The sequence below is a fragment of the Ixodes scapularis genome, unplaced genomic scaffold, assembly GCF_016920785.2.
Source record: "Ixodes scapularis isolate PalLabHiFi unplaced genomic scaffold, ASM1692078v2 PGA_scaffold8__174_contigs__length_109621045, whole genome shotgun sequence".
NCBI classification, from domain to species: Eukaryota; Metazoa; Arthropoda; class Arachnida; order Ixodida; family Ixodidae; genus Ixodes; species Ixodes scapularis.
This window is the reverse complement of record NW_024609883.1, coordinates 50,320,525-50,392,613: the sequence shown is the minus strand read 5'-3', so window position 1 is coordinate 50,392,613 and position 72,089 is coordinate 50,320,525. Positions and strand designations below refer to the sequence as shown.

The 72,089-nt window shown below is 46.0% G+C and overlaps 1 protein-coding gene across 1 annotated transcript; it reads right to left on the bottom strand.

The window, feature by feature from the left end:
* Positions 1 to 17,790: 17,790 nt before the first annotated feature.
* Positions 17,791 to 54,977, bottom strand: LOC115332542. The gene is made up of 4 exons (XM_040207337.1): positions 54,863 to 54,977; positions 42,133 to 42,221; positions 21,229 to 21,378; positions 17,791 to 17,862 (listed from the first exon to the last, which is right to left on the bottom strand). Exons 1-4 carry the CDS (start codon positions 54,963 to 54,965, stop codon positions 17,791 to 17,793), a joined length of 414 nt encoding a protein of 137 aa, XP_040063271.1. The 5' UTR covers positions 54,966 to 54,977.
* Positions 54,978 to 72,089: the final 17,112 nt, after the last annotated feature.

Below are 72,089 nucleotides of genomic sequence, written 5' to 3'. Positions count from 1 at the left end.
GTGGAGGAACTTGAAAACCGGACTTCGAACTTTGAAAACTTGGACTAGAAAAAAATTCAAAATCTTCGAAGTTTTTTTTTTTCGAATTTAGCATTAAATGAGAATCGAAACCTTCGAACTTTTCGAACTTTATGCAGAAAGAAATTCGAAATCTTCGAATTGTTCGAACTTCATGTCTATAAAAATTCGAAGCGTTCGAAATTGTCGAATTTTGTTTCCAAAGAATTTCGAAATCTTCGAATTTATCGAACCTGAAGTAAAAAAATATTCGAAATACTCGAATCCGAAATTTTAGAAACCGTGAAAGCTTCGAAATTTTCGAATTCGAAACTTCACTGTGATCGAAAGTTGCGAATTTTTCGAATTCGAACCTCGGTCGGTACGAAAATATCGAAATTTTTCGAAATCGAACTTCAGTTCGCTTCGCAAATATCGAAACCTTTCGAAATCGAACTTGGGGCGGTTCGCGACATCCCTACTTGAGAGTGCCGCCACGAGATCGCCGCACGAGTAGGTAGATCTTCCCTTCTAGTACGTGCTGGGTTATCATAGCGACACACGACGAAAACTCAGTCAAGGATATTGCTTTTACGGGGCACGATGAGCGTCCACCACGCCGGCCATGTCGACGATCACCACCGACGCCATGTTTGCAAATAGAAGGAGCCTGGCACGACCGGCATGCAATGCGCGCGACCGAGCTCCTCGGCCTGTGATTTGTCTGTCGCTCCCGTCGTTCCCGAACGTAACGAAAAAGTTCAGCCCGGCTCAACTCCTTGTGTTGCGAACGAACACGAACGAAACGACCGTTTGGCGCTTTGTTGCTATGGTAACTCGTCGTTCCAACCGGTTGCATTCGTTCGTAAGCGTAGTGGTCGCTCCGAACGCAACTGTGTGAACGGGCCATCATAGATCAGGTGGGCGTCTTTCAGTTCGCGTTCTAGATTTGATTTAAAGCCATATTGAAGCAGCGTTACAGAAAGTTTATCGAATGAGTGGTTTGGTAGATGTTTGGAAAGTGGAAGGCTGGGCACTCTGGTGGAGTGGGGTCTGTGATTATTAAACCTTTTATTGAATGCTCTCAAGGTTTGTCCTACGTACTGCATCTTACACATTTGACACTCGAGAAGGTAGACGACATTCGGACTGCAACACTGGAGATCTCCGTAGATTTTCATGCTAAAGTTTGATTTCGTACTTCTGGCAGTATCAGTCGTCACCATGTGGGGGCACACCTTGCACTTAGGTTTCCCACATGGGCTGCACCCCGAAGACTGGGCGCGCGTTGTGCGCGAATGTGCGAGGGTATCTCTCAAATGTTTTTAACGTCGGTATACTACGCGGGGAGGTGATGGGATTATTTGTTTTAATCGTTGACTCTGTTCAATTATGTTGAAATGTTTGCTAAGGATCTTGTCAACGTTGGGAGCGTTATTGTTATATGTCATGACCAGGTTGGTCTGCCGATGGTCACTAGTTACCTTGTCGTGATCGGTCAAAACATCTTCGCTATCAAGTGCTCTGGCTTTATCAATGGCGTCTTCAATCACACCAGCTGGATACCTTTGCTGCAAGATCACCCCTCGGAGATCGGCGACATTTCGTTCAAATTTTTAATTTTCTGAACAGATGCGTCGAAACCTGTGGGCCTGACTGTACGGAATGCTGTTTTTACAATGACGCGGACGAGAGCTGTGATAATGCAAGTATTTTTAAGAATCGGTAGGTTTTCGATAAAGCCCTGTTCGTAGCTTGTTCCCCTCTACGCTCAAGATTACATCCAAGAAGTTTATTGACGTGCGAGAGTATTCATGCATGAATTTGATGTTCGGATGTGCTCGGTTAAAGCGCTCAATAAAAGTGAGCAGTTAATCTTTGGTATGGGTCCAAATCAGGAAAATGTCATCGACAAACCTTTTGTAAAATATGGGCTTGAGGGGAGACGCTTCAAGAAACTGTGATTTAAGAGCGCCCATAAAAATGTTTGCGTAGTTTGGGGCCATTTTTGTACCCATAGCTGTGCCGCTGATTTGGATATAATGGCTGTTGTTAAAGTCAAAACTGTTCAAACTCCAGAACCAACCTGGCCAGTGTTGCGACAACGTCTACTTTGGGTGTGTCCACCCGCCTGTTTCTCGCGTACGCGCTCAAAAGTGTCGCCACGCCATCATCGTGGGGTATGTTCGTATAGAGGGACGAAACGCCCAACGTAACCAGAAACGACCCGTCCGGAATAGTGACCCGCGCAACCTCCCTCAGAAAGTGACCTGTGTCTTTTATGTAAGAAGGGAATGTGGGTGGAATGTGTTTTATCAGATTGTCTACAAAGCTCGAAAGTGGTTCAGTTAATGTTCCATTTCCAGAAAAAACGGGGCGACCCGGGTTTCCAGTTTTATGAATTTTCGGTAACATATAAAAATGACCAGTGGTGAACTGCGTTTGTTTTAGGCCTGCTCGAACTTTCGATGTGATCTGGTTCTATCTGACCAATGTCGAAAGTGCCTCAGTTACAATGGTTGTATGATGCGAAGTAGGGTGGCATGTAAGATGTTTGTAAAATTTTGAGTCGTTTAGTTGGCGAAGGCCCTCTGCCAAATAAAGGTCCGATTTCATTATAACGATTGCTCCACCTTTATTGGCGGGCTTTATAACGATGTCTGTCCTTAAGCTGAGTGATTTCAGGGCATTCCTCTCATGCAAGTTGAGGTTTTGCCTGCCTGGTCTCTTTTGCCTGAATTGCTGCATAATTTCTTGCTGAACAGCGTCGATGTATAGATCCAGGCATCTGTCCCGCCCCTTGTATGGTGTCCAGCCGCCGAGCGGCCTGGCATGATCGAATCTCCTGTGGCTTGTGGTTTGTCGGCGAAATATTCCCGAAGCCTTAAATTGGTTGCAAAATAATCAGTCACGGAAGACCTGAAATTCGTCGCAATTCCCCGAAGTTGGACAAAATTTTAAGCCTTTAGAAAGTAGTGAACATTCGTTAGAAGATAACGTGATTATCGACAGATTTACTACACTTTGCACACTGTTTTTCACTTATGTTTCATTGTTAATGCTAGCAGTATGGAGTTGCGGGTGGGGAATATTTTTCTAAAGTTAATGTATGTTCATGCCTGGCCTCTGTGTTCCTTCTAAATTTCTCTAAATCATAGTTGACATTGTCTCGAGCAAGTTTTCTCATTTTTACAGTAACAAGTTATTTTCGCAGTTTCGTTTCAAAATTGTCCTTGAATCTCAATTGGTGTGAAGGGGTGAGATTGAAGTATGATATTTTCCTGTTCAATTTGTCAGGTGGTCTTTCTTTCACAATGAGTTATCGTTAGTTCCACCAGTTTGAGCAAAGCAGCGTCAAGTACGCTCTGCCATTCCGTGCGGTAACTGACAGAGAGATCGTTCATTGCCGGTGGATGTGTCAGGCGTAATCCCTTAGGCGAAATACCAACCTCCAAATAAACGCGAAGGGTGGAGCTGTGTAGTTGGTGTCTAATTCGCTTACCTGAGATTTTGCGTAATTTAAGAAAAGACGGATTAGAAGAAGGCGGATCAGACGTCGTCTCACAAGGCAGTCAATTTCGGAAGCGGGCAACCTCAGAGAGTGGTTTCCTCAGGTTGTAGCGACGAGGCGAAGGGACCGGGATCGGCGAAGAGGGCGGTTCGCCTCGCTCCTGTCCCAGGGGCGGGAAGTTTGACACGCTAGGCACCACTGGCACCTCATTCGCCACCGATGAACCATGCGGTCGCGTAGAGCACGACACTTGCACCTCCTGCGTGGATGATGTGCTGGACGTGCGGTCAGCGTCGGCCGCGTCAGGTCCAGTGTCAGAAGATGGAATCGTTGACCACGACGGAGGCGATGGAGCTGCTTCACGGAAAAAAATCCCCGTGAATATGCAAAAAAAAAAAAAAAAAAAAAGTCCCGCGGTCAATTTTGGTATAATGTAAACACATTGGAATCTGTATTGAGATCCCACCGCATCGCGAAAATTAGAACCCGCGAATTTTAAGTGCTCCGCGATCACGGCCACCCCTAGAAAGTTTGGGTGCACACCATCGGCGGCCAGGAATCGCCGTAGTGGAAGGTCCTCGAAGCCGTGGTTCACGTAGAAGATGGTCTGAGAACGTCTGCACAGGTTCCTGGCGCTTTGGGTGAAGAGCCTTGCCTGGTTGTTGAACCACGAACCCTTGGTTCGGCCGGAAACTCCGACGGCTGATGTGTCGAGGCAAAACCAGCGAAACGTAGATCCGCCGGACCTCCGGGCGCTCCCTCCGGGTATACTCCACCAAGGAGCGGTATCGCCTCGGGTGGTTCTCATTTGAACCCGTTCGCATTTCTACCTTCTCGTTTTTACCTTCTCATTTCAACCCAGCGCAAAACAACTTTCGCGTTTCTCCCTTTCTCATTTCAACCGTTCTCAAAACAAACTTTCGGGTTTTGACCCTTCTCAAAACGACTTTTCTCATTTTAACCTTTCTCATTTCAAATTTTCTCAAAACATACTTTCTGGTTTTGACCATTTTCAGAAAGACTTTTCTCATTTTAACCTTTCTCATTTCAAATTTTCTCAAAACATACTTTCTGGTTTTGACCATTTTCAGAAAGACTTTTCTCATTTTAACCTCTCTCATTTCGAACCCAAATTAATACATCACGATCTCACAATCTTTCTGCGGTATTTATGGCGAATTCGGGTAATTAATTGCCTTCGAGCCCTTGCCTGTGTCACCGGCGACCAAAAACGCGCCATCGGCGCATCACGTCTCCACCCGAATGCAAAACACAACGAACTGGCGTTTTTATTTGACTGGGTCGCGAGTGAGCTCTCTTAACTTCTTCTTCGATCATTTTATGGTACCATGAGCACGCTGCATACGCCAACAACATAAATTACGACTCTTTGAGATGTGTGTAAACAGAAGCGGCTTCACAAAACTTTTCAAAATATTGGCATTACCACAGTCCGTACAGCTGACAGAATATTAAAATATAAAATCAATGGAAGGGCAGATGTATAAATCAGTGTGGTGCTGCCCGCACGCGCGTCAAATTTCAATAAATTTCGTTTGAATTTTCGATTAACTGTTGCCACGGAGGCTTGCCAGCGTCGCTTTCCATATCCTGTTTACTGTTAGTAGAGAGTTTTAGTAGATCGTTCCCATGACTCCGATAACGGTACCCGATACTCAGCCACCGCCTCCCTTGCGCATGCATAGTATCATTATCGGGGCTATCGGGGGTATCGGAACGATCTACTAAAACTCTCTAGTACTTTTTTTGGAATCCTCAGTCTTCTCATTGCACCCACCCTCCTTGAAATTGTAATGCGTGTTCAAGTTTCAAACTGCACCACTATGCATACTTTTTTTTCAGAGGTGTAATAACTTGTTATTACAGAGTTGTAAAATAAAGTGGTGTATGATGCAGCCCGTGTCTCGGAGCAAACATACCTTGCTCAGGCTGGATAAACTCTTCCAAAAATGTTGACTTTCCTTGAAACATAAATTATCTTTCTCTTCGTGGTTTTTGCTATCTTGTCTCAGAGCACAAAAGGGTGCCTGTCTCGATGGCTTCGTTTGCCACTCGAACTCGCTATTTGCCGCCTCAGCGAGCATTGTTTCGTTTGGTTCCCTATCCCGATTCGGATGTGACGATACCGGATACAGTCTGGCAGACAAGCTGCCCGACCTCTTGGAGCTCGGGAAAACTTCTGCTGGTAAATTGCCGGCACACGCCTGAGAAGCGCAACCCGAAAAGCTTGCACCCGCCAGCCTTTGACCACGCGAACGCCCTTGCCGAAGATATGGGAAAACTTTTTTTCAGGGAAAATGACCACCCGAATTGGCCATTACAAGCAATAACACACGACTAGCACAATGATCCATCCGCTCCACACGACGACATCTTGACGACATACAGCGACAGAAGAGAAATGAAGTACCGAATCTGCGCTAGCACTTTTGAAACCACGTCACCATGTGGCCAGGTAGCTACGTCAACGGACTCGGGGTGGCACGCAGGCATAAGGAAAATTGTTTCATGTGCTATGCAAGAGATGGTGCCGCTTCGATTCATCTTCAACCTTCATCCTCAACTGTTTTTCCTTGTTTCTATACCTCACTACGGTGTTTAAATGACAACGGGTTCAAATGAGAAAGGGTCGAAACGCGAAAGGTTAAAACGCGAAGGCCGTTTTGCGAATGGGTTCAGACGAGAAGGGTTCAAATGAGACGGGTATAAATAAGAAAGGGTCGAAACGCAAAAAGTTAAAACGAGAAGGGCGTTTTGCGAATGGGTTCAAACGAGAAGGGATCAAATAAGATTGGGTTGTTTCGAGATACACCCATCGCCTCAGGGTCTCCTCTCCACCGTGTGACTCTAGGTCGTTGGTCCCGACATGAAAAACCATCGTCGTCACCGATCTCGGCACGTTCTTCAGTTCGCGCAGAATATCCAGGATTCCGGCTCCCCGCCAGGTGATCAATGCAGGAGGGCCACAGTGATTGATTTTTGGTCGACTTCCGAGTGTAATAGTGGTGCCCTATTGTCGCGGATGGCGTCTGGGCCGTTTGCGGCGGGACTCGCGCTTTATCTCTGGGAGCACCGGTTCTGTCAGCCGACGACACGGCGCCTCCTCGGGGCAGTGCGGCGCGGCTTGGCGCTTATAGCCTCGTCCCACTAGAGCGATAAACGCCGGTTTTTGTCCGACGACACCACAAAGTTCCGCGTCGCCGATGTTGTCCCACTGCAACGACCGACACCCGCGACAATCGCCGACAAGCGCCGACAAACGATCGACGACGGACGAGTTCTTGTCTGTCGTTGGACTTGAAGCGCAGCACGCAGTCCCACTGAGGAACATCTCTCGGAGACAACCTTGTCCTCCTCGCCCGCTTATGCCTTCTGTTACCTCCCTTCCCACCCTTCCCACCCTTCTACCCTTCCTCCCAGAACGAGAAGCCCTTGGCGGCCACTCCTCGTTCGGGGCCCCGCCAGCCCCGCAGTTCCGGTCCCTCGATTAGACGTAGTGGTCGCGGGCGCGGCTTGCTGGCTGGCGCCGGGCGGTCGTGTTGCAAAAGGGAATTTGTTGTGGCTGGTTTTGCTCGCGAAAACTTGGTGCGCGAGGTGGTGCTTCAAGACGCCGAAGTCTACGCCCCGGCGTCAGGATGGATACACCATGTTCGAGGACTGACCAAAGTAAGACCGCTCACCACGATAGGACACGTTGTTCCACGGCAAGCCATTCCGGCAGACGAGGGACTTGTCATCACGTTCCGTGATAATCAGGATGCCGTATTGTCCACCAAAGAGCGCCTGCCCTCGATCATTCGAATATGAAGTTATAAACATCCTCAAAATCAGCGTGAAACTCCGTGGCACTCACGTAAAATGCCTCGAACGGCACAAAAAAAAAAAAAAAAAGAAAGGAACGGCTCGGGTATTTCTAGTTCGGAAAAAGTTTGGTGTCCATTGTCACGACTGTTTACGGAAACTCGCCAACGGCAAATGAAGAGAAGCGGAAGCCTTAATCAAGAAATAAAGTAATCGTCTCCACTTTCACCATGTTTGTCGGCGCGTTTTATGCCCAAAGAGCAAAAAACGTAAACCGCGTCGCCAGACTCTGTTTGTCTGTGTATTTTGAAGTGTTTTGTTGACAACTCCAGTCCCACTAAGAAAGGAGTTTCCTTACCCCCGTGTTCTGCGTCGTGTCCGCCAGGTGGGACGGCGGACTCCGACAAACTGGCTGTCTGTCGGTGTCGCCTGTCGCCCGTTGTCGTGTGTCGCTGTCGTTTGTTGCTGTCTGTCGCTCTGGTCTAGTGGGACGCGGCTATTACCGATACCAGACAGTTGTTTTCTGCGACGAGTTGGTCGCCTTTATGGTCCTCCTGTTTTACATTCTCGCTCAAAATTTCATGCTCGTCAATCATCATATTCCGCGACTGCCGTGTGCAATGCACCGGGTGATCGTGGGCGCCCTTGACGAGACTTAACTGGAGGATACCGCGACGGGGCGATCGCTGTCCGGAGTTGGCCCGCGGCGGGCAATTACGAGTGTGCCCGGTTCGGACCGCCCGCCTTTGTGCCCTGCCGCCTGCGTGCTATACGAGGTCGTGGGTGTGTGGTTGGGTGGAAGGCTTATCGCCGGTCACAGAGAGTTAGGATCGTGTGCCTTGGGCGAGCTCGCAGATGAGGTCGCCACTGGTCTCGTCCATGTTTTGCGTTTGCTGTTTGAATTTTTATTTTTATCTTTGTATTCTATGTTAATTTTGCCTTTTTTTTGTTTTTCTTGGTTCTGCGGTATTTCGCTCGACATTTGAGGTCTCACTTTTCAAGTCCCGCTTGAGGAAAAAGGGTCCCCCTTCGAAACGTCGCGGCTTCTGTATAACTTATACATGTTGAATTAAACCTTTCAAGATTTTTTGACCCTCGGTGGCTTCTACTTTTATATATATATATATATATATATATATATATTTGTAATCCCGCTCATACCATCAAATTGACTGTCGATTGTCCAACAGGCTTACTTGATGGTGCCTGACAGAACGAAAGAAAGGCTGATGTAGAGTTCCTGTATAAGCTACCTACGGTAGCAGAGTTGCGCATTCAGCCTCGGCGAGTGCCCGTAGCGCCGGCCTCCCCGCACGCCCGGGATGCTTTGCTTCTCACGTGACTAAATTTGGCGAATAGCGGCGCCGCGCGCGCCGCCGCGCGAGGAAAACAGGAGAGGAGGAAAAGGAGGAGGAAAGCAGGGGAACATACGCCGGGGTGCGAGAAGCGTTGGCGGAGCGACCGTAAAGGTGGCTTTCTTGCACGCCACCGGATGCTTTGCTCCTCACGTGATGGATCTCGGCGAATAGCGGCGTGACGGCGCGGGGAAAACAAATGCGCAACTCTGGCTCCCGTAGGGAGCCTATACAGGAACTCTAGGCTGATGATGCTTCTCATGACATCTTCCGGTGGTGGAAAGAACCTAACTATACTCGGGAGGTTCCAGCAGTGGCCGAGAAAGGGCGCCAATGATCTCACGTCGTTGCGCATGCGTGAATTACATTCGGTGTGCAAAGCTGACAGCGGCGTGGCTCGATAACCAGTGTGTTCGATCCGTAATAATTCGCCTCAACAATTGTGCTAGGATACTCGAAAGGCAACAAAGACACTTTCTTACAAACTGTGGTGTCATCCTGACCGTGTTGTCGCACTGCTGCGTCATCACTGATCCGGCCGTCATACTAACCGACCTGTGCGTATGTCCGCGTTCGCTCGTCTCTCAGATGTACGGCGCGTGGCAATATATACGGCGCATAAAATAAACCAGGGGGCTCGTTCTGCTGGGAACTACGTCGTTGTCTGTTCTTCCGTCGTTCCTCAAGGCATACGGTACGGTGTCAGAAGTGGGACGATGCTTCTCGCATAGAGTAATATAGTAGACGTAAAGAGAGGACACAGAAGCCGATTCGCGGCCCAGATAGTGCGTTTAATGCCCTCCGCTACATGGCGCTTTTCTGTACTTTGGTTAAATTTAGTTAGAACTCTTTCTGTGAGAAGTATTATTTTCTAAATTGTTATGCTTTAGAATTATGTAAAGTACTTAAAACGACTAAATAGTTTTAATCTAATACGTATGCACAAATGTAGACACAATACGCCTACTACAAGCATCAGCTGAACATACATTGAGCGCAAACACATACACGGCACATTAACACCATCACTACTTACGAGCTTTGCGTTTCCGTCTTTTATACTGGTTGTTTTGAACTCACGGAATTTCTCGGTGACCGCCTAAGCAATAAAAGATATTCACAGCACATTGATTTTTTTTCAGTAATGTCATACCTCTGAGAGTATTTTGAACGGCTCAGGGGATGAATCTCTTAGTAAAAAGCTCATTTATGCCGTAATTATTTGAAAGTCAATAAATCAAAGTGAGAAAACCTATAAATAAAGTGAGGAAGAGGGGACAAACTGGTAACCAGTTGGACCAGTTAGGCCAATCTGGTGACCAGTTCCGTCAATCTGGTTACCAGTTCGACCAGTATGGTGACCAGTTCGGCGTCTGCTGACTAGTTTGGCCAATCTGCTGACCAGTTCGGCCATCTCGTGACCAGTTCGGCCAATCTGGTGACCAGTTCGGCCAATCTGGTGACCAGTTCGGCCAATCTAGTGACCAGGTATGTCAATATGGTGACCAGTCAGGCCAATCTGGTGACCAGTTAGAAGGCAATCTGGTGACCAGTTAGGTCAATATGGTTACCAGTTAAACCAGTCTTGCTACCAGTTGCACCACTTTGATTTCCTGTTAGACCAGTCTGACCAGTTCAAATACCAGTTTGACCAGTTCAATACCAGTCTGACCAGTTAGATTTTCAAACTGGTCTTTCCAATAGGGGTGGACCATTAGCTGCCATTGAGGGTGTATCTCGAAACAACCCATTTTTATTTGAACCCTTCTCGTTTGAACACATTCGCAAAACGCCCTTCTCGTTTTAACCTTTCGCGTTTCGACCCTTTCTTATTTATACCTGTCTCATTTGAACCCATTCTCATTTGAACCCTTCTCGTCTGAACCCATTCACAAAACGCCCTTCGCGTTTTAACCTTTCGCGTTTCGACCCTTTCTCATTTGAACCCGTTGTCATTTGAACACCGTAGTGAGGTATAGAAAGAAGGAAAAACCATTGAAGGATGAAGGTTGAAGATGAAGCGAAGCGGCACCATCTCTTGCATAGCACATGAAACAATTTTCCTTATACCTGCGTGCCACCCCGAGTCTGTTGACGTAGCTACGTGGTCACATGGTGACGTGGTTTCATAAGTGCTAGCGCAGATTCGATACTTCATTTCTCTTCTGTCGCTGTATGTCGTTAAGATGTCGTCGTGTGGAGCGGATGGATCATTGTGCTAGTCGTGTGTTATTGCTTGTAATGGCCAATTCGGGTGTTCATTTTCCCTGAAAAAAGTTTTCCCATATCTTCGGCAAGGGCGTTCGCGTGGTCAAAGGCTGGCGGGTGCAAGCTTTTCGGGTTGCGCTTCTCAGGCGTGTACCGGCAATTTACCAGCAGAAGTTTTCCCGAGCTCCAAGAGGTCGGGCAGCTTGTCTGCCAGACTGTATCCGGTATCGTCACATCCGAATCGGGATAGGGAACCAAACGAAACAATGCTCGCTGAGGCGGCAAATAGCGGGTTCGAGTGGCAAACGAAGTCATCGAGACAGGCACCTTTTTGTGCTCTGAGACAAGATAGCAAAAACAACGAAGAGAAAGATAATTTATGTTTCAAAGAAAGTCAACATTTTTGGAAAAATTTATCCAGCCTGAGCAAGGTATGTTTGCTCTGAGACACGGACTGCATCATACATCACTTTATTTTACAACTCAGTAATAACAAGTTATTACACCGCTGAAAAAAAGTATGCATAGTGATGCAGTTTGAAACTTGAACACGCATTACAATTTCAAGGAGGGTGGGTGCAATGAGAAGACTGAGGATTCCAGAAAAGGGTACTAGAAAGTTTTAGTAGATCGTTCCGATACCCCCGATAGCCCCGATAACGATACTATACATGCGTAAGGGAGGCGGTGGCGGAGTATCGGGTATCGTTATCGGAGTCATGGGAACGATCTACTAAAACTCTCTACTAACAGTAAGCAGAATATGGAAAGCGACGCTGGCAAGCCTCCGTGGCAACAGTTAATCGAAAATCCAAACGAAGTTTATTGAAATCTGACGCGCGTGCGGGCAGCACCACACTGATTTATACATCTGCCCTTTCATTGATTTTATATTTTAATATTCTGTCAGCTGTACGGACTGTGGTAATGCCAATATCTTGAAACGTTTTGTGAAGCCGCTTCTGTTTACACACATCTCAAAGAGTCGTAATTTATGTTGTTGGCGTATGCAGCGCGCTCATGGTACTATAGAATGATCGAAGAAGAAGTTAACAGAGCTCACTCGCGACCCAGTCAAATAAAAACGCCAGTTCATTGTGCTTTGCATTCGGGTGGAGAGGGTCACGTGATGCGCCGCTGGCGTGTTTTTGGTCGCTGGTGCCACAGGCAAGGGCTCGAAGGCAATTAATTACCCGAATTCGCCATAAATATCGCAGAAAGATTGCGAGATCATGATGTTGGATTAATTTGGGTTTGAAATGAGAGAGGTTAAATGAGAAAAGTCTTTCTGACAATGGTCAAAACCAGAAAGTATGTTTTGAGAAAATTTGAAATGAGAAAGGTTAAAATGAGAAAAGTCGTTTTGAGAAGGGTCAAAACCCGAAAGTTTGTTTTGAGAACGGTTTAAATGAGAAAGGGAGAAACGCGAAAGTTGTTTTGCGCTGGGTGGAAATGAGAAGGTAAAAACGAGAAGGTAGAAATGCGAACGGGTTCAAATGAGAACCACCCGCCATATTGACGCCCCTGACGGATCATCAAAACGTTTTTGATGGTCCATCAAGAAAGTCTGGTGAACCATTAGATGCCATTGGAGCGCTTGGCGGACCATCAAGACGCTTTTGATGGTCCATCAGACGCGATCAAGGAAATGTGATGGACCACCAAAGTTCCTTTGATGGTCTATTTGGGGGGTCTGATGGAGCATCTGGTGAGATCAAGGAGGCCTGCTGGGCCTTTAGGAAAACCTGATGAGCCATCAGGGAAGTTTGATGGACCATCAAGAAAGTTTGATGGACCATTAGATTTTCTTGGTGGTCTTTTCGATCGGGCAGTTGCACTCTACCACATAGAGGAAGAATTCCTGGAAGAATGCGTCAATCTCACCCTTAAAAAAAATGCGCAAACGCCTAAAAACCAGACAAGCAAGTCGAAAAGCGACCTAAAGAAAAAAAAGGAATTATGTTTACGCGAAAAAAAAATTATCAATCACTCGCAAAGGAAAAAAGAAAAAGAGGAGCATTAAACTATTGCTAGTCCAGCAGTGTGAATGGTGTTTTTTCTGCGTGACATCTTTGTTCAGCTGGCCCATCGTAAGAATGACCCAACTATACTCTGTTTCACCTTATGTTGTAACGCAAAAAAGGCTACAAGCGCGAGCTCCTTTTTTTAGGGCACATTTCGTCGGCACAAGCTCTCGTGTACCAAGGGCAGTTGCCAACGCTATGAGCTCGCGCTTCTAGCCTTCGCTGCGCAATGCACCCCTGTTTTAGAACGCGCCGCGCACCTCGAACGCGCGGCGACGCTATTCGCCGAATTCAGTCACGTGAGCAGCTGGATCAACATGCCGTGCAGGAAAGACGGAGCTACGGGAAAAAAGGGCGCAACTCTGGCTGTCGTAGGGAGCCTATACAGGAACTCTAGCCGCTGCTTACAACTTACGCCATCTCACTGCAGTCACGTCAGCACTCCAGCTTAACTCAATGGACAAAAAAAAATTTATATTTTTGTAATTCAGTAAAGAACCCGCCGATTTTTTTGCACTTGGAGGATTGTAATATTGACCCAATAGCCCGCCTATTTTAAGAAATTCAATGTTACGCGACCATTATATTTTCTTCCTGAATCAATGAACCGGTTCCCATATACCCCCATTAAAAAAGAGACCATGACACTCACTTCCCAGGAAGAAAATCGTGGCGCCACAGACACTTGAAGTCAAATACGATTATTTTATTAATCTTAGCTTTATTTTGTTCCAGGAGAGCATTTTGAAATTCACGTTCAATCTTGAGTCATCGAGGTCTAAAGTTCCGTTATTATCGAGAGCTCGCAGTAGCGTGAAAACATGATTGGGCCAGCACGGATTTCTCGCTCAAAACATTTTGCGAATATTTACTATTTCAACAGATTAAATGTGTATTATTGCGAAAGCATCAACTGTCGCATGGAGTGAAGCCGGCGAAAGACGCCACCTAAATTCCCATTGGCTGAGTGTAACGGGATCTAAATTTTCATTGGGTGCGACGCGTCATGTGGCTCCCTAGCCACGGGGTCATCGTTGCAGAGGAGCCAGCCAAACTGCTAACGGCAGAGCGGTAAGGAGGAGGGGGGGGGGGGGGGGGTATGCGCTGGGCTGACGTCAGGCCTAACGTTAGGTATAACGTCACGCTTTGAGGTTGTGGGGATTCCTGTGGTCTCCCTTCCCCGATGGCTGTAATAACAGCCGCGGGTCGGAACACTCGGCCTTCTTCGCCGTTAGCTCCGACCTGTTCGTGAGGCGGAGGGTCCCCTGTCTTGGGGGGGCCCTCCTCTCACTCTCTCTCGGGGGGACCGATTTCCGTTCCCCCGCTCGGATGCGGATCACTGCTGACAGGCGAGGAGGTTTCGCCTCTTGTTTTCCCGCTCTCGGGAAGGGGACTCGTCCGGCTGACCGCGAAAGAGATAGGACGTGTGTCGGCGACTTCTCCGACGCTTCCCCCATCTTGGCTCTCCGGAACCCCGCGTCTGGCCAGGTAAGGAACTTTTCTTACCTTGCCGGCGCGGGGGGGCATTTTGGGTGGGGACATAGTAGTTCACTTAAGAGTGTTATAATAAATGCTCTTGGACTCTGTCCTTACTCTGGTACGTGTGTCTTCTCTTCCGCTATATTCGAGAGCGTGAGACAAGGTAGACGACCATTGGCACCGACGGAGGTAATTAATCGAACCGACCCGCGGTAATGTAGCCCTAAACGTTCGTCTATATTGCCGCGGAGATGTGGGGACCGCGCGCTACTAGGTTTGACGTCTCCTTTGAGATATCGCCGCTGTTGAGACAACCCTTTGGTTACTCTATCGGTACCTGTGTTGATAGCAAGATCCCACAAGGTCTAACGTCGTCAACCGGTACGCGTAGATGTTTGACGTGAGGGTGGGACGCGGGTATGCGCTGGCCTGACGTTAGGTCTAACATTACGCCTTGAGGTCTAACGTTGTCCACCGGTACTTTGAGGTCGTCCTAGATGTCGTCCCCAAGGCGTCGTCCTTGAAGTCGTCCTCGAGGTCGTCCTAGACGTCGTCCTCTAGGTTTCGTTTTCGAGATCGTCGAAGACGACGTCACCTAGACGTCGTCCTTTAGGTCGTCCGAAAGGTCGTCCTCCGCGTCGTCCTAGATGACGTCCTTGACGTCGCTCTCGACGTCGTTCTAGAGGTCGACCTTATGACCGTTTTATCGTGGGTAGCGCCGTTTTGAGAGCGAGAGAGAAAAGGAGAAAGGGCTACCGGCGCTTTCCCCCTTTCTGATTGTGTAGAAAGAGTGAAAGTCCCGGATGAGAGGCTTGGCCCGTGTTGGGTGTCCGCTGTGCACCAACTTCTTTCGCGCTTTCTTTTCTGTTTTGAACTCGCAAACTTAATTAGAGCCACGGGCTTCGATGGCAACAGTCCCCCGGTCATCGGGACACCATTGCTCGGTCATAGGGTGCACGAATAACGACAGAAAGCGTCGAATACCGCCCAAGGACCTCGTAGCTTGCATGGAATTCGGCAAGGCACGTGCGGCTGCAATGTTTTGAAGCTCCACCGCTTTCCGCGTGACTGGAAATGATGAACCATTCATAAATTTTTGCTTGTAATAGACCCATTTTAACGCAGCCGTCTTTAGTAATGAACAAGCGATACACGAAACGGGAACCTTAATTAACTTTTGTAAACACCCGGAGCTGTACATATCGTTTTGCTGCGCTACTTTTATCTTGCGTGTCCGTGTTCTCATATTTCATTGTGGATGAACGACGAAGACGTTCTAGATGTGCTTATATCGAACCGCAGAAAGCGTCAAAGCAGCCACGAATTATTTTACTATTTGATGCAATATTTTGAGTACTAACCTCCAATTTCTATCACTGACACGTTCGCTGCCGCTGTTCCCCCCGTTGCCGCACTGGCGAATCCCATGACTTGAACAAAGAAACGTACACACTGGGCTTGAAGACGCAGATCGCAACACACGAGTCGTACGCTGGAGCGGCTATCCAGCGCTTCAAAGCGCCCAATCAACGGAAACAACCCAAACAACCCACCAGCGGCACTCCAAGGAGCGCTTTTGCCGGCTCTCTGGTATCGCACAGGGGATTGCTATTCAGGAAGACCGATAGAACTACCTTTTCAACAATTTCTAGCCTCACCCGGCGGCGGAAATAAGCCTTCAACTAAGTGTTGTAAATGATGAAATGGAGTCAGTCACCACTGCAAATTATCATTCAGTTACAAAAATTTTACAAGCTGAAACGGCAATTATCACGAGAAAACTGGCACGCATCTTGCGAGCATACCCCATGTTCATCGACGGTACAGCGTTCGGTGCGCGCTCCATTCACAAGCTGTTCCGAGCACAGTAGAGACGAAGGTGTTGAGGAAATGTCTTTTCGGTTTACGAACGCAATCCACTGCCGCCAAGATCGGGGTCATGTGGAAAGCGATGGAGCTTAAAGACATTGCAGCCGCTCTCGCCTTGCCGGATTCATTGCAAGCTACATAGGTCCTCGGACAGTATTCGAGGCTTTCTGTCGTTATTCGTGCACCCTATGACCAAGCAATGGTGTCCCGATGACCGGGGAACTGTTGCCATCGAAGCCCGTTGGTCTAATTAAGTTTGCGAGTTCAAAACAGAAAAGAAAGCGCGAACGAAGTTGGAGCACAGCAGACACCCAACACCGGCCAAGCCTCTCATCCGGGACTTTCACTCTTTCTACACAATCAGAAAGGGGGAAAGCACCGGTAGCCCTTTCCCTGTTCTGTCTCGCCCTCTTTCAGTAAAACGGTCTATTGCGGAGAAGGCGCCGTGTAACCGAGCTTTCGGTTGCACGTCAAAAGATCCCCAGGTGGTCGAAATTAATCCTCAGTCCTCCGCTGGGGCGTGCCAGATGCCCGTCGTTTGTTTGGCACGTAAAACCCCCAAATTTGACTTTTGACTACAGGTCGACCTAGATGCCTTACTTGGCGTCGATCTCTGGGACGTCGTCCTCGACGTCGTCCTATACGTCCTCCCAAACCTTAATACGTGTAGAAGCATTAATAGAAAACATTTCACCCGCGGGACTATAATACTTTCGCATTTCATTGCATAGCTCGGTATGTATAGCATCACATTCCAGGAGACAATTTTGATAATTATTGTAATTTTTTTCCTGTGATTTTTTAACCTCGTCCCTTATACAATAAGTCGGCTCTCTTCCCTGTGGTGACCAGGGTGTAAGATAGACAGGTGGGGAAACGAGAGCCAAATGAGCGACCGGATTGTGTCCCCCTCGGTTGTCTCTTTTTCTGTGGCGCCATCTATGTGGAACACCGCGAACTCTCACTCCTGGTGGGCGACCGGTGGCGACCTAGCTAAACTGACGGAGATGGTTTCTAGTGGATTTTCAATGGACGACTGCCGTGCTCTCGGTTTATTTTGCGCACTCTCCCATAAAGTTCCATGCAAATCCGATTCTGATTTTTTTTTCCTCTCGCCGCAGCGCCATCTGTCGCAAATCGGGGGTAGCCGCAACCAGACGAGTACACAATCCGGTCACGGTGCTGCGGTAGGCTTCTATGGGCCGTTTCCCCACCTGTCTATTTTACACCCTGGTGGCGACTAAGTCCGAACGTTTTTTTGGGCAGTTGCCTCTTGCTCAGGAAGCCACACAAATCGTCTGACAAGATTCATTTTTCTCCTATCACGTACCTCTGTAGGCCTATTATTATATTCCGGGAAAGCATTTTGATATTACCTATATTTATTTTTCTCAAAAAGTTTTAATCTGGTCTTTCGCAACAAACGTCGGCTCTCTTCGCTGTGGCGACTAAGTGCGAACCTTGTTTTGGGCATTACAACTTCCCCGCCTTTTTGAAGGCAGTGTCACCAGTGCATTTCTTAAGTTTATCTTGGCTCTTTAGTACTTCTCTTTTCATCGCAGAACTTGCAATGGCAGTTCCCGTCCTTGTCGCATCTCTGTGTGAAAAAAATATGTGCATTTTTTTTCTGGCCGATTTCATCACATATGCAGCCATAACTGCACAAACAACTAACGTAGCATTTATGCAAATCTACTGGGTGAAACAAGGAGACGGCAGGCTCCTTAAATCGACCGTAAAATTCGGTTTCTTAACCTATCACGCTACGACTTCGTGCAGCGTTGCCCACAGAGGGTGCATTTTTTTTGTCTTTTTTTTTTTTTGTAAATTTTGCAAAGAGCGAACTTAGCTGAGGAAAAAGTGAAGAAAGAAAAAGACTTAGCTCCTATGGAAACGCAGCGACGCCACCGGTCTTCAAACAACATGGCGCCGTTTCGCACGGGACACAAGAGATGGCGCAAGTCGTCGCGACGCCAACTGCCGCCATCGAACGAGCAGACGACGCCGAGAGCCGGCGTATTTAGCAGACAAAGAACTCCAGTTCCTTGTTACCGCGCCTGTTTTTGTCTCTGCGACTGTCGCCGCCTGCGGAACGCGCGCCGCTTTTGAGTCGAAAAGATTGTCTGCTAAAGACGCTGGCTCTCGGCGCCGTATGCTCGTGCGTTGGCGGCGTTCGTTGCGCCATCTCTTGTCTCCCGTGCGAAACGGCGCCGTGCTCTTTGAAGACCGGTGGCGTCGCTGCGTTTCCATAGGAGTTAAGCCTTTTTGTTTCTTTATTTTTTCCTCAGGTAGGTTCGCTCTTTGCGAATTTTACAAAAAAAAAAATGCACCATCTGTGGGCAACGCTGCACAAAGTCGTAGCGCGATAGGTTAAGAAACCGAATTTTGCAGTCGATTTAAAGAGCCAGCCGTCTCCTTGTTTCACCCAGTATTATCAACGCGCCAAACATGAACACTACATCATCTATTTATTGACATGCGAATGACAGTCCTAATGGCAATATAGCCTTTAGGACAAATCCACGATTTGCAAAATAGTCCGCGCCGCCTATCGCGCAACGAAAAAATTTCGACATTTTGGGTGCGAAACTGGAAAGTTGTTGGAATACGACTAGGCTTCGAGGCGCATGGTTCGGCTTGATACATGTAAGGCGTAAAGTTCGTGCGCGCTGTCTGTCCCAAGCGTTGCCCCAAGACCAAGATTGAATAGTGTGGAAAAGTCCCCCCAGGAGCGTACAAAAACGCCGTACCCGTGACAAAATGTGTGCTGCAGATCCTTCAGTGCTCGTTCGGCTGCCATGGTGAGCCGTCCATGTTCCTTCTCCTCACGACAGCTATCCAAGCCTATCTTAGCGAAATACAACCTCCTGCAGACGAAAATCTAAAAAAACAAAACAAAAAAAAAAACAAAAAAAAACAACTTGGCGTTTTCTTTACCATAAAAGTAATTCGCGCACCCATAAGAAATACAGTACTCCGGCGTGGCGACAAACAAAAACGACTCGCGAGCTTTCTTCGTCCTCGTTCACGGTGTCTTCGCTTCCATAACTCTGTCGCAGCCTAGGAATAGCAGGCACGCCCACTGATCTCAATGACAATTGCTGGATCGCGCTTGCCGCTCCCGCAAGTGAAGCCACCGGGCGTCACTCGCTTGGGATACGATTTGCCGTTTTTGCTAGCCTTTGCTGCGGTTTTCCAGCGTGCTGACGACACGTTTTCTACTCGTTCGTCGTCATTCGCCGAAGAAGTTTTTTGAAGACTCTGTGTATTGTTGAGACTTTCCGTTGTGAACACGTGGAAAATTTTACGAAAGTGCAGTGTCGCGGGAAAAAGGCACAACGCGTCGAAAGGAAGGGCTGGCGGCGTGTTCAAAGCATCCTTGGCGCGCCGAAGTGCCGTGTCTCTGTGCCTTCGCGCGCTTGGATACCGACCAAGAACCGACGCCGTGTGAATGTGTTTAGCGAGTGCAATGTGCGTGAAGCCGTATCAAAAGGTACAACTCGTCGAAAACGTGTCGCCGGTGTCGCGGCGTGATCAAAGCTTCCTTGGCACGCCGAGTGATGCATCTTTGTGCCTTCGCACGCTTGGATACCGGTCAAGAATTGACACCGCGCCAAAGTTCTCAACGTGTGTCGCGCGTAGATGCCTTTAGATCATTTATATATATCGGCCACGGAGTTCTGGATCGTCCAGCTGTTCCGGTGAGTTGCTATCAATAAAAGGGGGAGATCTGTACGTATTCTTATGTACTATATTAACCATGGCTATGTCCCAAATCTACTCTAATAGATTCCGTGGGAGCACGAATAGGGCAACGTTGTACGTGGAGCCAGGGGGGTTTTCGAAAGCAAAAGTACAAGACGGCGAGAATGAAAATCTTTGAAGCGCGGCCGATATGGTCGTGTGCAATCTGTTGACCAATTACAATTAGGCGAGCCGCGCTCAAACGTCAAATGCAATTAAGTAGGTTGATAATAAGCCAGCACTGATCAGTGATGAGGAGCTGTTGTGCACGGTATTGTGTAAATCGTCTAAGGACGAAAAAAAGACGTACCTTCTCCCCATCTTCCGTCGCTAGTGGACGCTGGATTAAGCTCGTTCCTAAAGGGGTATTCACACGAGGGAGAAATCCCGGGGATTTCTCCCCGGCACGCGCGCATCACGAGACGAAAACGCGAGGCTTTTGCACATGGCAAAGCCTGGCGCTTTCTTCGTGGGATGCGCGTGCCGGGGAGAAATCACCGGGATTTCTCCCTCGTGTGAATACCCCTTAAACCGCGAGGGGAAAAGACGCTGATCCAGAGGCACGAACAGCTTCACGCACATTGCACTCGCTGAACACATATACACGGCGTCGGTTCTTGGTCGGTATCCAAGCGTGCGAAGGCACAGAGACACGGCACTTCGGCGTGCCAAGGAATCTTTGAACACGCCGCCAGCCCTTCCTTTCGACGCGTTGTGCCTTTTTCCTGCGACACTGCACTTTCGTAAAATTTTCCACGTGTTCACAACGGCAAGTCTCAACATACACAGAGTCTTCAAAAAACTTCTTCGGCGAATGACGACGAACGAGTAGAAAACATGTCGTCAGCACGCTGGAAAACCGCAGCAAAGGCTAGCAAAAACGGCAAATCGTATCCCAAGCGAGTGAAGCCCGGTGGCTTCACTTGCGCTGCAGCGAACAAGCGGGGAAGCGCGATCCAGCAATTGTCATTGAGATCAGTGGGCACGCCTATTTGTTTTCCAGCCAAACAGGGGGCGCTAGCAACACGCTCTGCTCGCGCATCCGCAGCAGTTTTTTTTTTTTTTTTTTTGCAAATTGTGGATTTTAACTTTCACGGCACTAATTTCTTCGAACACAATCAAAGCGCCAGCCAAACCTGACACATTTCTACGACGTCGCCCCATGTTAAGAACATATTTAGGTCCATTCATCTACCGTTTTCGTGAAAAAACAACTCACCGCCGAAAAAGCGCACGGCATTCCTTCTGGCAGACGAACCTCTTCATAATTACGATCCCGGGTAATAACACCACCAGATACACGCGTGTCTTTATTGGGGTCAGGTTTATAAGTGCAAGTGGCTCGGCACCGGCGAGGATCTACAAGGACCTAGAAGAATATTCCGAAAACACCAGTTTAGTTTTTCTGGTTTAGTAAAAACAGACACTTAAAACATTTCCGACAAACCTCCAATGAGAAACCCATTGTGGTGTCCTCTTCAGAACCGATAATGTTTTCTTAATGCGAAAGCATTAGCTGTTCCATGGAGGGAACCCGGCCTGCCCTATGGAGGGAACCCGGCGTTGTCTGTAACCGTCTGTAGCAGAAAAACTGCACCTACAAGCGAAATTCCCATTGGCTGCGACGCGTCATATTTGATGCTTCGTCACGGAGCCGACCGGACGCTCTAAGTCGCGGGGTCGAAGCGCTAACGCGCCTCAAGAATAAAACACACAGAAAAGCACAGCAATGCAGAGGCATCGTCACGAAAGCCGTGAAGCAAGAGGGGGCGCGCGCCAACAAAGTGGGGGAGCGTGATGTCACCGCCGGAGCGCCGTGTGCAAAAGGAAGACATGACGCGCTGTATGTAGGAATGCCCTTTCGCAGTCCTATAGGTAAACAGTCTTAAGTGTCTCTGCCGAATTTTTTTCCTTCTTTTTCTTCTACAGTGATTTCTTTTCTTTCCATCCTACTACATCATAGCCTTTTTTGCATAGACAGAGAGTGCAGCGACGCTAAATCGACTTATGCTCCCTTGCGCAGTCTGAATTACGCGTACGTCTATGAAATGTACAGTCCCCTGCAAATATGAAAGAACCACTGGGAGCGTATGGTCGAGGCGGTGGCTGGCGGGGGCGCTCCAAGCGCTCCGGGCAATTCGATTCTCTTCCGAGGGGGGACACTCACTTGGGGCTCAGCTAAAGCCCGCGCTATATACCCCCCCCCCCCCCCCCCTCGTAGCAGAGTGGAATTAACCGGAGCGCTCGCAGCGCCCCTGCCGGCCACAACCTCAGCCACGCGCTCCCAGTGGGTCTTTCATATTGTAAATGACTGTACCTACTAGTTAGTCAGTGACGAAGACGCACGCCTTTTCACAGTTGATACGGTGGCCATTGATATCAGTATGTTGATAACAGGGTTGGGCACATGAAGGAACGTTCGCATGGTATTTATGTTTAGCAAATCAGTTGTTTGAATTTTTGTTTCTTTGACGGATATAGGTGACGGGGCAGGCTTCACAAGGAATTTGATAAATCCCGTCTTGTGCTCTTTCTTTGGGGGGGGGGGGGGGGGGGGGGGGGGGAGAGAGAGAGGAGAGAGACTGGGGCGGTGTTTTTATTACGGCAACGGACGTCCACTTTTTGACACCAGCTTGTGAATTATCTGTATACCCATCCGCTTTTAGTGTGTCTGTGGTTTTATGTGTTTGTGCTCTCAACTGTGGCCAAGCATCGGATAAAGCGAAGTATAGTCGACTTTATGTACAAAACACTGTGGTTTGGTAGGTCTCCCTACTTCTCTGGCTGCAGGTGTCGGCGATATCGGTCCTAACCACGAAAGATGTATAAAAGAAATCTCCCGGTATAGCCGTTCCTTTCGTCAATAACAACGGTTTATAATTTTTTTATCGGTCTGAATGAGCAAATATACGTTACCCAGGACATGATCGAGTGTCTTAAAGGGGTACAAAAACGGCCGCATTGATACTTTAGACCCATGTTGTTGTAAAAAAAAAAAACTTTCTCCAAACTCCCGTCTTAAAACGTGCTTTTCGTGCAAGGCTCGTCAATTTATGAGCGCCGGAGACATGCAGCATTCTGCGGTAAGTCCTTATTTCGAACTCTTTTTGTTCGCCTTCCGTCTACTGAAAAGCACGCGGGAAGGGCCTTAGAACGCACCTGGTATCGCTAAGCCGCAGCGTTCTTCCGCAACATAAATATCCTGATTCCATGGCGCGCCTCAGAACGGCCACTCCTCAGGTAGCGAACGACTGGATGTTATAGAAAAACTGTACTTTTATCAGTGTGTCGAACCGAAAAAAATACGGGTTCGGTTACGATTCAGGTTCAGGTAAATTTATTTTGTTCCGGTTCAGTTCCGGTTCGATTAATTCGATCCGCGAACCGGTTTGCGAACCGGTTCGGAAATTATAAATGACAAATTGCAACATCAAAATAAATTACAAATTAAACATATGAAATCAGCAGAACACCGATGAAAACAAATGAAAAGTGGTCGAAACTAGTAGTGCATAACGTTTATAAAAGCCTGTAGCCAATGCAAGCGGCAAACAGTCACGGGCGCTAACTCCAGCGTCTGCTGAGCGTTGGTTTGAGCGCACGCGCCCGCTTGAGTCCCATGACTGCGCTGGCCAGGCGACGGAAGCAACAGAAGCTCGGCAGATCCTTTGTCAAATTCGAAAGTGCGCGCAGCTTCGCTTCTCCGCGAGCGACTAGGGTTTGTATCCCTGTTGTTGTTTTTTTCCCCGCATTTATCGAGTGTCCGGTACGAAAAAATACGGCATGTAAATCTTGACACTTCATAGCTCGATATACTCTGACCGGTGGTTGGGGCAGCGAAGAGCAGATATAATTCATGAATGCCCATTTCAACTGTAAATAAAATTTCTTTCTCTCCCTCAAACATTATCAAAATCCACAGCCTTTTCATTTCTCATTCCGATGGAAGCAAGCTTCAAGAACTCGCGCGTTCTAGAAACGTGTTATGAAATGAGCACACAGCAGCATTTAGGATTTACGAGATTGTAAAAAAATATAATCCCGTGACGCGATTTTTTTTTTTTTTTCTCCACAGCCTTCCAATTTTCTTTTTTCCGTGCAAGCCGCGACCAGCGCAATACTGGTTCCTATGTCAAGCTTCATGGATGCAGCGTTTGTCAAGATTCGTGGATGCAGCGTTTATATTCCTAAGACTGAGTGGAGAAGAAAAATATCTAAGTGAGGTGTGTGTCAGTTGACGGCACTTAAAAAACAAATGGCATTGATAGCACATTCATTGTCAACAGCGCGTGGCCGAACCGTTTTGACATGAGCCGGTAACCGTTATTTTTTTTCCGGTTCAGTTCCGGTTCGGGTTCATCGCGATAACAATATAACGGTTCGGGTTCGGGTTCAGTTCCGGAAAAAATACCGGTTCGGTTCCGGTTTTCGGTTCGGTTCGGTTCCAGTTCGACACCCTGACTTTTATATCTACAACAACCACCATAAAAGGCGGTGTATCGTAGTAGCGCGTTACATGGTGATCCCAGATCGAACGAGTCCAAAACAAAAAAGGAAGAAAAACACACACGGCACAGACTGATGCCAACGCGATGCGGCTAACCGGAGCAAGTTCAAACTCAACTACATTGCAATAACAGCACACTCCCCGTCTGGTATCACGAGATACCACTATGACACTATGACGCAATGTTTACAAGCTGGAAACGCACTGAAGTTTCGGATCAGTCTTCCCTTGAGATGAGTAGGACAGTCTCAGTGACTGGTCGTCGGAAAGTTTTTAGTTCTCCTCTGGTCGCCTTCTTGATCTCTACTTTTCGCACTTTTCCGTCTGCACTCGGGAACGTGTTCACAATCACTCCCATAGGCCACTCGTTGCGGTGAACTTGTTTGTCCCTTAGGAGCACAATGTCACCTTCCTTGAGGTCTCGACGGCTATCCTGCCACTTGCGGCAGCTCTGAAGCGTTGTCAAGAGCTCACGACGCCAACGGTGCCAAAAGCAGTTTGCCAACCACTGCACCTGACGCCACTGACTTCTGTACAGATCCCTGACGTTGAACTCGCCGGGTGGTAACGTGTCTCCACCAACCTTCTGTGTAAGGAGTGTAGACGGAGGCAAGATGTCTCAGCATTCCGGATCCATCGAAACAGGAACAGGAGTTCTAGCATATATGATTGTTGAAACCTCTGCCAACAATGTCACCAGAACTTCATGGCTGAGACGGCTCGGTCTGTGTTCTAACAACATGGAATCCAAAATACGACATGCGATTCCGATCATCCGCTCCCAAGCTCCTCCAAAGTGAGAAAAATGAGGAGGGTTGAACACCCCACTGCAATTTTGGCTTGAAAGGAATGCTTGCACTTTGTCGTTGTCGAGACCACTAGTCCTCAGGTTGAGCTCTGAACATGCACCGACGAAATTGGTTCCACAGTCGGATCGCAGCTGTTTTGCAGGTCCCCTGAGTGCGAAAAATCTCCTGAGAGCGTTAATAAAACTTGAAGCATCCATGGACTCTATGACCTCGATGTGGATCGCCCGAATGCTCATGCACATAAACAGCACAGCCCAGCGTTTGCTGCTGGCTTCTCCACCTCTAGTTCGACATGCAGTCACGTTCCATGGTCCAAAAACGTCAACCCCCACATATGTGAATGCGGGTTCTGTACTGAGTCGATCAACTGGCAGGTCTGCCATCTTCTGGTCCAGCTGTCTTCCTCGCAGTCTGCAGCACATGACACACCCGTGTATGTACGACGCTATGCAGAGTTTTGCTCCGATGATCCAGAAAAATGCGGCTCTGATTGCTCCCTCAGTAATGTGTCGACCTTGGTGCATGATCTGCTCATGGTAGTACATGACGAGCAGCAAGGCGACGTGGTGTTTACCAGGTATGATTAGAGGTCTCCGCTCCTCTTGACTCAGCTGCGCGTTGTTGAGGCGACCCCCGACTCTCAGCAAGCCCTTGTCATCAATAAAAGGATCCAGTTTCCAAAGTGGACTTGATTTCTGGACTCCCCTCCCCTGTGACAAACACTCGAGCTCATTTGCATATGCTTCTAGTTGGACGGAGCGAATGACGAGATTCTTTGCAAGAGACAAATGCTCGACAGGTAGCTGTCCTGTTCGAAGGCAGCCACGTGGTAGGTGAGCTTCCTCGGCACGAGAAGGGCGCCGAAAGTTACCAGCAGCACGTATGAGGTATGCCACTGCACGCATCAGTCTAGGCCAGCTTAAGAAACGACTGAAACGATTAGTCCCGAGTTTATTTGTGGTCACACTGGTGGCTGAGACGCTTGCTTCGGGCCGGATTTTGGCATCAGTGTTTGGGTCAATCAGCTCAAACTCGTTCTGTAAGACGCATGAAGACTTTTCTTGGCGATTTAAGAACTCTGGACCAGTCTGCCAAGCCGTCTCCCGCAGCCGGGCTGCGAGCACGAATCTTGTAGCAAGATCTGCAGGATTTGCATCGGTCCGAACGTAGTGCCATTGTTCTGGTTGTGTTGATTTTCTTATGCGTTCGACCCTGTTGCCGACATACACGTACAATCTCCTTGTTTGGTTGTGCATGTAGCCCAAAACCACCTTGCTGTCGGTGTAGAAATGCACCACATCTAGTTGTGTGTGTATTTCTTTCTGAATGAGCTCTGCCAGCTCCACAGCCAGTACCGCACCGCACAGTTCGAGCCTTGGAATGGTGTGTTGTGGACGTGGTGCTAGCTTAGCTTTGCCCATTATAAAGCCGACATGACACGCACCATCCGAGTCTGTGATTCTCAGATACGCCACAGCTGCTACAGCCTTGGTCGAGGCGTCTGGGAAGATGTGCACTTCTTTTAGCTGAGCCGTGCTAAGTGAAACGGCCGCATAAGTGCGAGGCGCTTCTAGCTGCTCGAAAGCCTGAAGGGAATCCTTCCAGTTCTCCCACTCTTTCCTCTTGTTTTCATAAAGGGGAAAATCCCTCTCGCAGGTTTCTGTGACGAGTTCTCGTAGGAGAGACTTCCCTTGTATGGTAACTGGAGCCACGAATCCAAATGGGTCGTACACGTTGTTCACCATTGACAGGACACCACGCCGGGTGAATGGTGTGTCCTAAACTGGGAACCCTGAAGGTGAAGACGTCTTTCCTTACGTCCCAGCAAATCCCAAGACTGCGTTGGATCGGTGGGGTGTCGGGACTCAGGTCGAGTTCTCTTAGATCGTTTGTGTGGTCCTCCTTGGGGAAAGCTTCCATCACTCTGCTGCTGTATGATACTATCTTGTGAAGACTTAGGTTACAAACTGCCAACATTTGTTGCGTGCGTCTCAGCAGGTCGATGGCACCATCTGCCATAGGGAGAGACTTCAACCCGCCGTCTACGTAGAAGTCCTTTTCGATGAACTGCCTGGCGTCTTTGCCGAATTCTTCCTCTCCTTCCTGTGCTGTCTTCCGGAGTCCGTATGTAGCCACTGCTGGTGATGGACTGTTACCAAAGACATGCACTCTCATCCGATATTCCACCACTTTGTCGTGGAAGCCATTGTTGCGGAACCACAAGAACCTCAGGAAGTTTTGGTGGTCTTCTCGTACCAGGAAACAGTAGAACATCTGCTGAACGTCCACTGTGACAGCGAAGAGGTCTTTCCTAAAACGAATCAGGATGCCCAGCAGGCTGTTGGTCAAGTCTGGTCCTGTGAGAAGAACATTGTTCAGAGAAGTTCCCTTGAACTGAGCACTTGAGTCGAACACGACACTGGTTTCGCCTGGTTTGCGTGGGTGATACACACCAAAGATTGGAAGATACCAGCATTCCTCTTCTTCACTTAGCGGTGGGACTTTTTCTGCGTGGCCATTCCTGAACATCTTTTCCATGAATGTCGCAAAATGCTCCTTCATCTCTGGTCTCTTCTGCAGTGTGCGTCGCAGTGACGCAAGACGAGACTGTGCAAGCTCCTTATTATTAGGAAGCCGAAGTCTTGGCACGCGGAAAGGAAGAGGGGCTACTCAACTGCATGACTCATCCTTGAAGACTTCATTGTTCATGATGTTCAGGAATTTTCTGTCTTCCACCAAAGGAGCTGGTTGGTCGTCGTCCTTCGTCGTCTGAAACAACGTGTCTGTCGCTTTTTCGACATAGTCTTTGATGGGTACACCTTGGGTGGGCGGTACGTGCTGGGTTGGATTGACGGGTACAGTGAATTTCTCCTTGACGAGAAAATGGTTGCTGCATGGTTCAAAAAGGGAGGGTCGTCCATTTTCGAACACATTTGTCTTGAAGTCTTGAAGTTGGTCACACAGTCCGGCTTGTGTGTGCGACCTAGGCAGACGTCTCTTATGATCACCCATCCTAGGTCTAGTCGTTGAGCGAAGGGCGCATCAGGAGGCCCATTGCACTGCTGACGCACCTTGTGGACTCTCAGAATGTCTCTTCCCAGTAGAAGCAGAATCTGAGCTTCCGCATCCAATGGAGGTATGAGGCTCTCCGTTGCCTTTAAATGTGGGTGATGACGTGCAGCGTCTGGTGTCGGAATCTCATTCCTGTTTTTGATCATCTGATTGCATTGTATCAGGGTTGGGAGAGGTAGCTTCACGGCTGCCATCAGTATTTGCGACCAAAACCCAGAGGCTCTCCTTCCTGTCGTTTCTGCTGTTCCAGCACATGTCTTGAGGATATATGGCGAACCCTCTCCCTGGACATCAAAAAGATTGAAGAATTCTGTCCTCGCCAGTGACCTATTGCTTTGTTCGTCCAAGATGGCGTACATTCTCACAGCCTTTTGAGGTGTACTTGAGTGACACACACTCACCAAACAAATCTTAGAACAAAGCCTTCCACCGTAACCTTCCCCACACGCCTCGGTGCACTTGGAAGATACGTCAGGTGATTGTCCGTGGTGAATGCTCTGAGAACTGGGAGGGGGCGCTTGTCCCCCCCCCCCTCCAGTTCTCAGAGAAGGAGGGGGGGGGGGGGGGCAAGCCATCTGTTTCGCCCCCGCCCCCCCCCCCCCCCCCCCCCCCATCCTGAAACAGCCGCCACCGGGCAGGGCAAACACTGGCCGGCGGCGCCCAAGGAATACCAAGGGCATCGCCCCCCGACCCGCGGGGGCATATTTTTAACGCGCAGGCGATACAAACCCTAGCAACGGCGCTCACGCCAGTTTGGCTGGTTTGTGGAGACAGGCGCTGCCGCCGTCAACATAGGCAGTGGTTACAAAGCGAGTTTCCGAAGCGGTAGTGTAACTTAGTTTTAAGATGTCTGACTCATACGTAGCAGACCCAGGTTCTATTCACGGTGTGAAAAGCTTTTTTTTTTCTTTCTTGAACATTTTTCTTTGTTGAGGCACTTGGCGAGATTTACGACATTTCTTTTTTTACGATTAACACTGAAAAAAAAAATGTCGGCGAAACATCGCTGAATTAAATCGTATGGGACTCTGTTTATGGATGTACATGGGGGACAGCGGTGCTTGGGTTGCCGGCTGCAAAGCGGCTTGTAAGGGGGTAGAAAGGGGGGGGGGGGGGGGGCTAAGTGGGTTAATAATTTTGTAATTTACAGCCGCACACTGTCGCCGCGAAGCGGCGTGAGCGCATGCGGGGGGAGGGGAGGGGGCGGGTTATAAACACGCGCTGTCCGAATCCGAAATTTAAGTTCCCGCGTGTTGCCGAGCAGCCAATGCGGCGTGAGCGTCGTTGCTAGGGGGTCTATCACCTGTGCCGTAAAAGTTAGTGATGGACCGAATCTGCCGAACTTCAGATTCGGCAAAGTTCCGCACATGCCGAAATTTAGAAGGAAAGTTCGGCAAAAGTTCGCCAAATGTTTGCGCGCGCGCACGAACGCGACGGGGCCATGGATCGCAAATGGACGCCGCGCAGTTGCGCGGTTACCATCGTACAGTTGAGTACAACCAGCAGTTACGGCGAGATGTGGAGTAGGCGACACGGTAACTGTGCGTTTGTGAGCTTTCGCGAGTATGGTTCTCTTCAATATTTTTTACCTCAAGAACAGAAGATCGACCAGTAATTTACGCAGTCCACTGCGCAAGTGACAAATCATGCGGTGCATTCTGGATAATGTGATTTTTATTTGACCTCTCCGTTGATGCAACGAGGTATGCTGAAATATTGACTGACAACTGACGATTACGCTCAGTGTGCGCAGCCCACTGCCGTCAAACGGGGCAGAGTCACGAGAGTTTGCCAGAATATTTGGGATGCAGGTGGCATCCTCGTCATAATGTGATACATGTTTTCCTCCGTCTTTTCATTCCCTTTTACGCACTTTCTGTAGTGTCTATACTCTGTACATTTATACGTCGGATTTGTTTTTTCACATGTGGTGGCGAGCTGGCATGCGCTCTGCGTTACGTGTCTTTACTTCTACATATGAACTCTACCTACTGGCAATTTATAGACCCCCTTCGAATAGCATTCCTGATTTTCTCTCCGAACTTTGCTGCTGTATACAGTCGTTTCCACTCACTGCACCTCTTTGTCTTACAGGAGACAATAACATTGACCTCTTAAAGCCTTCCAAAGCTACAGTTTGTGAATAACTCACTCTATTGGCCGACTGCGGAATACAACCATCTATTCAAGCCCCGACAAGAGAAGAATATCGAAACACAAGACTTGTCAGCTCGTCCATTGATCACATTAACCTAAAGGCACCTTTCTCAACAATCAAATCAGCCGTTATAACCCAGAAACTGTCAGACCACTACTTTATAGCATGTCAGTTGGAATTTCCTGGTGTAGTGGGTGCCGTGCCCAATACTCAGATCCGCCAGATTGAAATAGTTGACCTTCAGAGATTTGACAGGCATGCTTCCGATTATGACTGGGTAACATTCCAACGCTCTGTATGTCTTTCAGAAATATATTCTTCCTTTGTTGAACTCTTCCAGGAGTTTGCTAACGCATCAAAAAAGTAATTTTTTTAAAGCAGAGAAACTCCAATTTACGCTGGCTTAACAATGACATATTGGCTGCCATTAAACTTAAACAAATTGCTTGGAAACGCTGCCGGCGCTCACCACACAACCAAAGCCTGCATGTAGAATTCAGATCTATCCGCAACAGAGTTAGCGCACTCATTCGCTCTGGTAAACGGGCTTATTTTCAAAAGCAGTTTTCTGAATCTCGGAGCAACGCTGTTAAAACCTGGTCATTGATGAACGAATTGCGCGGTGTCTCCCCGCGCGTGCAAGGAAGCATTTTAAAAGACACCTTTGGTATTAACTCACTTGCTGCTGCAAATCGTTTTAGCGATTTCTTTGCTTCTTTTTCCGGAACAGCCAAAAATAGTTCAATGTGTTCATGTATTCCTAACTCGAACCCTGCTTCCGCTTTTCTCCCTTACATGACAGCAAAAAAATTGGGTTGTGTGTATGTTTATACAGCCTAGAACTTGGTCTGCCTCTAAGGGCGACGAGTCTCCCAGCTTTAGATGAGCAATTTAGCCAGTGCAGTACAACCGCTAGCCTGGGGTCTTTAACGTGCACCACGCAGTAGTGATACACGACCGCACGCCGGTACGATGCTCATCCAGATCGAAACGGGCAGGGGCGGGGATTGAACCCTGTATCCTGGGTTCTGCAGCCGAGCTTTCGCTCCACGTGCTCCGAGCTGGTGTGCGCTAGACCACTCGGCCACCGATCCCCCCTTACATGACAGCAAGCGACTTACGAGTCTGTAATACTGAGCCTCAAATTGAACAAATCCCCTGGAATAGATAAAATACGCCTTTGTGATCTTCGAAGAAATTTCAGTTACATTAAGGATACACTCCTTTTACTTTTCAACAATATAATCGAGACTGGTATCATACCCCGTGCATTAAAACTGCTGTTGTCAAACCCCTATTTAAGGAAAGTCAGAGAATTATGGCAGAAAACTATCGCCCAATATCTATTTTGCCATGTCTGGCACAAATATTAGAAAAATATATTTATATGACGATGGCATCCTTTATTGATAAATATAAAATTATGTCTCCGAGTCAGTATGGCTTTATAGCTGGCCGAGGAACACAACCTCTCTTGGACACGTTTTCTGATGAGTTAAATTATGGCTTTGAGAATAACTTGTTCACTTGCGCATGCTTCCTTGACATGTCAAAAGCGTTTAATACTGTTAATCACTCTATACTACTTAGCAAAATTTCAGCCATAAGATTTCGTGGACCTTTCTTGTCACTTTTAGAAAATTTTCTGCTTAGGCGCACACAGTTGGTTTCGGTGAACAATGTGCAAAGTTCCACAGTTAGTTTAAAAGCTGGCGTTCCGCAAGGGTCCGTTCTTTCTCCGCTATTGTTTAACATCTATGTCAATGACTTATATAGCGTGGTTTCAAACTGCATTATTTACCAATATGCAGATGACACCCTTTTATTAACACGTCATACTTCCTACCCAGAAGCGCTACAGATGCTCCAGCAATCCTCCAACAAAGTCATGCACTGGTTTTCTCGCAACTTGATTTCTATAAATGTGTCGAAAACAAAACTTGTCTGCTTTCGCAATCCCTTGAAAGTAGTGTCCTTATATTCCTTTTTTGCTACACACATCAAACTGTAGCTCGTGCTACTGTGCTGAAGTGCCGTATTCCGACTCTGTAAAATACCTTGGTATACACTTCGACTCCTACCTTTCGTGGAATTCTATTCTAACAAAAATTTGTTCGAAGTTGAGAAGCGTTTCTTGTCTGCTTTATAACATCAAAACTTTCATGCCCCTCGGCTTACGCAAACGCGTAGCCTATTCGATAACCTATAGTCACCTGCGCTATGGTATAACTGTTTTCGGTTCATGCTCGAATTTATGGCAAACGAAAATAGACAATATCTTAAAGGGGATTTTGAAAACGTGTGGTATAACCTCAATTATTCTTATTTAGACCTTTTTGAGACATTGTCAATGCCGAACTTTCGTTCTCTTTTTTTTAGAAACAGTTATGATGAATCACTACTGGTCTGACGACTTTAAATCTCCTCGTCTCGTCTCACGGCAACTACGGAACGTTTCCAAATATCTCGTCCTGAAATGCTACACACGGTATGGCAAAATTAGGCGTTCATTCTACGTTCCAGACATTTTTAATCAATTACCAGCAGATCTCTGGAACCTTACGTAAAAAAAAGAAAAACTGAAAACGCGCCTCCGTCATATGGATATACTAAAAGAAAAAGAATAACTGTCTTTTTTTTCTCATTTCTGTGGTGTATGTTTCTGTGACTCCGAGACTCATCACCTGGAAGTTCTGTCCCTCATATCTTTGTGTCGATCTTTGAATGTGCTGTGAACAGACGTCCCGTGTGAGTGCGCCCTTTTTTGTTCACTCTGCTAGACTCCTCATCCCGAAGTTCTGTGCCTCAAAGTTTTGTGTCGATTTTCTTTTAATGTCCTGTGACCAGACGGACAAACCAATTTTAACTCTTTTTTTCTCCTGTCTCTGTATGCTTAACATCAACGATTTTTTTCTTCTAATAATTTATATTGATTAGTACCGCTGAAGTGGACATTTACTGTGGTTTTCTAGTTTCTTAACTTTTTTTTTTCCTTTTTTTTTTCTTTCTGACCGACTGTTACCAATTCTACCTAAAAGGGTTCAGTCACACAAGCCCATGTCGGCTTTGACGAACCTGACAGCTTCATGAGCATAGTCCTCGAAAATAAATGTATTATTATTATTATTATTATTATTATTATTATTATTATTGATAATAATAATTGATATGCACGTATCTAGTACATGAATTCCAATATGTGTGAAATAAATATTATTATTATTATTATTATTATCCGAAGAAATTCTGGAGGTACATTAATTCACGCTCTGGGAGGCATATCGAGTCGAAGATTGTCCTGCATAATCACGAGAGTGACTTGAAGTCCGTGCTTGAGTTATTCGCTGAGCATTTTAGGTCAGTACACAGGGATAGTACGCAGCGTTCTGCACCTGCGCTGCCTCACTTAGATGGGTTTGGTGAGTTGTTAAGTTGCATTAATGTTGATGAGGAGTGCGTCCGGTCCTGTATTAAGAAAATGAGAGCAACATTATCAGTAGGGCCCGACGGCATTCCCTCTGCAATTCTCAAAACTTATCACGACATATTCACGCCGGTACTGTGCTCTATATTTAACAACTCGTTAAGGTTGGGAACCTTTCCTGAAACGTGGAAAGTCGCTGCTGTTGTTCCAGTCTTAAAGTCGGGGAAAAAAGGTGATATTCGTAACTATACACCTATTTCTCTTCTCTCTCCATTTTCTAAGCTCTTTGAAATGGTCGTTCATCAATTCCTGTCTTTCAAATTTCGAAACTTAGCAATTCCCAATCAGCATGGTTTTATGAGCGGCAGATCAACTACTACTACTATTTTTAGCTTTATGTCTGCCGCATCTCGTGTGATATGTAACAGAGGTCAGTTAGACGTTGTCTACTTTGACTTAAGTAAGGCTTTTGACGTAGTCAATCACATTATTATTTTATCCAAACTTTCCTCCTATGGAGTATGTGGCTCAGTACACGACTGGTTAAAAAGCTATTTGTCAAAGAGAGAGGCGCATGTCCGGGTCAACAACATGAACTCTTCGTTATACATGGCTCGCTCTGGCGTTCCTCAGGGATCTGTTTTAGGACCCCTTCTGTTCACAATTTTGGTAAATTATGTCTCTTTGCTGTTTTAAATTCTTCATTCCTGCAATATGCTGACGATATAAAAATTTATCGAGAAATAGTTACTGAACATGATTGTGCTAACCTCCAGGAAGATGCATGTTCTTTCTACCGATGGTGCCCTGAAAACGACCTTTTGTTGAACCCGTCCAAAACCAAGGTCCTGAAGATTTCTGGGAAAACTCACAATATCCCTTTAGCATATAATATTCAAGTAGAGACTTTGTCTCGAGTAAGTGTAATGAAATATCTCTGAGTCATGGTTGATTCTGGGTTGCGTTTCTCTGATCATGTTGGTAGGGTGGTTAACTCGTCAATGCGAATGTTGGGCGTTGCCTCTCGCTTAACCAGGGAGTTCGAAAACTCGACTGCTTTTATCACGTTATACTGTTCGCTATCCAGGTCGCAGTTAGATTATGCATCAGTTGTCTGAAATGGAATTTCCAAAAGTCACTCCTCGGTGATCGAACGTGTGCAAAAGAAGTTTGTTTCTATCTTTAAACATCGCTACATAAAAGAGGATGTTCACTGCGTAACATATGAGTCTGCGTTAAAGCGGGTTGGTTTGCTTAGCTTGCACCGACGTCGGGAGAACGCGAAGTTACTATTTTTGTTTAAAACGCTGCACGGACAGATTAATTCTCCGAGCCTGTTATCGGAGCTGTGCCTTAGGGTCCCACGTGTGCCTACTCGTCTTCTGTCATCTTTTTATGTGTCTAGAACGTTTAGTCCGGTAAACCCAATTGTGAGAATGGCACAGCGTTTGAGTCATTACTCTAAAAGATTTGATATTTTCCACCCTTGCTACAGCACGTTTGTCCTTTCTATTAAAAACTTGCCCGTGCAGGATGAGCATTGCTGAATGGCTCTGTTATGTCTGAATTTCGTCATCTCCATGCCGTTCTTTCTGGTGGTGCATTTGTTGTCCTACGGTCTTGTGTTCCGTTTCTACTGTCACTGCCTCGTTTTTTATTTTATTCTACTAATTACTCGGGCACTACCTAGTATTATGCTTAAAAATGTATCTTCTTTCCTGCGGAGATGTGTATACTGTTTTGTTTTTTTTTGTTTTTATTCACCATTGTACCAGCACCAAGACCTCAGGGTTGTTCCTGGGCACTGTATAATAAAGATTGATTGATTGATTATTATTATTATTATTTAATTCTGTTTGTGTGTGGCTGTTTTTTTGTTTACATGATTATTTGTTGCATCACAGTGTAGTTATTGATGTTATGTGCATGTTTTTTTCATCATATTTTATTGCATTATAGTGCAGATGCTGCATGGTGAGCTTGACACTGTTTGTGTGGAGGGATATTGTGAATATGACCGGTAGGGTGCTGTCCCACAAGCCTTTACTGGCTTTGACAGGCCCGTGCCTCGACTTTGAAAATTATCTGCACAAATAAATATTATTATTATTATTATTATCGGTCTTTTTGAATGCTCTTCGCATTTTAAGCAGAAACCAAATTATTTAATGCCCGTCTACAACGATCAGCCAGTCAAAGGCCCATGAAGAAGCCAAGAAAACTTTACGGGAGCAGTCCTCAAGCCAAATCAGGCCACCAGCATTTTTATTGGCTCTAGTTTCCGGGCAGGCTTCCACAGCATCTAAATTCCCGGCTTTCGCTGCCGCTTCAGTCGCGCAGCTCTAGCTCACCTAGCGCAACATATTTCGCGGTGAGCTGAAAGACGTTTCTCATCTGCACAAAACCTCTTGACCTAGTGCAAGAGGGCTAAAGCCAGCACCTTTCGAAACATCATGACAGCGGCAATCGAATGGTGACCACCGAAGCTCAATCTTCGTTTCATCAAGCCCATGCTAGAGCCGGCTGATCGTTGTTGGCGGTCACGTGCACCACAATAACAGTATTCTGATTTTGCGGGTGAGCCTTGAAGTGTCTCTCTTGCTTGCTTTTAGTTTGATCATTTTTTTTCAGCTTCTATCTTCACCTTCTTCGTCGTTGAGTAAACACTGTGGCAGGACCTGAGATTTGTGCTCGATGCTCCGATTCGGTGCCAAAGGACGGTCGCTTTATGAAATGTGCAGACTGCGCGCTTGCCTACCATTTAGGAAAAAAAATGTTCCGGTGTCTCGGAAAGCACGTTCAAAGGGATGTGCGCCGCAAAACATGAGAAATGGCGCTGTCCCGGATGCCCGGGGAGGACTGTCTAAATCAAATCTTGACGGCGATCTCACTCCGCCATCTCAAGCGGATCCCATTGCCTTTTTGGCAGAGCTATCGACGGTGCGCGGAAGGACACCGTTGATGCCCTTCACGAACTACACCCAAAAGTCGACGCTTTATTATCGATGAAGAGGCGGTCCACACAATACGCGACTCGGTCAATACGATGCAGGAATCAATTAGTTTGTCTCGTCACAGTATGACTACCTTGTGACCTCAGTTAAATCTCAGGCCACAATAATCAAAGGGCTACCAGCTGAAACATGTTCCTTGCAATCCACCGTGTCTGAGCAGGCTCGTGAAATCCAACAGCTAAAAACAAATCAGAATGACATGGAGCAATTTAATCGTCTCTCCAATTTAGAGGTGCATGGCATCCCATTTTCACCCCAGGAGAACATTATGGATCATCTAACAAGGCTCGTACAACAAATCAACATTGAGGATTTTCATCCTGCACATATCGTTGCTGCACATCGCCTGCCGGTGAAGTCTGGTGCAGTACCACCCGTCCTAGACCGATTCTCGTCTGTTTCCATTAAGGAGCACTGGATGGGCTACCGAGGACGCCTGGGTTACTTACCTCGTGATGATTCTCATCCCCGAGTATATTTTAACAAAAATCTCACGGATTCAAATAGGAAGCTATTTTGGATAGCGCGGACCAGAGGGAAGGAAAATAATTTCAAATTTTTATGGGTCCGACATGGCAAAAATCTACGCTCAATAGAGCCAGAACTTTCCCCTCCTCCGCATCACTGACACTGGTGCACTTGATCAAATCACTTGACATCGATGAGTAGCTCCTCTACAACTTGTTACTCCATTCCAGATTGTAATTCATTTATTTATATTATAGGTCCAGCTTCTAATCATTCATTAACAATTATTCATGTAAATATTAGAAGCTTAAGAAAGCATTGGAAGGAGTTCCGAATAGTCGTAAAGAACTTAGATCCAGTTGTAGATTTGTTCTAACCGAGATTGATGTGTCAGCTTCTCAATGTGATCAGTTCGTCTTGAATGGGTATAATAAATTTTTTTGCACGCGTAATATTCGTAGGGGCGGTGGTATTGCCATATATATTAAGGACAAATGGCTGCCATCGAGTTCAAGTGCGTCTTTTTAACATGCAGAATCAATCGCACATTTTCTTTATTCTTGCTGGCAGTGTACAGGCCACCTTCGAAGAACCCCTCGCTTTTTCTAGCTGAACTGGACATTATCCTCAAAGAGTTGCGGTCAGAAGGGCAATTTTGTTTAATAGGGTACATGAATATTGACACTTTAAAGCCTAACAAATCTACAGTTTGTGACTACTTAAGGTAACTGTCGGACTATGGAATTGAAAATACCATTAACATCCCAACAAGAGAAGAAGTTCTATCTGGTAGACTAGTAGTCTCTTGCATCGATCACATAAATATCAGAGCCCCAGATGCACTTGTGAAAACCGTTGTCATTCATCAAAAGCTTTCCGATCACTACTTGGTAGGTTGTCACTTGGAGCACCAAGCTGCCCAACAGAAATATAGTAGAAGAAACCAAACGTGCGTAATTATAACAGATACTATTAAATTTGATGGCTTAGTCGCTGCCGAGAACTACAGTTTTTAGATCTGAGGTGAAATGTGTCAGATGGATTGTGTTGGGAGTACGGCAAACTTGTGCCCAAACCCTTGCTACCGTATCAGAGCTGTCACTCAGAACTAGTGAAAAGGGGAGTAGCGATGTCGCTTCTAGATAATGCTTAAAAAAATCATGTGTACACAGGGTAGACGCTGCTATCAGGAACCAACAGTCACGGTTCAAAAATGCAGGCTATAAAGCTAACGTTGTTGAAAGTGTGTCTATGAAAACGCTAATGAAGTTCCAAGGGTTGCCTAGAACAGAGAGAGAAAGGCTGGAAAGTGTTGCGTGTATCCCCATTTTTCATGGTTTTTCACATAACCGGTTGGCAGTCGCAAGGAAGTTCGGTGTAAAGTGGTATTTACAGCGGATTTCAAACTGGGCAGGTTGACTCCTTTTTTTGTGGTACAGCAGGGCTGCCAGATAGGGCACAGGGAACCCCCAGTGCCTCGTGAGGTGGGTGTTGTTTACGATATCCCCATGGCCTGTGGCTTCTCCTACGTCGGACAGACGAATCGCTGTTTAAATGAAAGGTTGTTGGAGCACAAGCGGGCGGTAAATAACAAAGCTCCCAACTAAAAAATTTCGAAAACATGTGGAGGAATGTGGCAACTGTTCTCCTGGGTGGGAAAAAAACACTAGTATGCACGGAACGAGATTGCTCAAAAAGAATTATAAAGGAGACGATTAGGATCACCTCCGCTGGAAATTGCATTAGCCAACCCTCTATTACAATGAGTGAGGTAACGCGAAAATTTCTGTTGTTATAATTTTTTGTTTGTTTGTGAAATGTTTTTGTTGTTTTTGAGGTCACTTGATATATGTAGCTTTTGAGGTCACTGGACGTCCCTTCGCTATGAACGTTAGTTCCTGTAGGCGGTTAATTAAGATATGTGTAGAGGTCAGCCTTAGACCTACGCGTCATAGTTATCTTGAGGTCTCCGAAGGGAAGAGTCGTTATACGGGTTCGTCCGTTTTGTGTGGGAACCAGTTGTTCTGGGTTCAGGGCTGGTCCCTTGCGGCTTTTGTTACCATTGTTCTTTTGAGATCAGTTGAACGTCCTATCGAGGTGTGTTATTTTTGGAATGTGGGCGGTTTAGTCTAGGAATTGTATAAGGGTCAGCCATTGGACGTGCGCAGTTGTCCGGATGTGGGTGCGGGAGAGGACGTATATAAGCGGTGGGTTCAATAAAAGTTGTTAGCTGAGTTTTAGACGTGTGTCCTGTCCCCATTCTTTCCGTTCGTCTCCGGTATTAACGACATGAAACCTAAACCAGCTCGCCTCCTTACTAGCTTTATCATCAATAGGAATGGTAAACTACTATTGAATCACTGAGAACCCTGACACGCCGAAACAGAGTTTTGTTGAAGAGATCAGCATGAAAAAGCCTTGGACAACGTAAATCACCCAACTTGGTTTGCTTGGATGACACAAAGAAAACCTGTGTTATCCCTAATGCAGGACTAGAAGGAATTGCCGATGTTAAGATCCAAAAAACTCTAGAAAAAAAAAAACAGCAACTTGACGTACTACAGCAGGGCAATGACAACAACCAAGACTAGTGAACTAGTGACCGAGTGACAAAAGAAATGCTAACCATTGTAACCACGGTTGAACTTGCCTCCCACACGTTCGTGTTGGGAGGAAAGTTCAGGGTGAATACCGATCGGCTGCCGCTGGTGTCTATGATCAAGAACCTCAGCTTAAAACTTTTAGGGAGCCTAGGATGTGTTAGCCTGAGGTTGCATTACTATTATTTCAACATCGAGCGCATTCCAGAGAAAAAAACAATTGGCAGCGACCTTTATCTTCAAAGTTCTAAAATGCATGAAATGCATTCCTTACCGTGCGGTCACTTACATTTATTTAGAAAACATTAAACCGTAGCTTCAAGGAGTGAGGAACCTTTATTTTCATCAAATTATTAGATACATTGAGCGGGGAAACTAAGTAATTAAATAGGTCTCATAGCGTCTGGTCACGTGACATCAAGTCTCCCGTTAGTTTTAGCGGGAAAAGTGAATTGGGGTGTATAAGGCACGTGACGTCAGGTCACGTGATATACATTTTAGGTTAAATATGACAGGGAAAAGGAATTGGTGCATGTGTCACGCAAAGTCAGGTCACGTGACATCAATTTTCTGGCTAATATTAAGGCGAAAGTTAATTGATGAATAAGTCACGTGACTTCAATTTTCCAGCTAAATTTAGCTGGAAACCATTTGGTGTGTGAGTCAAGCAAAATCAGCTCACGTGACATCAATATTTTTGTTAAATTTAACAGAAAACCTAGTTGATGTTTAGATAACGTGACGTCAGATAACGTGACATGAATCGATGTTACGTGACCTACACACCAATTCAGTTTTCCAGCTAATTTAGCGAGAAATGCACGGATAGTCTAATGAACACAATTTTGGGATTGGGGGGTTCTCATAAAAATCATTTCAAGCTTTAAAACAGGTGACTACCTGCCGAGGTATCCTCCAACATACAAGAACGCAGAACCAACAAAACAAAAAGAAAAAAAGAAAAAAAAAAAAGAAACATCGCGACATATGAATGCATATTTTTTGTCCTGGAATCATCCACACCCAGAGCGTTGTCGAGGCGAGAAATTGAAAAGGCGTACAAGAGCGACACTTGAAAAGATCTGCTCATTCGTGTAGTAATGTCAAGTGCGCGATAGATTTACAAAAATCTCTTAAAAGACGAGAAGTTGAAACATTTTGCTCAAATCAGAGACAAACTGGTGGTTGGTGACAACGACGTCGTGCTTACAGAAAGTCAGAAGACCTTTTCTGTCCGAACGCGACACGTGTATGATCGAACTCTGCTCATTACGTGTGACTGTCCGGTCGGCAGCACCGCCTGTCTGGGCCGGTGGAAAAACCGGAAGCCCCATCACCAGTAGAAGCAAAAAAAAAAAAAAAAAAACCTTGTTGCACATTGGTTAATTTTTGTCGGGTCTATTGTTAACAGGCTTAGAAGTGACGGGCTTTAACTCCCTTACTGACGAATTTCGAGTGAAATGCGCACGTTGTGTTTTATTTGTCCATTGCCCGAACCAAATGATAATGCTTGTTGCGCTTACGATTGCGTGACTAATGAAACATTGGCGTGTTACATCTATTGTGTAAACATAGCACGTCCAGCAGCCTCTGCACGGATCGAGGATAGATGGCACGCTCGTCGCGATGTATCTATGCGCCGACGCTGAGGTCAACCACTCATCGTAAGACAAATATGTAGTGTAGAAAAATAGGGAGCTACCGCTTCTACATGTTTGCAACAAAAATGTGCGCGGCCTGGCGGCATAAATGCAGAACAGGGGTAAGTAGATTAAAGGCACGCCGTGCAAGTTTCTAATAGAGAGGCAAAATTTAAGGTACTCCCAACATAGCAAGCTTGGCGTGTCTGACCTCAACCGGTGCCAACTGAAGGTTGTGTTACGTCGGACTGTAAACGCGTCTTTATAGTCTGCCTCATTTAACTGCAGGAAACCAGTTCTTCGGCTCTGGACATCTTTCCTACTATATGAAGCTTCCACATCTACACTCGGCCTTCAGATATAGGTTTGTGAGATTTGTACCAAGGGTGTAAATATATCAATAACATGTCACTGTCTTCCCGGCCACTTACCTCTTCTAGCGTACCAGCAGTATCGTTCTTACAAAGTTCCAAAATTTTTCTTTCGCAGTTCGGCGCTATGTTTTGCGCACCTTTGATTCCTGTAAAAAATAATCACAAAATAAAAAAGCACACAGGCTTTAACATATTTCAAGGTATGTTTTAGCAACTTTTGCCAGTCAATATCGATGCCAATGCGAACATGGAAGACACACTATACACGTATTTAATTACGTATAGTTAATTATGAAGGCAGTCGACTGATTTAGCGTATATGGCATAGCAATTTTACTTTCGGCCGTGGAGCTCGGATGAGAAATGGAAGGCTAGTTATGAGCGGCGATAACGGCCGACGTCGGGCGTGGTAACTCGGTTTCACTTGCCCCCACAGACTACCGTGTTAGAGGGATACTTCACCGAAATTTGAAGTATACCCGTCGTGTTTAAAAACAGGTTGGATATTATCCACAATATCCGTAAATGACCATCGCACCCTGTTGAATTAACCTGAGACTGGGGTAGAGAAGAAACATCAAAACGTAGAAGGGACAAAAAATGGACTGAGTTTGGGTGCAGGTGAGCTGAGTTTGAGACGTCCTTTCAATTTTTTGTCCTTGTATACATTTTCATGTTTCTTCTCTGCCCCAGTCTCAGGTTAATTCAACATTGTTAATATTCCCCAGCTCACCTGCACCCTTACGATTTTTTCGACAATCGCACGTTTGTATTTTGAGCCTGGTGGTTGTATTTTTCGTTATAAACGGCCCACTCTGGCAAGCGCTCGGAGAACAGCCAGCGGTGAGCACGTGACATCCAACGCAATCGTGACGTCCTTCGTCTCGGGACGAGCAAAGCTACAGCAAGGCTGACGTCGAGAGGATGGCCTAGTCCAGTGGTCTCAAACTCATTTGAGCGTTGGGGCCAGATAGCCCGCACTGGAAAGGCCGAGGGCCAACGTTAGACGGGGGGAGGGGGGGGATCAAACAATTTGAAAGAGAAAAGACCTTGTGCTCTGTGCTTTTTGTAAACTCAGTTTTGCCTGTGACATTTCTAGATTTCATTAGTTTATATGACTACTTTGGTCCCTGTTCTGATGTGTAACAATAATTAAAATGACCCACCCCCTCCCCGGCCAACGTGCTCGAATTTTTAATAGAACAAAAGAGCAAGTACACTGACGTTCCGTTGCTCAGTTCACTGAGGAATTAACCAAGCTCAAAATGTCTCTAAAAACAATCACTTAATTTGCCAGTTTCATTTCATTTCTTGCTTTTCTGACGATTCCTATTACAACACCCATATACTTGTCTCTAATTGTATTTTTTTAAGGCGAGAGTCCCGAGCTCGTGGCATTATCTTCGGCAGTTGCTCCTGCTGATCGCGAGTTCGCGCAGCCGAGATTCATCCTTCAACAAAGAGCTCGCGCTTGCAGCCTAGTAGCGACATTGTTGTACATTACAAAAATCTGGGAAGCAAAACATGAAACGAAACAAGGGGCAAATGAACACAGACAAGTAAAAACTACGTGAATACGTTCAAAGAGCATAGCTACTTTTCGAGCGAAAATGAATCGACGAGATGAGATCACTATGGGGCGTGCCATTTTTAGCGCTCGCGAGACATGGGAACCGGGAATCGTAGCCGGTTGCTTGCGGGCCTCGTCCCAGCGAGTTGCGGGCCGCATACGGCCCGTGGGCCGCGTGTTTGAGACCCCTGGCCTAGTCGTTCCAGCCACCGAAGCGGCGTTTGTACGAATTTTGAGTGACAGATTAATCTTCTGTAATCTTTTAGAGGGACAATAGCGACTTCTGGGACACACAAAAGGGATTCTCAGAAAGGGAGGAACGTTCCTCCTTCCCCTCTTCTCTCGTGGTGGCCGGAGGCGAGACAGTTATCGTCACTACCTGTCAAGGTTCATAGACGGGCTTTACAAGCGAGGCGTTGGCGACATCCACCAGGTGCTCATCGCTAATCGTTGAATTCACTTTAAAATTCCTTTTCCTGTCTTTTTTTAGCAAGATATTGGTGTGTCCGATGTGATGCTGCTCCTTTGAACACATAAAGACCAAAAAAATAACCACCGAAATTGTGTTGTAGTATATCTTTCATGTGCCTACTGTACCAGAATTTCATTAAATGAAGCGTGCAGTTCTGCTGCATTGCAACATTGCTGGGCGATTGTGCCAGATTGAAGACTTTAGGAAGCTGCTCGGAAAAAGCATGGGTCCTCAGGGAAGGGGGCGCCGGGCCGTATAGGGCCGAATTTGAAGTTCTACTTCTGACTTTTCAAATTAAAGAGAAATGCGGCAAAGCCCGAATTGTAGTTATATAGTGCTGCGCGAAGATGTTCTCTTGACCGCCGCATTTCGGGAGAGTTATGGTCCTTATGGCTGTGCCGGGGCGAGCTCCTTTCCGCCATCCCTGCAGCAGGACGGAATATGTCCGTCATTTCTCTCCTCCAAAGTGAACCGAATGCCGCGCTACTCTGCATGACCAGGCTGACTGTGTTCGCTCTTACGGCCAATCTGTGGGACAATGTGCGGCTGAGCACAAGAAAAATTTGGTCATGAATGAAGATAAGACAGAGACAGCGGCAGCGCCAACGAAGGGGTCTAAGAAATCCTAGCACACTGACAAGGGCGACATGCATGGCACTGCAGTTTCGAAAGTGATCAAGCCCGCACTGTCGCAACCACTGATCTCTATGACAATTGCTGGATCGCGTTTGCCCGCTCCGCGATTGCGGTCACTGGCGGCCATCTTTAGGTAGAGTTATATCACCTCTAGCCAATGTAAGCTGCTGCAGCCGCTATCACCCATCTATGGCAGATAGCGTTTTTGGCAGGTGGGTTGGCAGGCTGCGGTCAAAATAGCGTGGGTGATATTGCGTGCTTGATTAAAATTATTTGACGAAACATGTTTTTGAAACCCGGCGTGAACAGTAGTCCGGTTTCTGAGGACCTGGTAAAAGTTTCACAAAATCGAAGCACCGGGAGAAAAGCAGCACAGCACGTATCGAAAGTCGCATCGAAAGAAGCATCGAAAGCAGACGACGGTAGGGAGTCTGCTTTTGATGCGAGCTGCGCTGCTTTCCGCCGGTGCTGCGCTTTCGTAGAACTTTTTCCGGGTCCTCAAAGATGAGGCTACTGTTCACGCCGGGTTTCAAGAATCTGCTTCGTCGAACAACTTCAATCAAGCACGAAATGTCACCCACGGTACAGTGTACTAGATCTACGGCTATTTTTATGGCAGCCTGCCGCCATTGCGCTGTCCGCCATATTACTATGATGGCTAGAGATGATATAACTCTACCTAAAGATGGCCGCCAGTGACCGCATTCCGGTCCATAGGAGGAGCTGGTCAAACGCGATCCAGCAAATAGACATAGAGATCAGTGGTCGCAACCGTCGATTGCAGCGGCTCCTTCTCCAACAGTCGAGCACTCTTCTGCAACTTAGGAGGATAAAACACCGGTAACGCTTTTCACTCACATCTGACGACGAGCCCAACTTATCACGGATCAATGTCGATGCAACTTCAGCAAAGCGTCGCTATGACGAACTCGTTGAGGCCTCGAGCTACAGTGGTAGGTAACGTCGGAAAAACGTAACGGTTACTAGCCACGCTTGTCGTCACTGTAACACAGCGACAAACTCTCTAGTTGACTACACTCTTTAAAAAAAGGGTATCGATAGTCCTCCCCAAGGGGAGGAACGGTCTTGTAACCTATGTTCTCTTAAAAAGGGAGAAACATTCGTGAAGCAGGGGAGAAAATAGTTCCTCCGTCGCCTGCTTCTCATTATGGCGGCCCTTAATCAAGCGAATCGAGCTTAATAAGGCTTAACGAGGACGCTACGCCTCTTGTATGGGACGAGAGGAGCAGCAAATAAAAGCGTAACACAAGCTTTCCGCGAACTTTGTTTACTTCCGAAGCGAGATTCCCTCCGCAGGTACAGAAACTTGCGTTTCCAAAGCAGTTACTCAATCTTCTCGTCGTCAGCACTGCGATGTTAAACGGAGACAACCGATACCCAGCTACTTCGCGCACTTTGCGTCCCACCCTTGCTGTTCCTCGAGTCACAATTCCTTCGTCAACCGCACACCACGCAAGCCCACACTGTGGGCTTGCGTGGTGTGCGGTTAACTACGTCACGAGTGCGTTGGATGTCACGGGCTTACCGCCGCAGACGAACTACGTCTCGCTTGCGTTGGATTTCACGTGCTCACCGCTGGCTTTTCTCAAGCGATTAATCTGTCACCATAGGAATGGCAAACCAGTCCGCGAAACCAAAAGCCGCTCTCAAAAGAACAAACTCGAAGCCGCTGTTTATCGCGTAGCGTGAAAGAAGGTTAAATCGCTTGCCACCAGATAGATGGCAGGGTCAAGCAGAGTAATTGCAAGTAGCTAGGCTAGGTGGCGCGAGGTACCGCCCAATTCATGTTCTACAAAAATATTTTATTTCCTCAGGCCACCATTGCGCTTCGGGACATGTATAGACACTTTACGCATACTACAAGTATTAGGCGAACACACTTTGAGCGCAAACACATACATGGCACATACAAACACTAATACAACGGCACACTAACCCGAACGCTAGAGCCGAGCTCTGCGTTTCCGTCTTTTATACTGGTCGTTTTGAACGTACGGAATTTTCGCTGACTGCCTAAGCAATAAATAATATTCCCAGCATGTTGATTTTTTTCCAGGAATGTCATGCCTCTGAGAGTATACTTTGAATGGCTCAGGGGATGAATCTCTTATTAAAATGTAAACGCTCGATCATGCCGTAATAATTTGGAAGCCAATAAATCGAGCCGCTCCAATGCGGTTCGAAGCCATGAGTTTGTCCCCGCACGTCACGTTGTAGCCTGAATTTGTATTGTAGTGTTTCTTTTTCTATTTGTGCTGTTCGCGCACAGCTGCGATTGCCGTCTTTAATTAATCTCTGTGAAGCGGATTTTCACTCAGCTGGAAGTGATGCTCCACGGGCAGAAAAATCGCTTTTTGATCAACTTGAATGCCGTCAAAGCCCCGACTTGCGGCAGGTGTTAAGTGTACGAAGCTACGCCGTGGCAAGCTCGAAAACTTCTAGCGCTCATTCCAGCGCGCAACTTGGAGCAGTTTCTCCACGAACCATAGTATATTCGAACAACAAAATAAAGGGTAGCTTTTTTTTTTCGATTTTACCTACTATATTTTTATGCTAAAATTTCACACAGTAAATATACGTATTGTCCGTCATAATTTCGTACCGTTCAGTCCTTTCCCCTGAGCGCAATCGCTCTCGGGGAGAAGACAACCGACAGTCACATGGGCCACTGTAGGATAGGAGCTTCTACTGTTCAGACCAGCGTTCCAACATGACAATCCGCAAGTTGATTGATTGCACCTAATCCCTTCAAGTAGTCTTAAACTTTTTACTGTAAAGCGGAATATCAACCTGCGACACCTCGCCCCCTCCGATCACGGCCCGACTAGCGGCATCAATGCCCGACAGTTTACGTCATCTCATCTTCTTGCTACGCCACTGACACGCGAACACACGGTCACATCGGCGATAATTCCAGTCTTCTGTTCACAATCCACAACACTGCCATCACGATGTTGCTGCCATGTTGCTGACACGCAGAAATACAGAACCACGTTGAACGCGCCGGTTGGCACTTGGCATCGGAAAACACAACCGAACTCAGCACGGAAGGCACCCAGGCACCCGGCAGCAAAACCTGCCTGTCTTGGGCGCAGTTCCTGCGATTTCCATGACGTCGAAAACGTCGACACAGTTCCCCGTGGTTCCGCTACTGTAGTTCCGCGTTCCAACCCGCGATCCGGAGACCAAGGAGGTTAGAAGGTTAGAAGTACTAGGAGGGGGCACGTTGCAATATTGGTGAAGCGTAGACATAAAAAGTTTAAACGATGTTGTGGCCAACGTGACCGTAGATCTCTCTGGCTATTGGTGCGCGTGACATGTCACGTGTGAGATGGATGGTTGATTGTAGGAGGATTCCTTGCAGGCTTGCGCGCGCTCCGTCCGGGAGGTTTTATCAGATCGAAGGCTAGACTTTGGTGTATTCTAGTACCCCATAGCTAGACGAAGGCTAGCTCCGGTCACGTGATGTGGTCACGTTGGCGTGGTAAGTGAGGGGAAGTAAGGAGAAAAATGAGAAAGAGGCGAGGCGTCAAGGGAGCATGGCCTGTGGAGGCTACGCGGCTGACGTCATGCCCTCTCCTGCCCTTCTATCCTCCTTGCCGGAGACGGCCATCTTAAGGCTGCGGTACCACGGCGGCCATCTTGAACAAGACATTAGTTGAACCACCAGGGCGGCGTTGGCTGTCCGTGTGAGGAAACGCTGCGGAACCTGCGCGCCAATTTCGAAACCCTTTTTCCCGTCGCTTGCGACCTTGAGTTTCCTTCTCCACTCTTACACCCCTCCTTTCACGTGTTCACCCTCTGGCGCGTCGCGCGTGCGTTCATTGTTGGGAGGACAATGTACCGGATAATCCCCAACTGGAGGCCCCCTGCCCCAACTTGTCCGGCTGCCAAGTGATCTGAGCGAGATGGGGTTTTGAAGCGGTATGGAAAAGTGGGACCGGCAATTTTGAACTATGCTTTTTCGAAGTTGGACAATTTGTGTGCAGGGCTTGCAAAGGCACAGGCGCGAGTGCGTAACTGTTCACAATGCTTGGGTTGCAGGAGCACTCGCGCGTAGAAATGGTAGAAAGCGCTTTCCAAAAAACCACGCGCCCCCATTCTCCAGCGTTGCACGCCTATGTGTGAAAAAGGGTACACCTTCGATAATGCGTCAACGTCTCCCGACTTCGTGAGAGCAACAGGGTAAATATGAGTGCGCCCTGGGTGCCGGCCGTGCGAAAGAGACGCCCTGCGCTTCCTGTCACCACTGCCTTTTCTTGCACGCACTGGCCATGGGCGGTTCTTTTATTTTTACCACCGGATAGCTTCATGGGGTTTTTGAAAATACAAACCTGCTCATCGTACTGCTGCACTACAGCTGTGTCAGGCCATTGTGCTGTAGTTTGAGATTGGGACGGTGTGGCTACATTCTTATTTCGTGTGTAATGCCAGCACAATATCCCTTTGCTGCGAAAGGGCAAAAAAAATGGTAGGATCGGCAGCAAAAGTTATTTCAATGCCCGAATTACGATGAAACACCAGTAAGAACTAGTGTAAAAGAAGTCACATGGGCACAATAAAAAAAAAGAAATCCTACAACAAGATGGTGGGGTCTAACGTAGTGAATTTAGAGTGTTTGTAATAGCTATAACCGTGATAATTATAATAACAATAATAATAATAATAACGGAAGCGGTGTTGTTCCCTCTGTATAGTGGTAACGTTACATTCAATTTGCCAGATGTGTTGGGACCTCTGATCAGGAGTGGCTGTGAGGTATTACTGGGACCGGACATTTCATCGGAGCTGTTTAGACATATTATATGCACTGCCTTTATGATGCAGCTCTTGTTTCATGTTGCAAGAACTTCTTCCTCTATGTTAAAAATAGTTTCATGGCTGCGCCACTCAGTGACCACGGTTTGGTGGCTTCTTCCTTACCAGTTTCAACGCAAAGCATAGCTTTTTGGTGTGACCACTGTTCATTAAATAATAAAGAAACAAAGAATAATTTTGAAAACTTAACCTATGCATAAAGTGGGGCAATGACATTACGTCATCTATACGTCAATTCAATTTTACCGCTAAATTGAGTAGGAAAGTGACGTATTGTGGCCTAAGCATTAATTCAATTTGCTCGCTAAACACTGTTTAGCGGGGAAATTATTGTGACAACGTTACGTCACCTGCACACCAGTTCAGCCTTCCGTTAAATTTAGTGGGGCAATTCAAGTCACGTGACATATAACCAAGTCATTTCTTCCGCTAGATATAGCGAAAGATTTACAGTAAAACCTCGTTATAACAAAGTTGAAGGAGCGGTCGTAATTATTTCGTTATAACCTGTCGTGAAGCGCTGTTATGTTCTCCAAGTAATTATTTCGTTATAACCATTAGTTTGTTATAGCCACTCTCCATTTCTTTCCACTTTTAGCAAACAAGGGGAATTATGATTGCTTTGGTATGACCATTAGTTTGTTATATCCCATTTTGTTATAACGAAGTTTTACTGTACATCACATGATCTAAACAGGAATCCAGTTTCCCACTAAATTTAGAGGGGGAAATCGACGTCCCCTGACCTATACCGTTTCGCTTTTTTTTTTTTGCTAAATTTTGCGGGGAAATAAATGTAACGAGTGACACCAATCTCCCCTCCCCTACCTTCCTCACCTCCTACGGTGCCCTCCCACCCTTCCCCTCCCTCTCCTTCCTTACGCCACGGTCGGGCGACACACAAACTCAGTTCTCCTGCTAAATTTAGCAGGGAAATTTACGTCACGTGACATACCAACAAATACTTTACTAGTGAGGTATTTGGTTCCGATTTCTTAGCCACCATCTATCTCTCTTCTTACATTTCCTTCCTCCCAGTCCCTCTCCTTACCTTCAAACTGTGATCTCACGCTCTCCCCATCTGCCTCCCATCCCTGAATGGATGTTAATGGCTATACCTGGCTATACCGTTTGGAACGGGCGCTAACCTCCGCCACCTAGACTAAGTCTAAAAAGACAAACAAATGATTTCTCCCGCCGTTCTGAGCCAATTTTCTCCCCTTAACTATCACCAGGCAGTGTGGGATGATGACCTTTTGGTCGATCGGGGAAAAAAACTTAACGCATCACCCCCGCCTCTGGGGAAAGGGAGTCGCCAATTTCCCCTCTGGTCACCTTGTCGTTGTTTCTCCAGCACCACCAGACCCACTGAGAGGCAGGGTTGAGACTTTGAGCCGGAGACACGCGGAAAAGAGTCCCAATTTCTTCTGTCCCGCCTGTCCCCAGCTGTGCTAGTTAGTTGTGCGTAATTTATTTTCCCTAGATAATTTACACCAATCTTCTAATCGCCTCTTTGACACTGTAATCCTTTCCTTTTTTGTTGTTCCATCGTCGCCAGCAAAACCCAGAGCCTCGACCAAATTCGTTGCCCCTTTCCGGGAAGGGGGCGGGGGGGGGGGGGGGGGGGGGGTGAAGCCCCATACATTTCAAAACCAGGTACTTTAGTGTCCCGCTGTCATTATGGTGGACGGCAGATAATGTATCTGTCTCCTGAAATTAAGCCCTATACATCCTCGTTCTCAAAACTATCAAAACAAGCGTTCTCGCCTCAAAGAGTAAAGAAAGTCCCAGTGAATTGTCAAACACTTTTTTCTTTCTTTTATCCTGTTTTTGTGACCTGTGCACTGTTAGAACTGAATTTCCCTGTATTCTTCCCTCCCAAACTTTTCATTCTACCTCATTCACTCTATTTCCCACTGAAGTAGTCTGCTCAGCCCCATCCCTAGTGTGTATGCATTTAAATGTCAGGTTTCGGGTTCGTGTTGTCCATTTTGTGTTTAAACTTTTCATGTATAAATACTTCAATACCTTTCGTGCCCACCACTTATCGTTCATTTTTGTCAACCTTTGTTCAAATTTCATGTTACTAACTGCCTCCCTGCTCCCAAAAGACAACCAACCCATGTCTCCCTGTACTCCCTCATCTATTGTCTTTCCATGTGCTCCCAGTGCCAATCAGCCTACGCTTCTTTGGTGAATTTCTAATCCTGATTAAACCTCCGATTTTATGCACAGTACTGCATTGCCAAAAGACAGGCCTGGTACCATTACTTTTTTCCATATACCTCTGTACGCTTCATATCTATTACAATTCCATAGTTTCTTGAGCTTCATAAAAGATTAATTTATTTCCCTTTTTCAAATATATTCTCCTAATGTTCTTCTGGATATTTCCTTCCCTTAATAAGCCAGATTCCTAGATATTTGTATTTTCCTACATTGCCTATTACAATGTCTTGCATCCGCAGGGGTTTTCTCTTTTTGTTGTTAAACGCCATTACACCAGAAATGTCACTACTAAAACTCATGTCCAAGGTGTCCCCTCCCCTTCCTTTACACATGTTCCAGCTAGTTCTTGTAATGTATCGTGATTATCTGCCGTACGTACTTTGTCTTCCGCAAACATCAGTCCCGGTGTTACCAGTATTACATTTTTCTCTTTTCCATATATTTCACATCAAAACCTAAGTTGCTCTGCTCTAACTTCTTTTCCATTTCGCCGAAATATATCACGAAGAGTAGAGGCTACAGTTGACAGCCCTGCCTGGGTATTTTCTTTATCGCTGCGGATTGTGTAGTTTCTTCATCCCAAGTTATAATAACGTTAATGGCTGTGCACACCTGCTGAAGAAACCTAAACAAATTTGCATCTGAATTATACTCCTTCAGTTGACCGCAGAGATATTCCTAGCTCAGTACGCTCCCTTGATGTCCAAATAAGCTAACCATAAAGGAGTTTGGTTTTTAGTTGACTTAAAACGAAAGAAACACAGAAGAGGATGAAACAGACGACACAGCTTTCGACTTGCAACGACAGACTTACTGAGGCGGTTAGCCGCTCAGAGCTCGACTTGGGGAGGCGATGGGGAAAGGGGGAGGGGGAAGAGGGGTGATGTAAGAAACACAGGGAGACCGTTGCTGGGACGAACACAGCGGGCGGTCGGGAGTCTGGTCTGTGCTGCCTCTCTCGTAGATGACACCTCGCGCCGCATCGTGCCGTCGCGGGCGCGGCGAAGAGCGGGGATGGGAGGGGGGGGGGGGGGGGGGGGGCGTTTTGGAACTCCTCGGGGAAAGCGCAAGGCGGACCACAGAGTCAAGCAAGAACAGAAAGCCAGTCTTCTATCTCTTCGGAATCCATTTTGAAGCTCACTTAAGTATTTGTGTCTCTCCTGCCCATTCCTCCATTTTCCGCTTTACTATCTGCATAGCCAGTCTGTATAGGGACAAAGTTACCGCTATTGGGAAATATGACTTAATTTTTTTTTATTTCCTTTGCCTTTATATAGTAGTCTCATATTACTCAGTTTCTAATCATTGGGTACCTCTCCTTTTATAATTATTTCATTAATCACAAGCCGTAACTTCAATTTGCTTGTTTTTCCTAGAGTCTTTATGAGTTGCATGGGCATGTCGTCTGGTCCTTTCGCTGTACCTGCTGGAAGCTTACTTTCTCTCTTGCCTCATTCTTTTTTGGTTGTCTCCATTGCTACACAATCCTGCTCCTCCATTACACGGCTGCTGTCAGTTTTTGTCCCTCCCTCCCTCTTCCCCTTTTCCCCAATTTTCCCAAAATTCATAAACACATAGTATCTTTACTTTTAGAACAAATGTTTCGTGCCTTCCACAAAATTAAAACGTCGTTCCCGCTCATTTAAGGCTGGTTTACACAGCTGCGACTGCGTACAACAATGTGCCTGAACACTTCTTAAATATCTTACGAGAGAACACACTGGCGCCATTTATCGGGTAGCTGTGGAACGCCTTGGCGGTTTTGATTATTTCCTACTCTTCTAACACATAATTCTTTCTTTCTTGGCTTTAAAAACTGGTGATAATGTTATAAACGACTATTTATTGATAATACACGTATATTTGATCTCGAAATTAAAGAAAAATCCTCGCTCTAGTAAAACGCAGTTCCAGAGTTACCTTACAGACGGCGCCAGCGTGTTCTTTTGTCATAAGATATCACAAGAATTATGTCGTAAGCAAAGGCAGGTGAATGCGGGCCTTTAGAAAATACCGCGCCGCTTAATTCATGACGCCCCCCACAAAAACACGGGCGGCTAACTTTTTATTCCGACGAACCATTTTCCAGTGAACCGGTAACGGTCACATGGGATGATGATTTTGTTACCGTTCAGGTTCAACATTAAATGTATAATATCCGTTTGCGTTTTGTTTCAGTTCAATTAAAAATAATAGTTTTTCTGCGGTTTTAGGTTCGGGTCTGGGTTAGGTTCGACACCCTTTTTTAAACCAACAATGTCAAAGTTTACATTCTTTCGTTACTTTTACTTTTGTTGCTGAAAGCGGAATCATTATAACTAAAGACGTCACAGTGAGCGTCTGGCGCCTGGTCAGTCGTGGAACTTTGACAACGGCAGCAGAAAGGAGAGGCACGTTTTCGGTGTCCCTCAGTATTTTCGGCGATTGCACCAGGCCCAAGGAACACGAAATGCTAAACCCGCTGGTCCGGTATGGCTAGAAAAACTTTACGTTTCCGTGATTTCTAATTTAGCTCTTGAGATAGGGAGAAAGGTAAAGGTGGGTTATTATTATTTTACGTTAACGAACTAAAAAGAAAACAAATTCCTCTTTGGGGTTCTACGACCATCATTCGGGTCACTGTTTAAACAAGTTCGAAAAATATTTTGTCGGTCATCGAAGAAAAATTAACAACCTTCCAGGGTTTGAAAAAAAGATTTTTTATATGAGATGAAATTCAAAAATAACAAAAATCTTACTGAGGCCCTATTAGTTCTGAATTATTGAGTGAAATTTGATTGAATCTTAATTTGTAAATCTAAATAAATAACTTCCCACGCACGGTAGTTTATTTCGGGGCAGAGTGTGTACAAATATTTTTATGAGCTTATGAGAGTTGGTAGTATGTGTTGATGGGTCATCACAAAACTTAAACATATCTATTATTTTATCATTTCGCGTCATTGTCAACTACAATCAGCCCAAAGGGGATATTGGTCCAATTATTCTAATTTGCGCGGCTTCTAAACTGCACGCAGAATTTATAACAACTTTGCACTCACCAACGTTGGCGACAGCTGGTTTGCAAATCGCAAACAGCACAAACATTGCCACGATCAGTCTTGTGGTTCTCATAACAAAGAATAAAAGACCAGTGTTCTTCATACTGTCATCCACCTAGAATTAAAACACGCAATTCAAATTGATGTCTCCAAATTAAAAAAATGGAAATAAATATAAAATTAAGGCAATCGCCTTTTTTAACGTTTGTCTTTCTTTGTCGAAGGATTCAAGGCGCCAAGGGACAGCACATAAAAATAAGACGAACTGACCGTGCGCTCGCTTAAAACTTGAAGGGTGATCAAAACAGCGAAATAATTCTGTACCGGAATGCCCAATGATCTCTCCTCAAAGATATGCTTGAAAAGAACCCAGGTACTTTAATTCAAACTCATAAAAGGCGATCGGGGGAAGACAGAAACATGTAGCTTCATCTTCAGCCTGAAATTTGAAGTTTGAAATCATGGAACAACGCTAACTCGACAAAGTGATGTCACGGCATTTATCAAGGCTATGTTGTGAGCAGGAACCCGGCGTTCCTATTGCCTTCGGATTCAAAGTTAAGCGTGCAAACCCAAACCACTATTCAATAACATATCCAAACCCGTTTATTTTTGCGCAACGTGCAAAATTGGTTTAGCTTTTAGTAATTACAGCTTTTGAAACGAAATTTTCACCATAAACCATGGAGTTAATATTTATGGAGTTCGTGAATTTATCTTACGTCTAACGTACGTCAATCGACGCAATACGCATAAAATAAGTATGGTGCTCGTGTTACTCTCATTCATAATTTGAAATAATGTGTTTAAATTCATAATAAAGACCCTATATATAAATATGGTTTTAGAGTGAGAAACAGTATTGGTATTTAGAATAAAAGATAACTAATTTCTTCATCACAACGTCTTCCCGTCGGCAGGTATAAGATTACAGCCATTAAGTTATAATTGGTGAACAAATGGCCTAAAACCCTCAAGTACAAGTTGAAAAACGTTTGTAGAGGTGGGCTTTATTAAACACATTATTAATCTTGGAATACCAGACTCTATGCGGCCAAACAATAATAATGTATATGTTCATAAAAGAGAGACGACTGATTCGAGAAGACGCTTGATTCAACATCCTCCTTGAAGGTGCTCGTGTAATTCGAACCTATATTTAGGTCAAACTCCCAATAAATGTACTGAAGGTTCCATAAAATGTTCTAATAAGATATATTTAAAAAAGTGTGATGTTCAGAATTTTTAATGTAGAATGTACAGCCTCTGAAGATTTTATGATAGTTATGCTCAAACAGCGAACTTTCAAGCAATGAAATATTAAAAGAGCGAACTTTTATAAATCGAAATCTTCGGGCAGCAATCCTTCAAGCAGTGAAGTATCCACAACGAACATGCAAAGAAGTGCCATTTTTCACAATGTACTCTAGATAATTATACCTCATTAATGTTATATTCACGAGGAATTGAAGAACCTTAATAAACATTATCCTTAAACCCAAATTATCATTTAAATTACCACTCACACGAAAAGTAAGTACATAAATAAATACTGGAAGTTTCAACAAAAAACGATATTGATTAACATACAATATGTTTAAGCACTGGATTTCTTGCAAAACGAGTTTCGCTCGAGTCTAACAAAAACTCACTAGACGCAGGCCAAGGCAACATAAAGCATACATATCTTACAACAGGCAATTCATAAGCATATGAAGCTTAAATAAGGCGTACTCAAAAAGCATAAACAATATAGCTATAAATATTTTACGCATAATTATTTATAATTTGCACTATTTGCAAAAGTAACTCAGCGGGGATCATGTATAACACAGACCAACGACCTTGATCGGCCCCATGAGGAGGCGGGCGAAAGGGTGAGGAGATCAACTAACCATGATTCACGAGAGCCAATCATTTGTGCGTAGAGCTGGCACCCGAATAACGAAGTCCAGCACTCGTAATCTCGCGTAAATGGCGCTACGCAAAGAGACGAAAAACAAAATATACCCATTATTTTGCAGGCAACGCGACATAAACGTGCATAAACCACGCACGTTTAATCCAGCAAACTAAAAATATATTGATTAGCTTGCCTGTAGTTTACATTACAAATTAAAATATTCAATAAGGCACGCAGCGTTGTAAAATGAAGGCGAGCTGAGAAGACAACTGAGGCGTGTCGTGAATACGTCTTCGGAGATCCAGCTTATAAGTTTCCGCAGTTTACGTGCAAGCAAGGTAAGTTTTAGTTCGACGTGATTTAAAGCTAGCTGGTACACCGTCACACAACACTGCGGTCAAACTGTGCCAACTGTGCCCAACACCCGACAGGGTCGCCCAAACTCCACAACTCATCCAAACAGAGACTGTCATGTAATCGTCTGCAAACGCGTCAAGGCGTAAGCCTACAGCCAAGCTTTTGCAGACGTTTAGAGAAACAGACGACGCCCGTCGATGAAACCGCGACACGGCGCAAGCGTACATCGAAGTGCATGAATTTGGAATATGATAAAGCTGCAATTAAACACGCATATGAGAATAAAAATTCATTCAAGACTTGCAAGCACACCAGAACTATAAAACAGTTCTGACAGGCGAGCAGCAGTCGTTGGTTATTCACAGATACGAACGAATTAATTTGAGTTACTCTCAGATTAATGAATTGCGTTGGGATTAAATTGGTGATAGGTTGAGTTAAATTCCTTGGCGCTTGGATTAAATAAAGGTACAGCTGGATTTAAATGCAAGGATGCTCGGATAAAAAAAAGTGGGCACTTGGATTATTGTGTGCGGGGAAACCTGTACTCCACATTGCCAGCCGCTCACGCGGCGGAAAGCACCTTAATGTCATGGAAAATGTTGAAAGAAAATGGTGTGGTAATTTTATCTCTCCAGGAGCTAGTAAATATGTTACTTTAAATTAAAGAAGAGCGCTGACATTGTGCGTTCCTTCGCAGTTGCATACAAACCCGAGTCCATGACCTTTCCATATGCAGCCGCGCCATATATCGTCAGGCGGAAGTATATCTGCGATGCGGAAGCCGCCAGGACTCCGTCTGGTCGCACCTCTGCGGACGTTTTCAGTGGCTGTTTCCTCAACTGCCTATTTTACACCCTGTACTCATCTTTTTTCTGACCTGCTTGATAGGGTACATCTGTTTTAAACTGATACTTTTATTGGGGAACCCCGCACGGACCATTCTTGCCTGTGTTGGTGGTGGTCGCACCGCAGGAAGGACATGCGAGAGAGTGTCAGCAACGGAGCGCAGCCGTGGAGGTTTGGTGTCAAAACGCGCCACCAATAGCGCTGAGCCTCGCAGAGTGAGGGGGGGCGGGGGGGGGGGGGGGGGGAGGTTAAGTGGCGCTCTAACTTTCTTTTTTCCGCTTTCCCCTCCGCTGCGCCGGAAAGGTAGCTGCGCAGAAGGGTAGGAACTGCTTGTTAGTGCTGTCTTTCTCATTGTATCTGACGGAATGTCTAAGCCATGCGATTTTTTATTCAATTGAGGTCGATCGTTTATTCAAATATTTCATGGAGCTTCACATTTGGTTATCACATCGCTATGGAGGTGAGTAGGTCTCAAATCCCAGACTCTTTGCACCCGCTCCGCACTAGAAATGCAACCTGGGGCGCTAGCTGTGATCAGCGCGACACACGTCGTTGCCGGTCCCGTCGGCACCTGCGTGAACTGTCCAAAGCCGCGGATACGGGCCCTAAAGACTGGACTCCATGGAGCGAAAAAAGCGACAGATTTTGCCCGGCGGCGTTCGCTTGGCGCGCCTCATCAAAAGAGTGGCTGTTGCGCCGCATGTAAAGTGAACGCGCCGCCGGGCAAAGTTGTCGGTTTTTCGCAGCATATTCGCTCCATGCACTCTAAAAAAAAAAAAAAAAAAAATTCTTGAAAGGTTTTTTGATGCCTTAAGAACACTTTCAGCCTATCAAGAACAGTTTTGCCTCAAGCACTATCGCCACCTGGAGCACTATAAATGCAACTTGGCGATGATAACTCTTTAGTTTCAAGAAAGGAGCTTAAAGGGACCCCTTAGAGTTTTTTTTTTTTTTTTTTTTTTTTTTTTTTTTTTACGAAGACCCCTTTTAGAGGGTGCCTAAAGTAACTTTTTTATGGCGCAAAATATGGACAAGCCGAAAAGCTTTTTTACGACCAGATTTTTTTTTTTTTTAGGTTGCGAAACTGAGCCTTAAGGTCTCCGCCGGTATTAGGGAGGAGGACATCAAAGTTTGGGTTGACATTCCAAAGCGCGTAACCAAATTCAATCGGTGAAGTAATTTTATCACACTCCAGAACGGTGCATTTTATTGTTAGCCGGTTGATTACTCCATTTCACAGTCTGTGGGAGGTTAAAATGCTGTAGACGCTCCGTCTGTAATGCGAGCATTCTGCCTTTCATATGACTTTGTCTCACGACCAGCCGAAGCCCAGCGTAAAGAAATGACCGCGTGCTGGAGATGTATGGTGCGTCCCAATCTTAACGCCGCCACGAGATGGGCCGGTTTCTTCACCTTTTTCAGCTATTGCTGAACCTAGCGGTCAAACAAGCTCGTGAAAAGTTGCGCCCCCGATGAAAACCCAACCAGGGGAAGGTATTCCAGCAGTTGCAGTGAGCAATTTATCTTTGGGTACCATGCAATAGATCAATATTTGCGTAACCGAGTTGCGATGTTATGTTTGAGGGGCGCTGTAACCTTCTATTGCACCCAGTCACCGACCATAACTGCGATGTTGTTATATATATGGCTCTGCGTTGCAGAGGCGCCACTAATCATAAAAATCAAAGAAAGTTTCATCGATGATGTGACATACATCTAATTTTTTTTACATTTTTGTGCAGGGAGCAAGGTGAGAAGCAAAACAACATAAACGAATCTCGGCTAAACAGTGGTTGATCATAATTACTAGAAATTGAACAATAATAATTGTCAGCTGCCTTTTTTTATAATCGCACACATAATTTAGACTTCACATGGTCGCCTTTTATCGAATTGCAAACACTAAAAAGCGAGGCTGTGTTTCTGCGGCGCTTTGCTGAAGACTACGTCGAAATGTTAGAGCATTATCCTTTTTCTATGAAAATTTACTTCGCTATCCGTCGCTCTCAATCCTCCGCGACTTTCTGGCACGGCAAGCATTTTCATACTCAGCTTGTTGCAGCTTCTGTTTAGCTATTTCCTTTTGAATTTGTTCCTTTTTTCAGCGAGGCATTTTGAAGACTTCGGCAGATCTGGCGACATGCGCATGTGCGGGGTAATTAGGGGAATGACATTCTCTTTATCATACTTTCTGGTACAGCCTCAAACTTACGAAGAGCTATCCCATACAAAAATGTCCTATGGTCAGCTATAGAACATTCTTTGTATGGTCGGCTTTAGCTATTTGGCCCAATTAGATAGAGAAATTTCTATGGCCGTCCTTTAGCATTTTTTATGGTCGCCTTTATGGGACTCTTTAGCTTTGTCTATGGACCTATGGCTGTCCGGCCATAGCCCTCTTTAGCTTTTTTAATTGTTGGCGAAAGACTTCTCTATGGCTTTCCCTATGGCTCTCTTTAGCCAGCACACCCTAAAAAAATTTACTTTAAGTTCCCCCGACTTGTGAACGCTACATGATGTATGTATATCTATGTACATATGTGCAAATCTATGTATAGACACATACATCTCTGAACACACAGAACACAAGCAAAACACTTCCCCACACAGCAGCAACAAAGCAAACCTACAAACGCTATGTTCGCACTAGCTGTATATATGGCAGTCTAATTTTTGAATCCGACTTTGCCGGTGACCCGTCATTTGTCGCAAAAACACGGAGAGGCGGAGCAAATATTACTCGTACTTAATATATTATTTGAATTGTCTGTTGGGATAGTCATCATCTTTTAATTGAAAACCCTGAGAAAAGCAATTGTAGATCATTAGGCTAATTAACTAAAATTTATTAATTTTCTTTTTAATAAGTTTGATGAATCACGTTGACAATGCAGTGATGGCATGCAGTGCACTGGTACTGAAAATTGCAATCAATCTATTGCTTGATTGCAGTGTTCGGTGCCAGTGTAAGTTATTTTCACTTTTGTGGGGTAATAAATAATTTTAATTGTTGCACAAGAATTTTAATGGATCTTTCAAACAAACAATATTACTGGTTTTCACGACTCGCTGCAACAGCAGAGAACATATCTTGGGTCATGGTTTGTCACCGGCCTGACAGAAATTTAGTATTGATTTAGATTTCTACCCTGGAGTGTTTTTACTAAAAAAAAGGAAGCACCGGTAGTGATTTTCTGCAGGCGTGGAAAGAAAGTTTATTGATTCTTAGTCTTTAGACTCGGGGCCATACATTTTTCTATAGACGGGTAAAGACAATTCATTGGTTTCCAGTCTTTAAACTCGGGGCGAAGGAGTTTTCTATAGACGGGAAAAGAACATTTATTGGTTCGCTGTCTTTAAACGCGGGGCCATATAATTTTCTATAGGCGTCTAAAGAAATTTTATTGGTTCCCGGTCTTTAGACTCAGTGCTATAGAATCTTATATATACGGTTAAAGACAATTTATTGGTTCCCAGTCTTTAGATACAGGGCCATAGATTTTTCTATAGCTGTAGCTGTCTTTATGGATTTCTATGGCCGACCATGGAGGGCCATAAAGGGTGATAGCCTGCCATATAATTTTTCATAGGCGACCATAGACCATTTTTGTATGGGATGGTACGAAAGATGGAATGAATGGGTAGATATAGTGTCAGGAGGGAGTCAAATAGGATCAAGCTAAATAAAACCAGGAAGCTTCGCTTCCCAAATGTATTCGGGAAGCGAATCTAATGTGGCTTTTCGGTGCTGTGGAGTACCCCTGGGGAATGAACCCATTTCTCCACCGTCGTGGGTCTGGTCGACTGAGGGAACTTACAGAGGGCTTCGTCCAGGCACGTAGCCAGGATTTTGATTGGGGGGCGGGGGGGGGGGGGGAGGGGGGGGGGAGGGAGGGAGGGATTTAGGAGGCCTCAGCAAAATAGAAGACTTGGAGGGGGGGGGCTGGACCCCATGGCCCCCCTCCCCTGGATAGTGCCTGGCTTCGTCCCTGTGAGGACGGAGGGCCAAAGCAGTTAAATATGTAGGCGTCATACTATCAGGTGACTGCACTTGGAACGCTCACATGCCTGTGTCACTGTAATGGCTTGGGTCAGTAAAGCTACCCTAGTGGGAAATCATATATGTATAAAAATTAATTGATCCAATAAACGCATTTGATCAAATAAGTTCATAGAAGAACATACTAGAACCTTATAAGAACATATAAGAATATAGGATTCTATAAGAGGTTACAGAAACTTTTGATCAGTAACTTATAACTTCTTATATAATCCCATACTGTTCCGGCATATGTTCGTATAAGGTTATTTTATGTTCTTGTATTATCTTCGTTCATTATATGCGTTCATTGAACCAAGGCACTTCTTATACATATAAGATTTTTCACTAGGGTAGTAACGCTTCGCGCGAAGCTTATCAAGGTGTTTTATCTCGATTTGTACGTAACAGCGGCGTGCGATTCTTTATCACGGTAGCAAACGTCATTTTCTCTCTTTAACAACGGTGCCACGGTGCGATATTGGAGTTCCGCGGCACTGTGGGGTAGCGAAAAGGTTCGGTCCGTCCTCGCTGGTGTCTGCTCGTCGTCTACCTCGTGTGGATGCGCTCGGAAGACGGACGAAAATCGGACATGTCATTACGGGGCCAATCCGTCCGCGGATCAGCCCGTCATGTGAATCGGCCAATAATAACATGTTTGCTATTTCGTTCGCTTAGTTTTCTTTCGTGCTTAGTGGCTTTAATAAGTGTCTCCTATAGGTAACAAAATATTTATGAAAAATTGCTGGTCAATTTGTGTATACGTGAAACGTTCTTGCATCAGAAACGTTTAGCGATACTCTGAGTTTCCAGTCGCCAGACACCTACTTTCACGGTGCTCTTCATCAGATAATTTAACGCGTACAATCTGTACACTAAAGATTGTAAGCGTTGTACAAACGTATCGTTTGTACAGATTGTACAAACGTATCGTTTGTACAGATTGTACAAACGTATCGTTTGTACAATCTGTACAAACGATACTGCGGCTAATCGGGCTGATAAACCTGGCAATCTTCCAGAGTCTTTCTTACTATCGAGCTCCTCTCCCTCAGGGCACTCAGGCGGTCAAGCTCCTCCTGGCCTACCCCACTGGTCACATGACCTCCCCGTTAGCCAATCAGCGTTGAGCACCCAACCAATCGGTGTCGAACCGCGCGAACCAATGAGTGTCGAACAGACTGGACAGAACCACTCTGTCACTGCTCAACTGGGGCTGGTGTTCCCGCTAGCTGAACACGAGTCTCAGCCGAACCCTGATTCAGTACTCGAGTTCAATGTGAGAATCTTTAGGTGATGCTGGAAATTGCGCATTATTACTTTGTCACCCCTCCTGGCTCAACGGAAAACAAAATTATAGTTTCCTTGTCGTCACCTTAATCTTTTCTAAAAAGCATACGTCGGAATTAAAAAAAAAAAAACATTAATACATATTAATAAGACGTATTTTCCTTCTAAAACATTTAAAGTGACGACTTACCATGATTTGAGTAAGTTTGGAGATCTTGCTCAACTTACAAATGGCCTTCCAACCAGCTGAAACTGTGGAGGTGACTCGCTGAGCAAAGTGAGATGTTGTAGCGATTCACATCCTGCTTTTATAACACCAAAGGCAGGCCTTAATGTCGTCACTGTTACTAACAACGTGATAAAATAATCAAACTCCAAAAAGTTAAAAAAAAAATACTTTTTTTTTTGTCGTTTGCTATGAAGTCAGATGAACCGGCGCCACTAGCAGGCTGCAAGCTAGCACATCAAGGATTTTTCTTGAAGCGCGCCATTTGTTTCTTTATTTTTTTTTTCTTTTTGCTCTTCACTAAACCAGATGTGCGCGCGGTTAATGTTCACCTCCTACACCGCCTCAATCACGGAATATGCGAGATCTACACGGCTTGATGATACACGTGGCATCCACAGTCAACGAAGGCAGACGAAATAAGGACACAAAGATCACATTATTCAAGGCAGGAGAGATCGAGACATAAAATATATCTTCATTAAACTGATATGATTGATGTGGATATTTTTACCGCTGTAGGGCCAGCACCGTCTAGTGGCGGTGCGGGCAACATACTCTGCTACCACGCGAACGAACGCGTCAATATCATGAATAGACCGATCTCACCAGCCAGTTTGACTACGCAACCGCTGCCGCAAAGCATCGAGGGAACTTTGGTCTTTCTGCACCTGCAATAACCTCGCTGGAGCTCTGTGCGTGTGGAGCACGAGAAGGCACGAGCGCTCTCATGCACGGCCGTTTGCCTCCTGTGAACTAAAGTCATAGCGGCGACACGCATGCGCCGAACGCTTAGTGCGATTGGTCTATTGATATTATGCGCAATATCTTCTATACCAATAGCACAGTCAAGCGTTATAGTCCTATAGACTGCGCGGTGTATTAGAGCCCACCGTGACAATACGACCACCTAAATTGGGTGGGAAAAAACCGTCCCAGGACCAAGCACCCGATCTCAATATCAGGAGGTGATCATGTCATGCGGTCGATCACCCGACAGCCCCCGAAAGAGTGCCGCTAAAGGTGTACTCACAAATCAGACAAATTAAGGAAACCTGGTCCACGGACCAGAGGAATGTGCGTATCACGTTACCTTGACCTCATTACGAAAAAGTCAACAGGTCCGCGGTTAATTCGCGGACCTGGCTCTAAATCTCACGGTTACCGTGGACCAAAGTGTGAGGATTGCAAAGCTGAGATCGTAGCTTCGGTTGCTGTTTTTGCTGCACTTGCACTAAACAAGATCGGCACTTCTCAAAGTTGTGACCATGTGCCCAAAGCTTTCGCTGCACTCTAAGCTAAGAAAAAGCCTCCAGGCAGCGCACGTGATGGTCAAACGAAGAAAACAGATTAGTCGTTAGTTGTTCATACAGCAAGAGATCTTCCAGAACATGCTGACACTGTCGCCCACTGTTGATACGCAATTTAGCCAGTGCAGTATAGGCTTGCTAGCCTGGGGTCTTTAACGTGCACCACGCAGTAGTAATGTGATGCTCAATTTGCATCCTGTCAGTGTATGGCCAATCTGCCAGTGAAGCAGACAAATATGAAGGGCCCCAGCGACGAAACGGCGTCCTTTCTAGTTTTATTTGTGGAAGAATTTCTTCAACTGCAGTGCCTTCGATACGACCGGTATCAAAACGACGGTATGAAGTGCCAACTCTGGCCTCGACGAAGAAGTGTAGTGGCTTCTTCTGCTAGATGGGCCTTAGAAGGCAGGTGAGACAATTGAACACTGAATGATTTATGTCAGTGGTTCTCACCCACTTATGCTTCGCGGACCCCTTTTGGATCGACGGGAATGATGGAGGACCCCGTTCGTGGTGAGGGAAAGAGAAAGCTAAAGTTTTATTATGATAATTATTTACTAAATGGATAAAACTAAGGGCTAATGTGAAGTAGACCTCTCTTATTGACATACACACAAGAAAGGTTGCCCGAAAACTGAAACATTTCTTATCAACCTGAGAAAAGACAACTTTATTGCCGGGCATGACTGATGAGGCATGGCTTCGCGGACTCCAAAGGGTCCGCGGACCCCCATTTGAGAACCACTGATTTATGTGAACCGCAAAGTTCTATTTGACAGATTATATTTGGCTTGCGTTTCCAAAAAAGTTAAACATTGTTTTGAAAAAAAATAAAAGCGACACTTCGTTAGGCCTAAAGTGACCATAATCCTCGAGCCCCAAAGTGTTTTGAGTGTTGACAACTTTAGATGTGGGTAACAAATCACCCATTTTGTATTATTTCGTACACACCGGGCACATTTGTTTTCCTTGAAGTTTGCATACTGTTTGACATGCACATGTAATACATTCGGTTGGAATATTTATTTATTAATAATGTATTTATTATTGTAGATACTATGTTCATAGTACCGCTTACATGTCACAGGAAAACTAACCTTCAGCGTCAGCACCCTCTCCTGAGGCATCCTTTCGTTTAACCGGTTCGAGGAAGGCAAAGCAGGACAAACTTTGTCCCACAAGCATGCTGGCGGGACAGCAGGACCACGGTCGAAAAAGCGGGACCTGTTCCGCCTAAATCGAGACGTCTGGCTACTTTAGTTAGGCCAGAACAGGAAAAGGCAGAAAAAAAATGGCCAAGTTTCTGAGGACGAGCACGGTCTGAGGAGGTTCTACCGCGGCCTCCAGATGCACAGAAATCTACCGAGAAGATGAGAAACCTTATGCCGTGAGGTAACCCAAAGGCGATTTGATGACTCCTTATTTTACGTTGACGTGTGTTCGCGCTCCCTTTCAACAGACCGATCTCACCAGCCAGTTTGACTACGCCACCGCTGCCGCAATGCATGAGGGAGCTTTAGTCTTTCTGCACGTGCGACAACCTCGCTGGAGCTCTGCGCGTGCGGAGCATGAGGCGGCACGAGCCGTCTTGTGCACTGCTGCCTGCCTCCTGCGAACTAAAGTTATCGCTGCGTCACGGATGCGCCGAACGCTTGGTGAGATCGGTCTATTGACGGAAACCACTGACTCATGTGCCAAACAAGTCTGTCGATGTCTAGCATAGCTATATCTAGGGTGCCTCAATGTCCTTCTGTTTAGAGTGATGCCACCCTTTATAGTACCCGATGCCGACAGCACGCGCTCACGGGGAAAATACAAAGAAATCAACGAAAACAAAATGTCGCCGTAGCACAGTCAGCGCCACGAGCGCGTGCAGGGACACGTTCTTTCACGCGCTTCTGAACAAAAAAATAAAAATAAAAGTGTGAGACAAAATGGCCAGATGTCTCCACCCTAAGCAAAGCGCACATGAAGGCACCCTAGCTATATCTTTGCGCAGCACCGCTAGTTTTGAACCCCGCCATGACGACGCTTTGCATATTTCGGCATTTGTTCGCTCGGGTAGGTCACGTTTTACTGAAATACGAAGTAGACGCCGAGTGAAGCTGCTAAAGCTAGTATAGATATGCTCACTAATTATAGTTCATTCCGTGCTCATTGACTTGAGATAATATTTTTGGTTACATGCCGCGTGCAAGTTCTTCTTCTTCTCGCGTATACTCGGTGCGTTTGTTCACCTGCCAAGTTCGCCCACGTACTTCTGTCTCCCGCCGACTTCAACCAGTGACGTCACGCGTTCGGCTCCCTCGCAATCGGGCGTTCCCTGCTTGTTCGCTGTGTTGCCCTTTCGCCGGCATTGATCACAAAGCTTGATGACGAAATCCCGGGAATCGCATTATTGGGAACTTTTAGCAAACAGTTCTTGTGCAAATGCCACAAGTGGAACACCAGACTTCGAACCAGCAAACACTGAAAAAAAAAATGAAAAACACCGCTTTTATCTTTTTTCCGTCCCGCTATAGTGTCGGTAAGCTTGTGAAAACTGACAAATTTCGTACCAATATTGTCGAACGCCTCCATAAAATGGACGGGGAATCAATTTTGGATAAGAACGTTTTACACTTTACACGAACTTGCTGGTACTAGCAGGACGCAAGTATACTCTCAGGCAACACTTCTGACCAAGAAGTTGTCGCCGCGAAATTTGAAGGATAAGAGCGGACGTTTTCTTTCAGACTCTTTCTCCCAAATTTTGATTACCTCGAAAAACCTGATCACGTCATCAAGTATTACGATGCCCGTGGTTTTGATATTTAAATGCGGATTATACAGTGGACAAGCGCACTACGTGAACATTCGATTTGAGCTCGTGACGATGAAGGCCTCGACACGCAATTGTAGTGGTTGGTAAAATCCCTGGATCCTGGAAACTTAGCGCCATTGCCTTCCCTGCCCGCGAACCGGACACAAACAGATACTAACATACAGTCGACCAAACGGTCCAAACCTCGCGCGGTGACTCATTGATCGGTTTCCCTTGCCGTAGCAAACGCCATTCCGGAAACTTCAAATCTTTTACGCTTTGAAAGGGCCGTTCAGAGACATTCGCGCCAAGATCGCCACGAAACACAATCGTACTGAGAGCGTTACTCGCCAATATAAGAGTCTATGGCATTGTGCATAAAATCAATTTATTGATCATGCTTGTCTCCAGAGATCTCGTAAAACAGTATTGTTGTTCTTGCATAATTTAAGATGGAAAATACATTTTGCACTGCCGCCAAGCACCGACGCCTCATTTGGTGGCGATGCGAAGGTGTGCGCCTGTTTCGTCGGTGCGTGGATAATAAAATCTCGGTACTCGAGAAATTACTTTATAAAGACAGCTGCCACCTGCAATTTGGATAGGCTTGCCGAAAATGAGAAGGTCAAACTGAAACTGCTCATTCCATGAACCAAAATGGCGACCATACGGGGTGCTTGGAGCTTTTTCCCAGAACCCAGCACCTCCAGTGGCTGATGCCTAATGCCTGCAATGACGTAAATAGCCAAACCATAAAATGTGTGAAACTCAGCGCGTTCCTGGTGCCTTGCTAACTCCGGCGAGGGGCTGTGATAAACATTATCGACATATAATGAAGTCCAGGTCACGCGGATGCTTCTTTTGGATGCATATCAAGGAATTGAACGCTACTCGTTGTTTTTGTTGTTTTTTTTCGTACGACTCTCATTGCTTGGAAAATAAACCTAAATCATGTTTTATAGTTCATGGATGTCAAGAAATGATTTCAAATGGTATTTATTGAAAGTAGAAAAATTGTATTAAAACTTCGACTTGGGCTATTTGGATCTAATTCATAATAAGAATATACGCAGAAAAAAACCGAGGAGAAGAAGACGAGTAGCACACAGGACAGCGCGTAAATTTCAACTAAAATACACACAAAAAATGGTAAAACTGCACATGCGTAAAGAGAGAGCATACATTTAGATTAACAAAAGAAGCCGGACGACACTGATGAATGGCAGTCTTGGATGATGTTCCTCATCGGAAAGGGCTAAATTCCCGAGTCCCACTAAAGCGACAAACAGAAAGAAACGACAGCGACGAACCTCAAACACATGCAGTATGCTCGGAATGGTACCCTTGGCAGGCGTTTTGTCGTTCGGTTCTCGCGAAGTAAGCAGGAGTGATTGTAAGCCTGCTAAAGATATCCTCACGCGCATGATGCTCGTGTTTGAGCATTGCCGTCTTTATTCGATAAAGCTTGTAAAATCGCAAAGGATAGGGGCTTGAGGTTTGTCGCTGTCGTTTGTTTCTGTTTGCCACTCTGGTGGTACTCCGGCATGAAGAAGGAACGCGGACAGAGACAGCCGGCCGACGTGATTTTGTTTGCTGGATCGCTTCTTCGCTTCATGAAAATGTTATCGGGCATCCCGGCGTGTTCTTCGAGTTCGCCAGGGCAGGCTGTGTTTGGGATGCGGACATTAACTCGAAACTCAAAAATACCTAGGACCACGTGCAAAAATCACAGCACTACATTTGTGAAGGATGGTCTACAGCAGTCCGTTTAAATAGTAGTTGGAGCATCCAAACGGATATATGTTGGGTTGGCACTGCATCCCCGATTACGACGCTTTAATTAAAGCCTTTTGACGGATTTGTTTTCCACTCGTTGAAAATAGGAAGAATTAGGATGCGGGAAAGGCATGAGCAGTGCGATCTCGTGGAAGTTGCACCTCTCCAAAAAATTAGCAGGATTTTTGCGAAAGCTTTGAATATGTGAAAGTGTCTCCACTTTTTTCTTAGATTTTTAATGCGAGCTAAAGGAATTCTGCATCGCGCCAACCATACTCTGCCCCGCTCTACCACTCCCAACGTTCCAGTAGATGTAGTCATATTCCGTTTCCCGAAAGCTGTGAGAATATTCGAGTGAAGTACAATGCAACATTTCGACAGGACTTGAAATGCTTTCATTGTATCTCCGATTTTTTTTATTATTATTACTTGCTTCGCGCGTTTGTTGCGTGGAAGCAGAGATGAAGGCGTGGTGCCTGACAAAGCCTCTGCCCGCTAAACTTCAGCCGCAGGGGTATGGAGCCGCTAGCCCTGCATTGGTTATGTATATCGATTAAAGATATAATAACCTTGCCTTGATCCTTCTGATAAACCCTGGAAGCATAAAATGTGTCCTGAGTGTATTATGCGTGCGTTATGATTCGCTATGCTTGGTTGCGGAGAGCTTTGGATGGCAATGAAAAGTTTTGCATGGGGGGGTTCCGCTTCTTTGGTGGGTTCGTTTAGGGCTTTGATTTCTTAGTGTCCTTAGATTGCTAGAAGACCCTTGTTTTTGCTAGAGTAATCATGAGGGGGGATGATAATCGCGCCCTCAATCTACCTTTGTCGGTAGCTCTGACGTCATACACCCGCTGTGCTGTCCCTTGGCACGCTAGATTCACCTCGTGGTGTCAAGAGTTCATTCGGGAAGCTGCGCCTTGTCTAAAATCAGCAGCGCGAGCTGGCAGTTGCCTGCGGACTAAGTATCACTCGCCACCGACAGCAGGTTGCGCTCTATAGGCACCTTCCGAAAGTCAGGTGCCAATTATTGGAAGTTCGAAACCACTGCTGCACAATGGCGAAAGAACAGACATTGTGGAACGTACGTGCAAATCATTCCATGAGATAGCGAACGTCGGAGCGCGGCCAACGCTAGGAGCCGACGAGCAATCAAACTTCGTCGAAAGTGCAGCATCACTGCGTTCATCACTTTTCTTTGGGGGTGTGTTTTTGCCTGCAATCTAACCAAGCGCATATTTTATGCGTTTAGTTGGATTGCAATCGCCGAGGTGGCGATTTTAGTCCGCCACTGCGCAGGAATTCCACAGTTGCCAACAGAAGGGCAATCTATCGAAGGGGCCTGTAGACCTTTCCAAAAATCATCTTCTGCGTGCTGCCATCTTTGTCTCCTGGGCTGTGGAACGCCCTCTGAGCATGCACTGTAGATCTGTTGTGCGGTCAGACGCTGCACATGCGTTCAAAGCTGAGTGACTCGGCATTTTTCGCCCGGCTGATAAGCGCTGGAGAGGTCTATACTTTCTTTACTTTAAGTGCGACCGTAGCTGACACTACCATTTGATGCAGCCAATCAAGCAGTGCCAAAACTGCATCATCACGGCGCTAATCGTCTTTGCACGTTCACTATCACCGACTCAGCCAATCAGGCATAAGGAAAGCTCCGTGAGCTCCTGATTTTTCTTGCGTGATTGGTTTAGCCCACAAAGGAAACGGCGCCGTGACGATGCACTATTGCGCTGCTTCATTAGGTACATCGGGTCGCACGGTCGGCTGTGATTGGGTTTAAGTATAATTATCTTAGACTAAGTACGACTTGCCGCCAAAGGTCGCCTACGAACTGAGTGTGATGGAGTATGGCTCATCGCCGACGGTCACCTGCGGACTAAGTATACTGGACTACGTATGACTTACCTCCAACGACCTAAGCATGCTGGACTAAGTATGACTCGCTACTGACGGTTCCATGCGGACCAAATATGCTCGATTAAGTATTACTCACCTTCGACAGTTGCCTACGGACGAATAACCCTGGACTAAGTAGGAATCTCTGCCGACGATTCCTTGTGAAATAAGAATGACTTGGCACCGACGGTCGCCTGTCGGTTATGTACTCCTGGCTAAGTATGACTCGCATTCGACGGTCCCCTGCAGACTAAGTCTAGCTCGCCAGCGCCCGGGCGCTGGCGAGCTAGACTTAGTCTGCAGGGGATCCTCGGCCCCTAGTCATACTTAACAGGCTACGGCCGTAGCCTGTTAAGTATGACATGGCCGATTTGGAACTGCCGGTGTTCGTATTCGCGGCGCGGGGAAGCACGATGCAGCAAATTGTCGTTAAGGTAATTGCTTTGGGAAGTGTACAAAAGTATCAAAATCTAACTTTAACGTGTGTGTATTAATAAATTATGTTTTTACTTTTTTTTTGTCATAATGCATAGATCATGGTTTTCCGTAGCTAATAGTATCGAAACGGTAACTGCGAACTTATCACGTATTCTGGGGGTAGCTTTTATTGTATAGCTTCTCCATCAGTATTTTCGCAAGGTGGAAACATAACCTGATTTGTGCCAAGTTGATTTGAATCCCAAGTCAAATGGGCAACTAAATTTGTTTTATGCAACCACGACTGTACACTGCACGACTAACGCAAAAAAAAACAGAAAAAAAAAACAATCGCGTC

Excerpts from the sequence above, each read along its gene's own strand:
- LOC115332542 (XM_040207337.1), bottom strand. The coding sequence starts at position 54,965 with ATGAAGAACACTGGTCTTTTATTCTTTGTTATGAGAACCACAAGACTG. Across the intron at positions 21,379-42,132 it reads CTGCTGGTACGCTAGAAGAG|GTCCTTGTAGATCCTCGCCG; the intron begins GTAAGTGGCCGG and ends ATATTCTTCTAG. Across the intron at positions 17,863-21,228 it reads TGCCGTGCGCTTTTTCGGCG|AGATGCGACAAGGACGGGAA; the intron begins GTGAGTTGTTTT and ends TTTTTCACACAG.